The sequence below is a fragment of the Megalops cyprinoides genome, chromosome 3 (genome assembly GCF_013368585.1).
Source record: "Megalops cyprinoides isolate fMegCyp1 chromosome 3, fMegCyp1.pri, whole genome shotgun sequence".
Lineage (NCBI taxonomy): Eukaryota > Metazoa > Chordata > Actinopteri > Elopiformes > Megalopidae > Megalops > Megalops cyprinoides.
In genome coordinates this window covers 8,781,846-8,837,957 of record NC_050585.1, presented here as the reverse complement: position 1 = coordinate 8,837,957, position 56,112 = coordinate 8,781,846, and the positions used below count along the sequence as shown (strand labels likewise).

General features: G+C 47.8%; 2 protein-coding genes across 4 annotated transcripts in view; both read right to left on the bottom strand.

Annotated features, from left to right (window-relative positions):
- Positions 1–849, bottom strand: part of LOC118774110 (galectin-9-like) — an 871-nt gene extending 22 nt beyond the window's left edge. Inside the window, exons 1-2 of the mRNA XM_036523264.1 lie at positions 643–849; positions 1–125 (exon numbers count right to left, since the gene is read on the bottom strand). The exon at positions 1–125 is cut by the window's left edge and continues 22 nt beyond it. Coding sequence (XP_036379157.1) covers positions 1–125; positions 643–849 — 332 coding nt within the window. The remainder of the gene's footprint in view (positions 126–642) is intronic.
- An 8,200-nt stretch (positions 850–9,049) lies between these two features.
- Positions 9,050–49,638, bottom strand: LOC118775423 (kinase suppressor of Ras 1-like). Of its 3 annotated transcripts, XM_036525333.1 has the most exons (20): positions 49,192–49,638; positions 31,187–31,327; positions 21,288–21,435; positions 20,605–21,085; positions 19,468–19,655; positions 17,903–17,972; positions 17,692–17,775; positions 17,530–17,591; positions 17,312–17,421; positions 16,817–16,985; positions 16,567–16,608; positions 16,046–16,094; positions 15,773–15,833; positions 14,936–15,396; positions 14,529–14,625; positions 14,277–14,410; positions 13,996–14,127; positions 12,904–13,039; positions 12,504–12,637; positions 9,050–10,644 (listed from the first exon to the last, which is right to left on the bottom strand). In XM_036525333.1, the coding sequence occupies exons 1-20, from the start codon at positions 49,399–49,401 to the stop codon at positions 10,638–10,640; spliced, it is 2,916 nt and encodes a 971-aa protein (XP_036381226.1). In that variant the 5' UTR covers positions 49,402–49,638; the 3' UTR covers positions 9,050–10,637. The 3 variants fall into 3 exon arrangements, with proteins under 3 accessions (XP_036381226.1, XP_036381225.1, XP_036381228.1); XM_036525332.1 differs by having other exon boundaries at positions 9,050–12,637; XM_036525335.1 differs by lacking the exon at positions 16,567–16,608 and having other exon boundaries at positions 9,050–12,637.
- Positions 49,639–56,112: the final 6,474 nt, after the last annotated feature.

The window sequence follows — 56,112 nt, the reverse complement described above, 5'->3', positions numbered from 1 at the left end:
GTCACGTCTCCATTGACCTTGAGGATGTGAATCTCCTGGAAGACGGAATGGCGGTGGTTGTATGTGAAAATCTGAGCGCCATTGACAATCACCTTGTAGAACTGCTCATCGCACACGATCATCACCTGAAACACATGACAGGGACTTCTTTCAATTGGCTGTGTGCATTGGTGGTTAAGCAGCTTTCACCTAACTTAAAGTGATCTGTTGCTGAACTGTCAACTGCCTACACGGCTTCAGGAAAGCATGTCAAATGTTAAAGACAAAGAGTTGTCTGAGTGTCTTCCTGGCAAAATTACCAAATAGGTACAGTACGTTAAGAATGAAACTTCATACCTGTTTCGAGAAAAAAAAAATTTCCCAGGGTCTCCCGGTATGGTAAAATACATCATGCTTTACTGCAACTAATGAAAGTGTCTAATGAACATCAGCATGTACAAACTAAGGATTAAGGATCTGGAAAATGCCATTGCTTTACATATAAAGAGTGTCATTATGGCTTTTGTGATGTGACAGAAAAGACTTAAGTTTCAAGCCAGTAGCAAACTTTATGGAGAGAATGTTTAACATGACAATAACACAAAAAGCACTGATGTTTATTGAGTGCCAATAAAGGCCTGACAGTTTGGCTTAAGGGACTACCATGAACGGCTGACTGCGGTAGAATGGCATTCCTCTGGATCGCTCCTCCTGGCCCCACCTCTCCTTCAGGAAGCTGTTGCGCACCACCGCGTTCTCGTTGAATCTGGGGTTGAAGTGAAACGCGATTTCCGACTCGAAGCAAAGGTCGAAGCTGAATCTGGGGTGGGTGAGAGCATGAGGCTTTCTGGAATCTTCTGCTTTTATCATGCAGGACTCTGGCCTTTCATTACACAGTCTCCAGGAAGAGACCCACAATTTGGGAGGATCCAGGCTACAAAGTCCTGGAAATAAAGTGGTTCCTTTATCTTTATAGGTCATATACTTTAGTGATTATGAATGCATGTTACATTGGGAAAATATGGAAGTTCTTCAACTACTGTGGATCATAAGAAAGTTGCAGTAGAGTTTCAAGATGAATTCCCCATGTTAACTTTACAGTGATCAGTGATCATACGCATTCTTCCTGTTGCTTATGGCAGAATCCTTCATTTGAATAGTCAGTAACATCCCCTGCCCCTCCCAGAATGTGCAGATCCATCTGGGTACTGGACCTTTTGGCATTAGTTTTGACCACACCCTGGATGGTGAGACTCCTCCCTGGGTTAAGGCCACCATGGATGTTGGTCTCGTATGGGACATCCTGGAGGCATATAGAATTCCATAAGAATCACATCTTACTAAAAGTACCTTCTGTCTAATGCATACACAGTAGCAACCCAGTTCAGGTTACAACACGTGCTGACACTACAACACATTATTATATTGAAGGGATGCTTTTACATAGCGGGTTATATGGAGAAGGAGCTTGCACAGAAAAGTTGGAGAGGAGGCATTATTCAGTAAAATGTGTTAGCAGATGTTTTCTTATTATGCATTTATAATGGTTACTAAAAAATGACTGGAATGCTAAATTTAATTAAATTGGAGTGGCTGTTCTTGGGTTTCTACCAGAGAACAAAGCTGAAAGGGATTTTTCCAACACACACACCAGGAAATAAACAATCATGAGAGAAATGAGATGTGTGCACATGGACTAAATGAATGCGAGTCGTCGTGTACACAAGATTCCTTACCGGGACAAATCTGGGGCAACACTTGGAGGGTAAGTCTAAAAGAAAGACATTTCAAGTTGATAAGTAGGCCCCACACTAAATAATGGGGAACGATTCCCCCACATAACATGCTGTTGTCTGTAATTTTCCATTTGGATTGTTCTTTCTACGTCTTAAGTTTCATCGCAAAAATACAAAACATCCTACAGGCTGCTATCACTAAAACTGAAATATGAGATTAATTACAATTACATTTAGTCATTTAGCAGACGCTCTTATCCAGAGCATAAAAACCAAAGTGCATAAAAATGTTAAGCTAAGAGCAGAGTCAATACTAAATCATAAGCACCATAATCTGATAGTAGGAATCGTTACATAACATCATATTCTGTTAAGTGAGAGAGTATTGAATTGCCCCATGCAAAATTTACATAAATACAAATGAGTCTTCAGAAGACAGTGACAGTAATTGCAATGAGACCAACAATTGACATAAATACAGAGGAGTGTAGTGTTTCTACGGTTGGAACACAACCAATTCGATGACTGTCGGATTTTAAATGAACAAAATATGTTGGTTGGGTGACTAAAGTACATAATGTGTTATCATATGCAATGGGCGAATAGAGTATACAGACACATGACGCATACAGCAGCAGATCATCGTAAAGGGGTGTAGTGCTATTTTAAGAAGTACTGGAGCACCGGGGGGACGGTGTTTGCGGAAGAAGATGGGTGTCAGGCCTGGTTCTAGATTTCCCCAATTGGGGGGGCAATCATAGTTTTGGGGTGGGCAATTTTTATTCACCAGTGCATAATTTTCTTTTTACAGCATATCAAAAAATAAATAGTACAGCCTATAGGCCACCAATAGCCTATAACTTGACAGAAATGTAAGATATAAGGGGTGGCAGTATCTCAGATAGGGAATTGAATGGTTTCTGGTTCAAATCCCGCTTCATGTTGCATCCTACTGAGGGTGTTTGAACATGGCTTGTCTGCCAATGTTTGTTGATGATAGGTCATCTGCTACAGCCAATCATTTAGGTAGAAAAAATGTTGGAATGTCAATGTGTTATTACAGTTTTTCTCAATTACTTTGGCTTAACCTTCAAAAAGTGAGTTTTGCACTTGTTGTTTTGAAAATATTAAATATCATTAGCCAAAACAATTGAGAAAAACTGTAAATACCAGGCTACCTGAAGTAATTATAAGTAACTATTTATACATGAACTATGAACATCATGTGTCAATGCGGAGTGGGCACGGAAAATGCACTACTTGAACTCGGCACTTCATGTGAAGGCGCCGGACCCAGTGCCTTTGATTCTGGAGCAGCTGCCGCTGCATTAGCAGAAAGTTGTTTAATAGGAACCAGAAATCGCTGCTTGGCTGTTCGACTGTAACTATGCAGGATACAGAAGTCCTCCACGTAATTTAGCCAGGTAAGAAATTATTTAAATCAGATTTATAAAGCTTCTGATTCCTAAAGCTACCACTCTTTCAAGGCAGCAGTAGCTAACTAGCAAGGGGAACTGGCTAGCTAGCTAAGTAACCTATCCTAAGTCAGGGGCGATTCTAGGATCAAACCTTTAGGGGGGCTCAGCCCCTAATGAGAATGCGACATGCATACAGTGCCTTGCAAAAGTGTTCAACCCCCCCTGCTAAATCACTCATTTCACTGGATAACAATTAATACATTAATATTTTTCTATATATGATATTTTAATTTACAACAATAATACATTTAATGAATTACTAGTAGCCTAAATAACATGAGTTTTACACCACAAAATATTTTTTTAAGAAAATGAAAAATGGACTATGCTGTTTGCAAAAGTATTCAACCCCTTTCACTTTGGCAAACCTCAATTCAATTAGGTACACAATGTTACCTTCAGAAGAAACCTAATTAGTTGGGTGGTCTATTGTAGTGTATAATAATAATGGTTCGAATGCACTGTAAATATACCATAAAGCCCAATTCTATCAGAATAAGAAACATGTGACTACTTTAACTAAAATAATAAAGTGCATCAGTTAGCTCCTTCGCTGGCAACTGTGAAAGCAGACTAGCTCAGAAAGCAAACATTAGGCAATAATCTCTAGCGAACTACATCAGCTAATGTTATTTGACACTATTCACACCTTGGAATTATAACCAGACACTTTCTAAATAAGGAATAAAGAAGGACTGGTGGTGCAGTTCTATGGAATTAAACCACAACAGGGTGGTGTGATGTGGCCCCATGGCGAGGGCCAAGGGGCTGTTAACCACCCTGAAGTGAAATAATGGGGAAGGGAATAATGCACACCCCTCCACCCAATCAGCAACAAGTATTTAACCAAGCCGTGGTATAAACCTGTTTAAATAAAGCCATTTGAACCTGCAACTGTGTGTCTCCTCTCTACAGACAAGTTCACAAAATCTAACGTTAGAGGGCTAAAAATGATTTCAGAAAATAATAAGTTATTATTATTATTATTGTCATTGTTGTTATTTAGGGGTGCTGTGATGAAATTTAGGTGTCCTAAATAAGGTGTCACCAATGTCCTAAACCCCACCAGAAACACCCTTTATACTGCACAACACAAAACCAATAATAGTAAAACTATCAAAAAATAAATGTTCAATGCTTTTTTAATATGTCAATTTTAAATTACATATGAGAAAAATGTCGCCATGATCTAGTCTTCAATCAAGAGCCATGCACTGTAGAACTGTCAGTTAATTTCTCCGTCTCCAAGTTTTGTAGTGTCCATCCAACCAATCAGAAATCGGAACAGTATGAAATCGCTGAGCTAGCCAATGATATTGACACTAGGGGGGCAGAAAAAAGTGATTCGTCTACAGGATTCCAAATGAGCGTAACAGCTCTGACAGATATAGCCTACACATGCTTCTGGCCAGAAAATTTGGGTGGGCAATGCCCACCCCTGCCCACCTCTAAATCCGGCCATGACAAACATTATGTTAATTAGTTAGTCCCTCCAAGGTGAGATACATTGTGTGTAGGTATTGTAGGCTGTGGAGAGTCAAGAGTTGAGCTGAGGGGCATTTGTCTGTTGAAGATCTTTTTTTTTTGATAATTTCTAATACATGATGTACAACACTTAACTGGTACTTTTATAAACAGTGGCTAGGAATACAGTGCATATATATATAATGTACATAATGCGCTGTCTGGGCTGAAGATCGTGTCTTGAACCCTCAATCTTCAGAACAGCACTGCTGTGCTCTTACCTACTGAGCCACCATGTTAGTTTTGGTTTGACCATTGTAACTACAACCTCTGGAGGGAGGAGCTCATGAGCCAAACCATTGTTTTTTTGGAGAGTTGGCAGTCGGCAGTTGACCCTCCTTATCTATTTTTTCCTTTATTACGGATGGTGGGAGGGCTGTGGGGATGGAGGGCTACAGTGTGTGTGGGGGGGTGTTAGAGCTGGGAATTGAACCCCAGTCTCCCAGGGGAAAGGCTGGGATTTGGTGTGTGGGGGCTGGGAGCTGGCTGCCCTGTGAGGACCAGTATGTGGGAGCTGAGAGCTGGTTGCCTGGCTTTGAAATATCTAAGCCAAATTGATATAAAACATAATGGCTCAGTTTCCCAGACATGGATTAAGCCTAGTCCTAGACTAAAAACTTTTTTCAATTGAGATCTTCATTGAATTTTTCTTTTAGTCCAGGACTAAGCTTAATCCATGTCTGGGAAACTGGCCGAATGTGTTGCATGGGATTCTATTCTACCAATGATTTGTGAGAGACACTTTCACATGGGATAAAGTACCATGCCAGAGGGAACACAACCACTTAGCACATATAGGATTTGAAACTGTAACCCCACCACTTAGAAAAGCATGCAGGCTTAGAGACATATGTCTTAACCACTACACTAATAACCCACCCCAACAGAGAGTGTTTCTAAGAGCGACATTCAGGTCATCACATGTCCTCCTCTACAAAACAGGTGTGACATATCAATAGTGATTACTTTGGTGTCTCTACAATTCAAGTACCTACCCTTGATTATGAAATTGTTCACACCCCTTCACCTGTCTAGAAGTGTGATCACCTGTCTATCTGTGTATGAATTGATACTAGAAGCTGGATTGAAGTGACAGAAGATCAGAAACTTCAGAGAATCAAGGTAAGCTAAATCTAATATCTTATTTCTGCAAGCTTGAGTAAGCTAAGGACTTTTATGGTGGAAGGTGGACTATTTTAATGCAAGCATTTGTTTCTTGCTTTTTTTGTAGAAATGAACTACACAGCCTGGACAAACAATGACGTGTGCCAGTGGCTTGAACAGGAGGGTTTTGGTGATTTCACAAACGCCTTTTCTGGTGAGATGGTATAATGCTTTATCAATGTCCGCGTTGTCCTATTAAAACCAGAACACAAAAGAAATATCTAAGGCCGACACAGAGTGTTCATAATTTCCCAGCTAGGGTCCATTACTGATGATGCACAACAAATTTGGTTGAAACATCTGCTTTGGTTCCAAAGTGACAGGCATTTGAATTTTTTTTTCTGGTTCTGTTTTTCTGGCATAGCGCCCCCATGTGATCAAATTTCATGACATTTGGTGGGTACCCAATATTCCCCCTGGCAATAAAGTATACCAAATTTGGCATGACTGCAACCAAGCATTGCTGACATATGGCTCACTTCCTGTTTTGGTGTCTTCACCATGGAATTTCATTGGACAACACCGGCCATATTGTTTGCCCTAGCAAAATTCTTTGAATAACTTTTGGTCAGAACCCTCTGTAGATGATACATACCAGATTTGGTGGTGATAGGATCAACAATCTTGGACTAGTTCGCAAAAGTAGGTTTTTTGAAAAATTCAAAATGGCGGATAATCCAATATGGCGGACTTTAACAGCATATTCAAATTGAAATGACTCAAGGATTCAGGGGAAAAAGATCACAACCCTAGGACAAATGGTTCAAAAGTTATAAGCAAAAATGTACCTTGAAATTTGGCCTGTTGGTGGCGCTACAGAGATGGATGGATTGACCACAAATTTGATGCCTGGATACTTTGGACTGTCCTCTATCCATGTGCCAAATTTCATCAAAATCCACCAAGGGGTTCTATAGGTTGCCATAGACTCACATGGCAGAAAGTATAATAATAGTGAAAAATTCTAACAATTACAATAGGCACCTTGCACCTTCGGTGCTTGGTCCCTAATAAACTGAGCAATATACACAATGTTTTTATGTGCAGTGTTACTAAGAAGGCTGTAACTAGCTATTGGAAACACACAATCAGGACTGGGAGGCTGGTTACTGTAGACCCATATTTTTTGCTGCTAAGACAATTTTACATACAAACAATGCCAAACAGTTGAGGGTCATTCAAAATACAAAATAAATTACAACATTTCATTGAAAGAATTGCTGATACAATATTTAATTTAAATGATTGACACATTTTATCTTTTCTTGCCAATGTAATATTGGAATAAAATTAGACTGAGGGGTTGTAAGAGAATCCCACAGCAGGCATGGAGGCAATGAGGCTACTGTTTTGCTAGTCCAACAAGCCAGAACAGGTGTTTGTCAGGATTATGGAGGATTTCACCTTAATATTGGTCATATGCTCCTGTGTTCCTTATTCATCACTTTCCTTGTGGAACATTAAAAATTCTTTCTTTTTGGGTCAGCTCCTGGGAAAATTGTGTAAATTTCCAGTGTTCATTTTCCTCCAACTGCTTCTATTCCTCATTTGTAGCAATACCATTGAGAAACATACATTGCGGGCAACAGACCTCATTTTTACTATGTAATCATGAACAGTGGGTTTTCCTTACGTAGTTGTTCTCCGCACTTATAATATCAATGAAGTGTTAAAGGGGAATTAGACCATGACCTTCTCCTTAAGCAGCCCTTCCCCTCACTGTTTTCCTTACATTGAAAAATCACATTTACTGATGGTAAAAGAGGTTACATTATAGTTTTTCAGTTATGCATTGTCAGTGAAGTGTTACCTTTTGTTTTCAGTACACAGTATGGACTCATATTTCGACAGCTCACGATATCTGTTTGCATTGCTTTCCGGGAACTATCATGTAAATGAAGGATCAACTTCATAATTACTTAGTGACCATTTTGTCATGATACAGAGTAGGTTGTCACAGTATAAAACCAAAGTTTCACACTCTTAGTTCATCTGTTCTCAAAGCTTGATTAGTACACGACTGAAGGTCAAATTAACATGACAAACAACAGAAAAAGTGGTACTAACGTTAAAAAAAATGTTGTGGAATTCACTAAATCGGTATAATGAATGAAATTGCCCAATCACGGTTAGTATGCATATAATACATTTTCAATTGTGTGTAAAAAAGTTGAAAATCCAAGATGGCTGATATTTATTCAGCGATCAGGGGAGGTATACATTAATACTATTAAGTATTTCAGATTACTTTCAGTCCTTTTCAACCCCAGATCCCTTTCAGAATATGCAATCACGATTTCAGAACATCAGTCAAAAGACTGTACTGCTGTAATAATGATGATGTGCCTCATGACTTGTAAGTGGAATACCAGTAAAAATTACAGTGTATAATCTGTGTTTGAGAGGACAACAGATCCTAAAATGTGTACAGTGGATGCCAAAGACTCAAGTTTTGCAACAGACTCAATGCTCCGTAGTAGTAAAAGTTGAGACATAGTTTGTTATGGTCATTGTCGAAGAGATTTAGCAGAACTGAGTCTGCGCACCAAATCATTTGTTACACAGCGTGACAACAATAACACGACATGGCAAACCAAGCACAGAGCATGCAAAAAAGAGGTTCAGTCCTGCAATAAGTGTTACACTCTGTACCAAGAAAGCCATTCTGGCATCACAGATTCATATTAATATTTAATGCTGATGAACCACTGAAGTCAAGTATGCTGACACATTTATGATTATGGTGAACACAGTGCTGACCATCTTTTCTGACCATCTTTGCTGACCATCTTTTCTGCTGAACTGTATTCTTCATCTGGTATCATAAAACCAAGAGATCACATTCTCCCATGTAAAGAAAGAGACGTAATCACATGACTGAAGCTTTGTTTTATTGTCTTTCAAGGATGAAAACAAAAACTGTGTTTACAGAATGATAGCCACATGCAATACAAAAATATGAATTCTTACATGACATAAAAAACATGTATTGACCCATTCTAAAAAATGTACAATTTATGTTTCATAGTATTTTGTACATGAAAAAAAATATAAAGATCTGTACATCTGTAATAGGGCAGCAGTACCTATTTAAAAATGTTATGACGCATAGTATAATATAAAATGTTTATACAAATATTAAAAGGATCATGTTAGCTGTACATTAAATAAAACCATATTTATATATATTTATATATTATATAGCGTTGATAGTTTTTGATAAAACACCTCAATTACTGCAGTCTTTCACAGAATGAACCTCTATATTCACCCACACTCATACAGAAACACTAGCGCGCACACACGCACACAAACATGGGCACACAGATACACACAACAAGCGCAAAAAAAGAGGTTGTGTTTAAAGAATACATTTTTCAACACCATCGTGCCAAGTTGCTGTAATTTTTCTTTTTTTTTGCTTGATGCAAGAGAGCCTTTTCAGAGCTAAACACATACCTAACACACACGCGCGCACACACACACACACACACACACACGTGCACGCACACACACTAATTGAACAGTCTAATTTCTAAACCACTTCAAGATGAGAAGGCATCCTCATATCTCTTGTTTTGGCTCTTTCCTTTTGAATTTCTGACAGCAAGAGAACTCAACACACCATCTCACATTTTCGAAAAAAGAAAAAAAACACTGTCCCATTCCCAGTGGTTTAGCATAAACAGCAAAATGGAATGAACCATCCAAAAAGACAGCAATACAGGTTTTCTTGCGCCACCTTGTGACCTGGAAGAGTTGGACTTGATCTGCGGAGTAGCTTTTAAGTGTTTCTGCTCAGACTGACCCACTGTGACACTTTCTAGGCCCTCTCTAGGGTAGGCACTGCCACATTCATCCATTCAGTTTCTGCATCTGAAGTCCACTTCTTTTCAATTGTGGGTGAATCGTCAGAGCCGGACAGCGTACACAGTGAGGGACAAAACGTGTTCAAAACAGCCTAACGGAGGCCCCGACCAGATGTGATAGGTTTTTTTTTTATCATTTTAACATAGCAGTAATATCAATGCTGTGTGCAACACTGTGACCGAGCAATTACTTATTCCGTCTGCAGACCAAAAGAATAAACGAAACAAAATAAAACACAGCGAGTAAAGCTGAAGTCACTCAGTTTGAAGGCAGAAGAGAGACGAGCCTGGAGCAGCTGAATACGTCATTTCAAAGGCCGAAGCTTTGCATAAAGATCGCAAGGAAAGAGCGTGAGAGAGGATGGGGAGATATGGGGAGGTGGTGGGGGGATCCCGTGCAGAGTGACCCCAGTGGGACGTGGGCCCTCTGGCGCGGCGTTAGAAGCGCGACTCGGCAGCTCGGCACCGACAGGCAGGGGCCACACTTACAGCCGCCCGTTTTAGTGCCAGTAACCAAGAGCGGGAGAGAGAAAAACGAGCCGCTCGAAAGGTGAAGAAATAAAAGGACGAAGTTAAGAGCTTCAAGGGGAGGTAACCGGGGAGGGGTCTTCAAGTCGACTTCCATTGTCCTTGTCCCCCACGTACACACACATACATGTGTGCACACACCTGCCACCCAACGTCCCCCCCCTCCACAAAAGGTGAAACTAAACGGCGCAAAGGCGGAGGTCAGGTAGTGGATTAGTAGAAGCGGTGCCGGCATCGGGCGAAGCTGTTGCGCACAATTTTTTTTTTTTTTTCTTTTTCAAAGAGTTAAGGATTTTGGGAGCATGCAAGGCAGACCCAGGCGTTACTCATTGCGCTCTGCGTGTGTCCTGAGCTGACAGCTACAACCTACATCAGGAAGAGAGAGAAGAGGACACGGACAAAGAGAAAAACACAGAAGGAGAGGCAGAGGTTAGACCGTGTTAGTGAAGGCGTGAGAGCAGGTGACAGTGACAGTGACAGAGACTGAGCTGGAGAGAAGGCACCGCCAGACACCAGTTGAGAAGCTGTACCACAGTTAGCCAGGGAGTCTCTCACACACATATACACACACACACACACACACACACACACACACTCATGTACACACACAAGACAGGGCGATTGCCACAGATTATCAAAAACAAACATTCAATCAAGGCAAAAAACACACACACACGCACACACACAAAATAAGACACCCTGGTTCTCAGGTTCCTATTTCAATCGAGCCCCAAAATAGCGATCCCCTCCAGTAGCCTCGCAATCTGGCGTTTCAAACTGCTATCTGAGCTTTTTCGCCGTTACTGGAGCTCTGGCATGCTGTCACGCAGACTTTGCTGAGACAATGTGGGAGGGGGCAGCGATAGCGATACCCAGTTTCAGTTTTTTTTATAGTGTAATCAACAGGAGACAGATGGCGCCTTGGCTGCCAGCATGCATTAGGAGCAGCCTAGATCTTCTCAGCCGGGGCGGCGCGTCGGCGTATGCCAACCCTCACACCCGAAAGGTGGCTGGTTCCCTCACTGCGCTATTTGTTAATGAAGGGACAGTAGGTTCGGGCTCCCTGACAGCAGTGGTCCCGGAGGCAGTTGTGGTGCCAGCGTCTGATCACATGACACACAGGCGGGCAGTGGGACGGGGAGAAGCACAGGTTTGGGTGCGTGACGGAACACACGCAAGGGGAGGGAGGAAGGAGTACATGAGAGGGAGGATGAGGGGATGGCAGAGAGGGAGAGAGAGAGAGAGAGAGGAACAGTGGAATCGGAGTGGAGAGATGGGGTCCAGAGGAGGCGGGGCAAATCAGGAAGGACAGGATCATAGAGGAATGTCCCCGGTCATGGCATGGAACAGCACCCAGAGAGGAGGAGAGATGGGCAGGAGGTGAGAAACAAGGAGATGGGAAAATCACAACTGTGTCAAATACTGCTACACGTGTCACACAACAGGGGGAGTGGTCTGGGGGAGAGATTGAAAAGGAACCAGACAGCAGTATAAACCAGCAGATTTCAAAACAATGTATGGTTCACAGCAATCTAAAGTTAGATGCAACAACACTTAAAAGGTTGTCGCACTGTAAGAACAAAATATAAAATTAAACTTGTTTTCAAAACAAAGTATGGTTCACAGCAATCTAATGTTAAATGCTACAGCGAAAGTTAAAAAAAATCACATTAGTCCGTTTTTAACAAAACGTTTCCTCTTGCCTTGCCCTTGTCATAGATCGTGCTGGGAAAGGTTTTTAATTAGAGCTTGTGACAAACTATCTCACAGTGTCTGTAGTAATGCCAAGCACACACAACAACATGTATCATGGCCCAGAAAGCAAGCAAAAAAATCAACCCTCCACACAAAGTGACTTTAGGTAAATGGGTTCAGCCATCCTGGTGCAGGAGTGAAGGGAGCGGTCGCTTGTGGGGCGGGGGGAGGTGGGGGGCGTGTTTCAGAGAGCTTCTTCAGCTGACTCAGTACAGTACCCTCCACCGGCACTGTGTTTCTGTGTGGCTTGCATCTCGCACATGGGAGCAGCCACCCTGCTGTGCTTAGATGAACCATCCTCCCCTCCCGAATCCCTTCCCCTGGTGTCAGCACCCCTAAAAGTGACTGTGTGAGAGATGAGGGGCGGAGGGTGGTGGGGGGAGGGTGTAGGGGTGGGCAGGTGGGGTCGGAGGTCACGGTGGCAAGCCAGGCAAGACGAGTCCCATGCAGAACCGCCCTAGGATACGTACTCTGCAGACTTCCAGAAGTGGCCGGGGTGGGACAGTCTGCGGTTGAGCTTGGGCAGCTTCTCCAGCATCTCGGCCAGCTGGGTGAAGGTGGGCCGAGCTTGCCGGTCATACGCCCAACAGGCAGAGAGGATCTCCTGGAGGAGAGACACAGGGAACAGGGCCAAGATCATAGTCAATGAAACAACAAGTACACAAATGACGCAGGAGTCATTTACTGTCATTCATGCTCAAGTCTACATTTGACAGTTATTGCACACATGCTGCCATCATGTCTTGCACACAATTCCTTGTCAGTATGAGTCACAAACTTTGACTCTCATTTTCCACCAAAATCATTTTACTGCCCATGCCTGACCACTCCTGACCTCAGTTAAACTACCTCCTTGATCTTTCCACTCACCGTGACCTCCTTGCCCAGGCTGATCTCTGCCAGGACCTTCTTGATGCCCTCTCCACTGCCCACCTGCCAGATGGTGGCCTCCACAGGCTGGTTTGTAATGGGCCAGTCTCGTGCCTGAAGCTCGTACCAGATGGTGCTGCAGAGGACAAGCACAAATCCTGCAATCCGGCTTGTCCCGTGATTCGCCCTGGCTCTGCCTAATGTACATTCCCCCCGAAATGATCCTTCACCACTAGGGGTATGCGAAAACATCGTTTTTTTTGATTAATCATTTTCTGAAATTCGTCCGATTCGATATCGATCTGTAAAATTTCTGGATCGATCTTTTAGCGGGAATTACTTAGGGGCTCGAATGAAATAGGGACCTGAGAGCCAGGGTGTCTTATTTTGTGTGTGTGCAATTACTGTGGGAAGCATTGCCTTCACTACGTCTGGTTACGTCCACTATGTCCCGTTCTGCGATCGGGATTTTTAAACTTTATTATAACCTTATGGGACTACGGACGTATATGCAAACGGACGTTGTCCGAATGGACGTTAAGCAGCGCGTGACTGTACAAGCCTTTGGCCTTTTCTTTAGTGATTTTCACAATTTAGAGCTTTTTAAACACCTCTCCAAATATGGAAAGCTGCTATAGAGTATTTCATATCTCACTCTTATTGAATCGATATCGAATCGGAATTGAATCGAATCGGATTGAATCGAAACGTTAGCAAAAACTTTCATTCTAAACCATATTACAGTTCAAACTGTGTACGGCTCAGAATGTGTGAACTTAATTGGTAGCCCCTGATAGCAAACAATTTTCCACCATTACATTACATTATTGGTATTTAGCAGACGCTTTTTTCCAGAGCAACTTACATAGGTTAAAGGCTTTACATGCTATTCGTTTATCCCGCTGGACATTCACTGAGGCAATTGCAGGTTGAGTACCTTCCCCAAGGGTACAGCAGCGGGGAACTGAACCAGCCACCTTTCATTTACGAGCCCTGTTCCCTACCATTATGCTACACTGCTGCCCCCATCAGCTTGCAAAACAGGGAGATGTGAAAGGTGATGAGGGTGGGGGCACTGGTGTTGTGGCTCACCCAAAGGCGTAGACGTCTGCAGAGTAGGAGAAGGGCAGGCGATCCTCGTAGTTTCCTGGGCGCATCCGGCGCACAATCTCAGGGGCCAGGTAGCAGATCCAGCCATGCGGCAGCTTCAGCTCATTCTCCCGCCTACAGACACATGGACACGCCCACCCAGGGTCAGCACTGAACTGCCCCTGACCCGTGCGGACTGACTTGTTCATCTCTGCTCGTTAAAGGAGGCTGTAAAATCAGCCCGCTTTTTACCGAAGGGTCCGGCACACCATAGTTGTCCTTACCTCCCTTCCTGAACCACTCCAGAGATCCCAAAGAGCCCAAAATCTGCAATGACGACTTTGTTTGTGTCGTGAAACACGTTCTTTGACTTCAGATCCTTGTGCACTATGCCCTTAGCATGCAGATAGCCCATTCCCTGCAAGGGAAAGCCGAGGCAGTCACATATAAAGGCAAGACAGCAATGCACAGAGAGTAAACTCTCTGTAGCACTTAACATTCTGTATCAAAGGAGATCGTAATAACCAAGCAGCTACCTTTACGATTTCCTGAGCAATTTGCCTGGTCTTGTTGATGTCCAGCGTGTTTTTGGTATCTCTCACAACCGAGTATAGTGTCCGTCCTTTACAGAAACTGGAAAAATTCAAGGAAACGCGACGTAAACATGGCATGGGAAAACTTCAGTTGAACATGTAATAAATCATTGTCAAAAGACACATTCTGAAAGTAAAGAGAGGAACACAGCATCTAATTCATGGCTAACCGTAACCATGACCATGATGCTATGACCAAGTAAGGCAATTTTCAATAACGTCACACAGGATATAGAACTGTCAGTAAGTGACTGGGCACGATGCTAATGTGCGTGGTTATAGCTGTTATGCCGAGGGAGTGACTAAATCAGTGTGCAATCAGAGTGAATAGTCAGACAGGCAGGACTCACCTGGTGATGATGGCGAGGTGGGGAGGGGCCATGCAGGCTCCCATGAACAGCACCACGTTCTCGTGCCGAGTCTGCCGGTAGTTCATCACCTCCTTCTTGAAGAGCTTCAGGTGGTCCTGGTTGTTGCCGTCGATCTCTAGCAGCCGGATGGCCACCTCGCCGTGCCAGCGGCCCTTGTGCACCTTGCCCCAGCGGCCCTTGCCGATGAGCTCGCCCAGGTCCAGCTGCTCGAAGGGAATGTCCCACTCCTGCAGGTACACGCTGGTCTGGCTGGCCTTGCGCGAGATGGGGCCCTTCCAGTGGCTGCCCCGCGGGCTCGGCAGGTCATCCAGCTCGTCCCGGTCGCCCTCCCCGTCCGAACCCCCCTTCCCCTCAACCTCCCCCTCCCCTTCCTCCTCCTCCTCCTCTTCCTCCTCCCCTGCATCTTCGTCCTCTTCCACCTCCTCCTCTTCATCAACCTCCTAAAGGAAAAGCATACAGGCATCCAGTTACAGGATGATTGTCCCTGCTATCTATCTATTGGAAAGTCTTTAGTCATTTTGCTGTGCCTTCCAATATCTGATGGGTTAAAAATCAATGCTGGGCAAAATAACAATGGGGTCTCCTTTCTTCTCCTCCGTTTATCATTTTTCACCATTAACAAAACACCCCAGTGCAGCAGAAAGTAGAACACTTGTCCAGCCCCCGCAGGTGCACAAATGCTAAATGACATACAAGTAAAGTGAGGATTAATACAATAGAAGTAGCATTAGAGCTGTGGTTTAGTTTCTCAAGGTGACACACATGCTGCTTAGTACCACTCTTCTGCACATCTCCCAAGGGCTGCTGGGAACATACCTCAACATCACCATTGCCTGCCAGCAGTGACTTGGGGTCGTCCCCTGACGGCTCCGTCTCACTGCAGAGACAGAGGATTGAGAGAACCTCAGTAAATTCACTTCAGGGTTTGCGAGATCTGGATGGATCTATATAACAGCACTGTGTTACGAACTAACATGTAAGGAGCAGGCTGTGCTACAAGAAACGGCTGTGTATTAGAGACTTCTTCATCATAACTAATGCCTTTGCAAAGCTGTGACCCTGTGACTGACAGGAGCAGCGCTGACTTACACTGAGCCCTCCGTGCCTTCTGAGTGCAGAGAGGGGGAGCCAGGCACATCTGTATGAGGAAAAAAACATGAACATGAGTAACGTATGACATAAAAGAAAAGAGGTCAGGTTTTCCTCTGCCAAGCCATAATTCTTATGGGAAGGTATAGTCCCCTTGCCTGCTTTTTTTTCAAGGTTTTTGGTGCAGTTCTGGCTGAATTCAGTTGACACAAGACCGCATTCACAGGCAATGTAACTAGAGTGATGCAGCTCCAAATGTTACCCACCAGAGGGCAGGTACGTGCCATGCACACCAAACTCACAACATGCAACAAACCACAACAAAAGGCCCTCCGCACGGAGGCTCAGAGCCAAGCTTTGCACAAATACACGCTCTCTAACTCTCCACCTATGAAACACCATCCATTCACAGACTTGTGCAATCACTCGCCGACATCAAGGGCACACTGGAGAGAGACAGCGGGAGGTACGAGCAGGGCGGATGTGGGAATCACAACGGTCAGGGAGTGATGTTAACTCACCGGGGAAGATAAACTGCTGTCTATGCTGAAAGTAGCAGGCAGCTTATGAGTAGAAGGGGAGGGGGAAGGAAGTCAACAAGCACGGAGGAGAGGAGAGAGAGACATTGGGTTAGAAAAGCCATTTCACCCGCTGCACCTCCGCGCCACTCCGCCACCAATGAACCAATGGAAAGGTATTCTGAGGACGGAACCCGCGCGTCTGTGGGTTTTAGTATGGGCTTCTGGCGTCCGCTGTCGTCGGGGGGCTCACCTGGGAAGTGGAAGCGGTTGTCCCGGGGGCCCTTGGGCGACGGGTTGGGGGGCGGCGTGGCGCTGGGGGGGTTGCTCTGCTGGAACGGGGCGGGTGATGAGGGCGTGGAGGAGGTGGTGGAGGAAGGGTTACTGCTGGAGTCCAGCTGGTTCAGTACCGGGGGGTGCTCCTAAGAGGGAAACAGAGTGTGACCTTGATCATAGAAACAGGGATGCAAACTGACCGTGATCAGAAGACAACAAACAAAAACAAAGACACTACCCCCATATCAGCTTAACAAAGACGCAAACTTGACTGTCCAAAAGATATGTCCAAAGACACACAAACAAAAGCGGACAGTAACTACAAACATTGGGTGAAGCGATCACCATGAACACAGAAAGAGGAATATAATCTATTCACACTGATGCACATCAGGCACTACAGAATCAGACAAACTCCAGCAAGGAAACAGTTCATACACGAGTATTGTTTGCACAGCTGTGCCGGCCTCACCTTTTTGGTTATTGCCTTTGGTAACGTGCCGAACTGCGGCGCCTCGGCAGGCCGGTCCACGGGGTTGTTGATGTCCGAGGGTACAGACTCGGTCCTTCTGATTTTTGCAACTGGAGACATAATTTGCAGACAACCGCATGAGCAGGCATTGGGGCTCATAGTTATTGTTAACACAGCTTAGCAAAGAGGATAAGAACTGTTGGTGTAACGGGGCTTACTTGGGAGGAAAGATATTCTGCAGGAAGGGGCTTCTTTCGTACATTTGTTATGGCACTTTAGCCTGGAGCGAGAAATTCACCAATTAGCACATGAAACCGTAGAATTGACAAATGCAGTATCCAATTGTGGGGCGCCTTTTGAAGAAGGCTCCACCCTCTCACCTGCAGTGTTTGCATTTCACCCCAAACATCATGTTCTTCTGACACACCTGACACGTCTGTGAGAGCCAGGATTTGGTCGAAAACCTTAAAAAGAAGTCAAAAGGAGCATTTGTTGAAAAAACGCTGGAGCAGGAGGATCAAGGGCTGATGGGATCTGTGAGAGAAGCTTACTCTCAGGTGAGACAGAGAGGGACAGCTAGCTGTGGCCTACCTGTGTGTGACGGCTAGGCCGATGTCCCGCCTCATCGTCTGCGGAGAGCTCCGATGCACTGCAAGATTATCTTGAGGAAGAGAAAGAGAGAGTAAGGGGGGGGGGGGGGTTGTGAGAGTGAAGGAGTGGAAGAACACCTACCAATGAAAGCAGCGAGAGACCCGAACACTCACCCATACTTAGACTCTGGATTTGACAGAATGTAGTCAGCAAGTTCGGATTAAATTCACAGTTAACATTTGGATTTGCAAATACATATGAAAAACAAGAATGTAGGCTAAAAAATTATGTAGAGTAAGAGGAAAAAATATTCATTGACATTCAAAGTTTATTCAGGCAAATGCAGCGACAGAACTGAATTTCAGCACCGATGTGTCCAAAAATGACATTTGTTTTGAATTACAGCAGCGCAGTAGCGCTGTCTGTTCTCCATACAATGTGCCTTCAACTGAAGCTATTCCCCTAACAGCCAGTGTGACTAGGTTGAGACTGCTAATGTTTGAAAGTATGCGATGATGTCAGAGTGACCTCTAGAGAGGGGAGGCCGGGGTTATAGCGTGGTTTTACAGTTTGGAAGATTAAGTCAGAAAACTTTCCCACACTACGTGTGGCCAAGGCTGCCTGCCATTCCACTACACTGACACCAACATTCCTTCTGACCACATCATCCCTGAGCACCAGCAGTACGGTACTCCTACTGAAGACCTGCCTAAAGAGGCCTTCTGTATATCATACCTACAGCTTTATTTGAAGAGGTCCAGTGTAGACTGCATGTACCACTTTATCTAAAGAGATCTACTGTTGACTCAACCTATTCTAGTGTAGAGCACTTTAGTTTTATAGTAGGGTATATTGCTCTTCGGGTCGTCTCTTGTGACATTATTGAAGCACGTGTGCACTAGTCATCCCAGCACTGTGTAAGGGGCCGACAAATGTTTGAGCACGGTCAGCCCTGTCCTGTATGCACCATCTTCCACGTAACTTAATCAGACGTACTTTGTACTCATTCTTTGTTGGTCGCTCTGGATAACAGCCCCTGCCAAATGAGTAAATGTTAAGTGTAAATGTTAACATATCTCTTTAAATAAAGAGGTCTAACGAAGGAGTCTGTGTGTACAGTACAGCAGTCTGTGTGACTGCATACAGAGAACTACTGCAGACTGGCCCTTTACTTAACAGGACTACTGTTGACAGTAGCTACTCCTTTACCGAAAAGAGGTTTACTGCAGACTCTGCCTGCCCGTTTATCTGCAGAGGAGCATTACGAAATTTGACTGCTCCTTTACATAAAGAGAATTAACACATACTGTGTCTCTGCTTTCACCTAAGGCTCCCATGTATGGCCCAGCACCCCACAGAGTTACTGAATTACCAAGGCCGTTATCCATTTACTGGCGTAACAAACACACTTGTGTGGGGTTTTTACAAAAGAGAAGGGGAATTCCACCTGGACCTTTAACCCTGTAAACAAAGTGAGAGTACAAACAAAGGGAGAGGACTGTATGTGAGGGCCGTGTGCTGTGTGTGTGTGTGTGTGTGTGTGTATGCTGGGTAGAGGGACTCACTCTTGAGGCTGCTGTGCTCCTCCAGCAGGGTGGGGGTGCCCGGCAGCGTGTAGGGGGCAGTGGCGGGGGTCTGGGCTGCCCCGGGGGTGCGGGCGGAGAGCAGTGGCGAGCGCGAGGGCGAGTCCTCGCACCCGTTCCCGCTGCCATTGATGTGCACGTTCAGGAACAGCTTGTTCTTCTTCGCGCACCTGCAAGTGAGGGAGGGTGAGCAAGGTTAGCACCTTAGCGCCTCATCCACCCGCAGTCAACCGCAGTCCTCTTCCTCCTTACGGTTTCAACGCATAAGCTAAGATAGGGTACGACGGCGGCACACCGGGCTAACAATTAACAATCCACAAAGGTGCCAGACAGGATTGCAGAAATCTTTCAGGTGAAACGTATCAGGGAAACAGAGCGAAAGTGTTAGCGCCTCAAGTTAGTTTCAGCTTGGAAGAATCCCGCCCTTTCTCAGTTCAGAGAAACTCTCCCGCGAAAGATGCAAATACGGAGGGTGGCTGAAGCCCATGGGCAGCGGTGCTGCCGGTGAGGGGAAGAGTCGGGGAGACAGCAAGTCTCAGCACAGGGAGGCCTGCGCCACGCCCGCCTGCGGCCTGAGGGCTGAGAGAGATCTTCTCCCTCTGGCAGGTGGTCAAGAATGCGGTCTGCCAGCCCAGCCCTCCCTGGCCCCGGCGCCTGGCCGCATCTCACTCCCGCTACGGCTCTGGCCCTGGACGCACCTTACTGCACACCGCAGCGCATTTCAATAACCGCAATGACTGTGAAACTGCACTGCCGAGGGCGGCAAGGGGCACATTTCCGCGAACGGCTGCCCCGGGGTGATGGCACAAGCCCGTTCCTGGTAGAGTGGTACGTCAAACACGGAGTGCGCTCGGAGGGGAGGAGGGACCTGTCCTCACATGAAAGGCAAGCCGAGGTGCCTCCTGTTTCACAATGACATAGAATAATCCGGAAGGATTAGGCCTCGGTGCGCACCACAAAGACAGACAGGACGCGATATTCTGAGGCAGCGCGAGCCTTGTTATACTCGTGCCTTCAACAGCTATGACCTCATACTTCTGTAATTGCCGCGCTGTTGCTACGCCCCTGAACTGGACTGACACGATCTGCGCAGAGGTGGGGCACGTGGCCGGGACCTACTTGTTGATGGGCGGCTCCTCGATGCGGTTGCCCAGCTGCGACTCGTGGCTCTTGCTGCGGGTGAGGGTGATGTTGGGGAGCAGGTGCAGCACTTTCCTGGAGGGAGGCGGCGGCGTGCAGGGCGGCTTCAGCCTGTGGCGTCTCTTGGAGGGCGGGGTGATGGGGGGCGTGGCGGCATGGCCGGGGATCCGGCCGGGCCGTGGGGAGGGGGGGAAGGGGTCGGACAGGCCTTCGCCGTAGAAGCATGGCCCCCCATCGGAGGAGGGTGCGGCCGACGTGGACACGGAGCGTGGATGGGTGCAGGGATTGCAGGGGGTGGAGGGGGCGGAGGGAGTGCCGAGGGGGCGGGCCAGGGGGGAGGGGCTGTGGGACCGCAGCGGCCCTCCAGGGCAGGACAGCTGGTCCACGGGGGCCAAGGTGCCGCTGTCTCGTCGGGTGGGCTCCGAAATCCAAGGCACCCCGTCGTCTCTCAGCTCCCCTCCTATGGGACAAATGAAATCATGAGCTCCACCCTCTCCTTCAGAACCCTGTGCCGAACATGTCCAAAGCAATTTCTAACAGGTTTATTTGTTACATTGAACACAAAAACCTTTCAGAATTTTCAACATTTACGACCCGCCACTCGTGAAGACCCCGTTCCCCCACCCTTCCAATAGGGGGTGGCAGTGTGGGCTGTGACCCACCTGATTCAGTAGCGCTCTTCAGGCAGGAGAGGGCAGCGGTGAGCCGGGAGCACTCCTCTGTGCTGGAACCCAGTCTTCTCATTGTTTCCCGCACCTGAGAGCCAGACATCTGCAGCAGGGCGTCCAGGGACAGCTTCACCGGCACCGCCTGCACAAAGACGGTGAGATCCTCAGGGTAAGAACACAAGCAGGCAACACCGCAGACACACACACACACACAAGCACAGCGCAGACATGCACAGACGCACACTGAAACATACTGAAACACTGACGCGCCCCCAGCCAAGAGAATAGTCATCGCTACCCACAGTCATCGCTATGCCCAGCATGGCAGCCTGTAATGGGTCCTCAGTAAAAGGACCCAGCTTTTGGCATATCAGCCAGTACGCTGTAAATGGGTCAATGACATTTTTCAGACCAGGGACCTTCCTGCAGGCATTGAGTGGAGAGCCCTGCGTGTTGCCTCTGCAGCTGTCTGGCAGTAAGCCTGCCCTGTTCAGCAGTTCAACCCTGCGTGCTGTTGGAAGAAAGCTCCAGCTCCAGCCTTGATCCGACCCTCTTGAACCACCTCCATAGGGTTCAAAAGGGCTTCATAGAGCGAGTATCATCAACAGCACCCCTCTCCTCTCTAGTGTCATATAGGCTCTAAACAGGGGGTGAACTGTGGTGGGACTTCGTGAACAGAATGCTACAAGTTCCCTTAAAGAGCCACAGGAATGAATACTCGATGCAGTTATGCCAATGCGGTAAATCTCACAAGAGACAAGAAAATGAACATCCGCGGCAGAGACAAGCCAAAATTCACCAACCTTGGAATCCGAACCGCACTCTCCCTTTCTCTCTCCCTGCTGGGAAAAGCAGAAGCTAGTCCGCCGGATCCTCCATACAGCCGCACTCTAATTACAACCGTTTAGCAGCAGAGCCATGAGAAAACAAGGTGACAAAGTCCAGCGGCCCCTCCCACTCCCCGGCCCCCGTCCCGTCCGGGGCCTGCCCAGCTGAGCGGAGCGGGGAGGAACACACAGCAGCTCTCAAACAATGCCGTCTCTGACAGGCCGAAAATAGATTTCTTCAGTTTATCATTAAGGGGAGGTTAGGTGTTGCCGTGTCTGTGTCACTGGGTAACGCTTCCTGGAATTGGGACTGCAGATTCTGCAGTGGGAGGGGGGGAGGTGGGAGTGAACAGGCATTCCACCCCCCCCCCACCCCCCCCGTCTCTCTGAAAGCATTCCAGGCCCTCTCATCTCCCCGGCGCCCCCCCCAGCGCTGAGGCCACTGTCTCGGCACGGCATTGTTTTTGCCCTGAATGTGCCGGGCCCAAGCGAACAAAGGCGCGCGGCCCGGGTATTCAGCCTGGCCAGTCACCCGGAGGCTCGGATGTCTGGGTCAGTAACCGGGAGCAGCAGCGGGGAGGCCGGGTCACAGCCGCCGGAGGCACGGCTGGAAGGGTGACACAACGGCACAGCTGTGTGACCAAAGAGGCGACCACAGACTGAAGACGATGGGGAAAAGAACCACTCCCTCATCCAGGTGCACTGAGGTTTGGGGGGGCCCCGGGTGGCTCTGGTGGCCTGCCTCCAAACCATGCAGTTAGGGTGGTACCACTGATCTCATTAACTCCCCCCACCCCCTCCACCAACACCACCCTTCTTCCCCTCAGCTCAAGGAAGCGGCCTTGTACTCTTTGACCTCCTTCTCTTTGTGTCTGCCAAAAATAGAATCCCAAGTCAAATACGCAACGCCATACCAATGGGCTTACTGGTAGGGGGCGTGGTTTCCAATTCATCCTGTGGCATCACTTCCACCCAGAGACAAAAAAATTTCCTGCCAGCCTCAACACTCTCAGCTGGGTTAAGATGGCTGGTGAAATATCAAAAACTTATTTTTTCAACATATTGTCAATAATGTTCCTCTTTTATGATGTTTGATCTTGTGTTGCATTAGGTCACTTTAAAGAAAGCATAACAAAAACAGTTGAGACATCATGTGTGCTTGGGGAGGCATAGGGGTTGTAGGCAGGGCGATACGATCTGATGGGAGCATGACAATCCAAACTGACTAACACTCATACTGTATTGGAAACAGGTATGGGGTACAGCCATGCAAACATAAAGAGTTGAATCCCATCGTCTAGCTTCTTCATGGCACAGAAGTTCGCAGAACTACAGTCTTTCCTGGACCACAATGCACAACAACCCTGGAATACACTGCTCAGTTTTCCCATCAGGAAGTCGGTCGCAGCAGCTTTCACGTGAAACGTTATTAACAGTAATGATGGCTCCTACCTGAAGGCACTAACTGCGCTCCTGGTGCCACATCACAAACACGACAGTGAGATGTGTGAAATCTGCTTTCTGCGACTCGAGCACAACGGAGTTATCTGCGAGCAGCGTGAGTATGGGCGCTATATTTAATGCAAAGCGAGCGATCAGATGGCCGCCTAGGCTAAAATAGTCAGAAGTCACGTGGTGCAGTAAGCAAAGGCTGCGTACACACGCACGCACTACAGCACATGCACACACGATGTGCACTACCAACAGCAATACCCTGAGAGCAGAGAGTGCTTAACGCTGCAGTCTGTCTTCCACAGCTGGGAGTAGGGAGCCCTGTTCTTGGATGGTCGAAGGACAATCCTGGTAAATTTCTGCATCTCTAAATCAAGCTCCAAATACCCTAGGCATGTGACCATTTAGCTCAATTGAGCATGACAGTTGATCCAATTACGTACTTAAGTGTTTGTCTGACTGGGTGGAGCAAAAACCCGAGGTCACCACAGCACTTTCGGATAACGAACTGGACTGGTGTCGCCAAACCTCCAGACCCCTGCTCCGTGTACACCGACTGCCTCACGGTGAATGTAATATTGAACGCCCGAAGCCTGCTTAGCAAATCAAATCATGTATTAATAACTGTTCTGTAGTTCAACTGGACGCAAATCGCAGGAGTACTAAGTGTCAACGACACATGCTGTATCAAGCCTCGTCTGTTTCTGCTTCAAACGGAGGGACTTTATCGGTGTGTGTAGACAGGCTTGCAACACAGAGTGAGTAAGCCCAGACAGGTGTCAGACAGGGAGAGGGAATGCTGACTCTCACTTTTAAACCTTGGTGCAGTCTCAAAATCTCCGCCCTCTGTCTCCAAGCCTTCAGAGCTCTTTCCAGGCTGATTCTGGGTGCCGATTGGACAGCGTGACTGACTGTTAAATCAAGTACATGAAGAGAGGCTAGAGTGAAAAACTACTACTACTGTGTGCGCGTGTGTAACTGCAAAAGGGGAGATGACAGAAGCATGTCAGCCCGGAACTGTCAGCGTTAATGACTAACGCATACCAATACTCGCAGGGGTAGCGTCTAGTCATGCCCTGACCAGCAGTTTGCGCTGACGTTATGCTGCCTGAAGGGTGAGGTGAGCAAATGACTACAATGAGAGAGGGAGGAAGGGAGGGAGAGAGAGAGAGAAAGAGAGAGAGAGAGAGAGCAAATGAACACAAACAGCTTGGATGGTCACAGCGCGCCCTCATTCCCATCCACTCCCAACACTGACGAGCGGGAAAACCCCTCGAGTAAACAAACAAACAGAGGCCCGGCAGGTCGCCACACGGCATTGTGGGATTAGACATCTCTCGTCCACTGCGTGGGTGGGGGCCAACTGCAGGCAGACCCAGAGCAGACGTCAGCGCGCAGCGGTGACAGTATCAGATACGCGCTAACTGTAAACAGCTGTGCCAGCGGGACTGCAGAATGGGCTTGGTGCTCCCCAGAGGGAAAGGGGAAAACTTTGCCACAACTGTTTTTCTCTCACGTCTCCTCCCTTCATGTTTAAAACCCAGAGAGGTGCATAAAAAATAGCCTAACGTCTTAAGCCAACAAAGAGGTCAATTTTTTTTTGTTTAAGCAATAAGCAGAATAGACGCCTTCAAGTAATAACTCTGACAGGAAACAAGAAAACACGGACCACAATCTCTGGAAACAAGCCGAGCCAATAGCAGGTATGATACTGTGGAAAAAGAATGGTTTTATTTTTGTTTACATACCATCAGGATATTGTTGATTCAGGAGAAGAGTAGCACGCGCTTTCATATCCCAGCTAGAGGGTGCTGATACTTGATATTTCTCAGCCGAAGTAACACTGTCAGAGCTCTCTCCCAAAGCGCTCTTCCTCTCCCTCCCCCTCCCCCTGTTACCTTCCTCCCTCCCTTTCCCCCTCCCTCCCACTGATACAGCCCTGAATGGCAGGTCCAGGCACACACTAATGGCCTCTTCCTGCCAAAGAGCTTGAAGGGCAGAGGGAGAAGGGAATCACCACCCTCCACCCCCCAACCCCCCCGTGGTCACTTCCCACCACCCCACACCGCAAAAGGCGTCAGACCCCCTCCCCATGCGCGCGCACACACACACACACACACTCATACACACACACACTCTATTAACGAGCGATTGCCAGCCCGAAACCTGTGACATCAACCCCCTTCACCTCAACGCTGGTGACTCACTAACGGCTCGGTCCACTGCTGGGATTGGCCTTTGTTTAGTGGGAAAAGGAGCCCCGCTGTGCCGCAGAAGCGGTCTGATAACACGTGCCCTCGCGCTGTTGATGTTTGCCTGAGGCGGATTGCTTCTCCAGGTGCGTAATCTGGCTCGGCTGCCCGAGATGTGGCAACGCAGAGCAGGTGACCTGGCCCTGGGTTTTTTCCCTTTCAAGCCACAACGGACAATGTGCCGTGGTTGGGCGGATACCAAAAAGCCATTAATCCTGCGATGTGTGAGTTTGCACACAGCCAGCACGGAAGCAGCCCTGCGGATCTCTTCTGGCCCCATGAAGCGAAGGCTTACTGTCACTCAAAGCAAGGGGAGGATTCATGAAAGTACCGTAGCCTGAGGTCTCAGTTAGACTGCACCTCTATACACCTCCCCCAGACACACATACACAGTCTCTCCTTTGACAGGTCCAGACAGGCTTACAGCTAATACGCACACTGGCTTCCATTTTAGCTTCCATTTTGCTATTTTATTGTATTTGCGAATTTGCTACGAGTTTGACACAATACTTGGTGACTTTCAGGGCCTTCACACTTCACATCTCACTTGGACCGTAACGGTGCATCCGGCACTGTACTATAAACAAAGATAATTTCTCTTTTAAGCAACTCAAAAACCACAAGTGGACACCCAAAGCCTTTGTTTCCTCCAGATTGGAGTACTCTAATTCCCTTCTGACAGGTATGCAGGCAAAATCTTTGGAACAGCTACAGTTCGCTTGTAACAACACTGCCCAGAGCTACTATTCACACACAAGGCTATTCACACACAATCCTGCATCTTTCCACTGGCAGCCGAGTCTACAGAAGTACACAACAGAGTTTAAAATGTTTCTCTTTGTCCACAAGTCCTTACATCAGCATGGCCCTACTTGCCTACAGGACCCCTCTCTCCATGGTGGCTCGCATTCATACAACATACCTGTAAAGTCGACAAATGCAGACATACTCGCCGCCCCACGCACCAGAACCAGCGCGACGGGAGACAGCAAGCTGTTTTCCTCCATCGGCCCGCGTCTCTGTAACGCCCTTCCCTGTTCGCGTAAAATCCGTACTTTGCCGGCTTTTAAATCGGGTCTTAAGACTTATTTTTATCACACGGCTTCTAAGTAATCTGTCCTTTAATGGGTCTTACTGCCCAGGCTATCCTCTGTTTTTTGTTTTTTTTTTTTCAAATTAGTTTGCAATCATTGTTCATGTTTTAATCTGACTCTTCTATACTAATTTGTGATCCATCTCCTGTGTAAATTTAGATCTTTACTTAATTTGGAATTCATTAATTTAATTTAATTTCAGTTTGCAGCAAATGCTTTTCATTTACCCTGCTCTGCCTTTCTGAATACGGCGTGAAAGGTGCTATACGAGTAAGCAGTAGCATCATTATTATATGATGTCTTGAATTTTTTTTCCTGTTGAGTGCTGGGACTTTGCAAACAGTGAGGGACTGCCAAGAGCCAATAAAAAATAACCATTCAATAACAACATGTCAATGGAAATGTTTTCTGTAAGATGTTACTGCGTCCTGTAGAACCATGGAGCTGTGGAACAGGAAAGATCTAACGTACAGACATAGGCACCATGAAGAAAATATAGACAAAAGCTAAACATGACAAATTTATACAACATGAGAATTTTTTCATCTGTGTTAAAATAACTGCCACTACAAAAACAAAGCGTGGGATGGAGATTGCTGGAAACAACTAGTGACTGGATACCTTGGAGCTATGATATATAGTTAAGTTCTTTTGTATTATATTATACTGTATTATATTATAGGGCAGCATCAATGATCACTGGTGGTACATTGTGGCTCTGAAGACACTGCTGAATCCTGAGGTGTAATATCTCCATATCAGTCCTTCTGTGGTTTGTCTGACCCAAGTCCCTCTATTCTACAGTAGCCCTCCCACAAAACTGCTTGCAATTTTCAAGAATGGTAACACACTAGGGTTTATGCATATCACATCATGTATTACATTACAATATATGATACTTGAACGCGGTGAATAAGTCAAGGTATTATTTATTATATTACAATAAAAATGAAATTAAGGTATACTGTAAGCAAAATACCTTAAGCAGACACGCTGTGCAAAAAAGGTGACCATTCAAAATGCTGCTTATTCCCACATTACAACAACCCATTTCCACAGACACAACATGGAATATGGAATGTGGAAACCTGCATTGATGGACTGTTCATGAGTACATACTATGAACACTGTATCAGGTGAGTGAAGACGGGAACATACAGACTGCCAGCCCATGGAACTGGCAACCGGCCAAAAATCTGTGTCATCTCCAAGGTGTCTACAACACTGCAATTAATTCCAGAAGATGCATCAGCTGGACGGCTTTCGCAATTTAGCAACCGCAGATAGGTGGCTGGTTATGCAATGTTAAATAAACCCACAGCAACTTCACAAACACAAAAAGTCAGATTCCACTGCGCCAAGTAAGCCGGTCATGACACAATGGACTCCATGTCCCATTGGCCCATGTGAACAAAATGTTGACTTCTCCACACCTGTAAAGATTCAGTACAACAAAGTACAGCTAAGCTGTTTATTTGCATATTCCTGTCCCTGTAAATATATCCCCTTCTAGACCACAACCGCCCGCATTCCTGATTGCTATAATGCAACACCGCAGGCCAACATCAAGTTGATGGAGCATAAACAAAGTGATTTCCAATGTCTTGGTCCTCTAATGGTCAACTTCTCTGAATCCAAACATCTTCCCCTGGACTCGCACTTTGCGGTCCTCTGAAGCAGCAGCTAGCTGCACGCGGCTACACTCTGTGTGGGACTTGCCCTCACGCTCCCTTCACCCCAAATCACAAGATCCACAACAGAGCCTCGGCACATGTGAGTGGCAACACTGCCAACAGCACGGCTTCACAAACCGATGACACAGATCAGGGAAAGGCACTGGACGCACACCGCAGACTACAGAGCAGCTGCTTTCCACACTATGCCATTACACATTTGCCCAGCAGACTCCATTTTTAAATACATAGCATGATATCTGCTAAAGCACTACCTTGCTTGGGGGGCGCAACAGCTGTGCCACACCCAGGGTTCAAGCCCGTCACCCTTCAGCTCCCTGATCACTATGTCACACTGCCAGGCCAGCTGCTGAACCCCAGCATGACCAACATGGCAGACAAAGGAGAAGATAGGATCTCCCAAATGATAATATGGCCTACCTCTTTACAGTGGCAATCCCAGCAGGCCTCACAGGGCCCCAACTCTCTGTCCAGAAGAGCCTCTTTAATTCCCTCTCTCCTACTGTCTGTCACGAGTCCCCCAGTCGCAGGGTGGTGTGAGGCGGGCGGTAACGGCGGCAGTCCTTCTCCGTCCGGCTCTGCCCGCGGTCTGATCACGAGGGCGGGCAGACGGGCCACTTGGCGGGGTGTAAAAATAGAGCGACGCGAGGATGGGGACAGGGAGAGCGGCTGACGAGGCACATTCTGCGGATTACGAGTGGTGCCGTATCTGGGGTCCGTCCAGAGCGCCAGGAATGCGGCCGCGGGCCTCTCCGCCAAAACAGCAGAGCACGCTAATCCCTCCCTCCCTCCCTCCTGCCCCGTAACACACACACACACACACAGACACTCCGCTGGGCAGGGCTCAGCAGGGCTGACCTTACCTCATATACACCCTCGTCGTTTACAAGTTTGCAGGTATTTAAAGACTAGGCGACGTACGAGCACAGACGTGGACCGGGGGCCGCTGGCAGGTTCAGGGATGAGGGCAGAACCTTAGGGCGTTCAGGAACCCCACCCCTCAGTGGACAGCAGTAGGACTGAAAACCTCCCTCCCCCAAAATGCCCACCACTAACACACACTGGAACAGGCAGGACTGCTGTATGTCTGCTGACTCAGCAAATATCTCCCCCCCTCTCTCTCTTTCTCTCCCTCTCTGTGCTTCTCTCTCTCCTAACACTCCACACCTCCCCTGCATTCTCTCCCTTTCACCGCCTCCCTTCTCCTGACTGTAGGAAGAGGGGAACAGAGGTAGAGGGAGAGAGGAGCTGGCGACTCAGCTTGCCACAGTTACTCTGGCAGAGAACAGGCAAAACAACTGGGCTGTCTGACCTCAGCTCGGGGAAGAGATTTTTATGAAAGCGATGTTTTTCGATCTTGTGTGCTGTGTTTTTCCTCTTCTTTTCTCAATATAAACACACATGGGCCAAACCCATGCTCGGCTGGCGGTTCCAAGATAGAAAAAGTTAATTGCCCTCAAACATGCTACCCCATAAACACCATCACTTGCTTCTTTCTGAATGTTCTGTCATGTACCCGAGGGCTGGCCCGCAGTGTAATCTTCTAGAACACTTAATTGTATAATTGTATGTGTGTGAAACGGAATACCAGTGGAGAAGTTTAACGGCCGCCAAGGCGTACGCAGAGTCAACAGCCTCTGTCTCAAATACCTCCCGTGACTCGCGTCGCCTTTGTTCTTCAAACCCAAGACAAATGCTCACCTTTGCTGAGGGTCGCTTCCTGCAGCAGGAAAACGCCCCGCCTCCCTGATTATCCCTTGGATTCCTGTGATGCCTGACTCCTGCCAGCTCGCCCACCCCAGAGGGAATCCCCTAATGAACTGCACCACAGATAACATCTGAGGACCCCCCATCAAGGCTCCTCATGAGGATGAGCACAATAACAAAGACCGTGGGATACTAGCCAATTTCATTTAGAAACACACTTCAATTAAATGTATGCTATATGTACGCATACATACACACATATACATTTTATATATATATATATATATATATATATATATATATATATATATATATATATATATATATAAACATACACTTTCGAAATCACATCACAAAAAAGTATACATCACAAATTCTCTCAAAGCAGCATCTGAAATGGACATGTCTTCCGAACTCCAAGCTACATACACTTACATCTACATTAACACTAATATACATATGAAAATCTTATGAATACCTCTCCCGATCTTGTGTTTGTCTAACCCCATATTTGTCAAAATTTGAGGACATTCTCATTTCCAGACCATGCTCATATCCCCTGTTTACAACGTTGCATCTGCACAAAAGGAGGATTCAATTCCTTGTGATTGTCTCATAAAAACTGGGACCGCTTAGACACACACACACAGCCATTTGATTCACACTTACAAAACAACACTTCACAAAGTGAAGAAGCATTTCATGTTGTTGGCTCAGTTAAAGGACACAGCAGACACTACAAGAGATCCTCTCTGCCTCTCAATAAATGGTTTCACACACACACACACACAGTCACACACACTGTCATTCTCCGTGTACAGTACATGGAGAATCACGAGCAGCAGCGCTCACAGACAGGCGGGTTACCTCGATGAGCTCCGGCCGCAGGTTGATGGTCCGCAGCCAGTCCTTGAGCCGCGGGTAGCTCTCCAGCGCCGGGGGCCTCTCGCTCTCCGGCACCTTCTGCTTGCAGTGCAGCTGCTTACAGATGTACTTCACCAGCTTCACCTGCAGGTGGCGACAGAACACACAACAAAGGCAGGAGGGGTGCGTTAGGGGGTAAGAAGCTAGCGAGTTTAAGCAGAGGAGGTGGCAAGGTTTCGGTCGTCGTGAGCTCTCTCATTGCGTGTGAAACCCGGGGCTTACTGGGGAAAAAAAGAGCAGCAATGTTGACACCAGCGGTTCGTGCCGAGAGCTGCGCTGAAAGTGAGCCGCCACAGAGCGGTATGAGCAGGAGGGTCTCCGCCGCTGCAAAGCTAAACCTCCAGCGCTTGCACAAGCCCTGACTGGCCTGCAATTTCAGGGAAATGCCGTCAGCGGTCAGGAGCGGTTGGTTCTCGTTCTTTGTGCAACACACCTGTTACAGGCTCCGTGCAGCCCGCAGGGGCACGACCGCAGCACGACCGGCTAGGCCAGGCGACCGGGGTGTCACGCATGTTGCAGAGGCCTGAAAGAAAACCGTTTGTCCTCTTACGTAAACCTAGAAACCGGAGTGGGCCGGACTTGAGAGGGAGTGAACATGACGTTTGGAAAGGCAGCCAGGCCCTTGTTGATGAAAAAGAAGGTGAATTAGATGGCAGTGAGCGCCCCCTGATGAATGCAAACCGCTAACAAGTGACAGAGGAGGAAACCCCTTGTGTGACTGAGGTGCACTGTGGGTAGGCTGTGTGTCATCCCTCCAGAGTGAGAAAGACCCGGTCACCACACAGGGAAACAGACTGAGGTTCATCTCAACCCAAGTAGGCACCAAAGAATGGTAAAATATGTGGTAAAATATGAAGCAACAGCCACTCTTTGAGTGTAAATGTGTATCACGCCTAGCAATTGGTTCAGGTTCTCCGCCAAGTGAGTGCGATAGGTATTGTTAACACCAGTTCTGTTATCAGGTCCAAAACTGTCTTGGCTACAGCAGCGGGGGTCGGCTTCCTCATTGCTGAATGAGCTCAGCTCAGCAGGTCTCTGGAACTGAAGCCTCAACTCGAGCAATATGCAAAAGGAAGGGCTGACCCGGCTCTGCTCGGCAAAGCCTGCACTGCCCGTCTTTCCCTGTGATGTAATCATTCCTGGAATCACTTTCTCACTTTCCCTTGATCCAACAATGGCTGGGTTGAGGACCGGCGATCCTTATCGCTTAATGCCGGGATATCTCAGAATGCCCGCAGGCGCCGCCTGCGAGCTGCACTTTTCACGCTTTTTGCGCATCTTGTGTAAGCAAACATTCTCGGACGGCTGGTGAACGCGGCGTAGCACGCGGCAGAGTCACAGTCAGACACCGACACGCAGCCCAGTGTGGAACAGGGCTGCACACATAACACCCTGAACGCCCCAAAATAGCTCTGACTGACGGCTCTGTTGACCAACGCATGCACTCGGCCCTCCTCTCAGCGGCTGCAACCCTTCAGTGGCTAGTCCCTAATCAGTTTATCAAAAACGACCACAGCACGCACGGACAGCCCCTCGCGGGACTTCTCAGTGCTCCTGCTGCAACAACTACACCTTCAATATGCTCCCCACAACTGGTCCCTACATCGCACTCAGGGAGGGGGTAACAACAGACGAAAAATTCAAGCAGCACCAAAATAATCTTTCCGTAACGTGGGATTTTTTTCTCCCTCTTCGACGTCCTTGAACAGGCAGTCACACAACAGGCTGCACTCCCCACACACACACGCCCCCCTCCACCCCCCCTTCCCTCGCCATCTTTTCCTGCTTTCCCCTCCAGCAAACTGGGCCGTCAAATAGATATAAATAGCTGTTATTATATGGAAGAGAACAGCGAGCTTGCCTTCTCATGGGGGCGTCTGTACCGCTGGCATGGCAACCAAGTGTCATCGGAGCGCTGCAGCCGCTGACGGCAGGGCGCCGTGACATCACGGGCCCCACGGTTCACAGCGAGGCTAGCAGACAGCCGCTTGGCCCCGCCGGCTCCGTCCCACGCCCCCGGTGCAGCTCGGCCTGTTTTGTTTGTTTTTCCACCGCGCGCATCACTACCCTGGGTTCAAAGCGCGAGCCGCCGCCACCGCCGCTGTCGCGCTGGTCTACCGCTCAGCAGAACGGGCACCGAGACGCCGGCCCTGTTACTGCGTGACAGCGGGGCCCGTGACCATGCGTCACCCGCGTTTAACACAATAAGCAAAGGGGGGAGAGGAGTTTAGGCCCTAAACTAACAAACCCCAAACAAACAGCGTTGCGGAGTTTTTTTCTCCCGCTCTTTAGCCTGTGCTGACACATGCTGCCTGTGAAGAACGCAGCCCCCCCACCCTCCCCACCATTTCAGATTTTGGCTGGCAGGTTTTTTTTTTTTTACAAGGACAGGCTGTGCCGACACCTCTGCAGCACGGAGGCCGATGACGCAGGGAACTGGGCACCCTGTCACCGGGAGGCTCGCCCGCTGTGACGAGCGCCGTTTAAAAACTGTCAGGGCAGCGGCTCGCTGACGCACGACGGTGTGGAGGCCGGAGGGCCCCCGCGGCCGGTGGGGCCGGTGCCCCCCTTTTCGCGGCTCCCCCCCGTCGCCCGCGCCGTCTGAGTGGGGCTTTAATGACAGCCCAGGCCGGGGATGCCAAGTGTAGATCCCTCTTTCTCATCCTTCTCCTTGTCCTCGCCCTCCCTCTCCTCCCTGTGACTGCAGGCTTGTGTCACCCCTGTGCTGTGCTCTGCTGCTTCTACCCCCCCCACACCCCCCCCCAGTAGTCTCCCACACAGGTCAATACCTCTGCACTGCAACCTGCTGTGCACTGTTTCAATGCCAAACCAAACACCATCAGCTCTGCCGTGGCTCACACAGAATAACACGGGGCCGCAGTGACAACACTCCAGCTGCTTGTCACAGCCTCCCTGCAACGCTCCCCCTCCCCCCAAACCCCCCCCCCCCGCTCGTGAGCGTCAGGGCCAGCACACCCAAAAGGGTCGTTATCTGGGGGTGGCTGCGAGAGGGGGAGAGGCGGCCGCCGAGCCCGAGGCCCCGAACGGTAAACAAGAGGAGGCAGAAATCGTGAAGGAAGAAACCGGGGGAAGGAGCACGACGGCAGTGGCTGTCTTTGTTTCTCTGTCTGCAGATTATCGATAGGGGGGGGCGTTGAGGGAGGGGAGGGGGGGGGGGGGACGCCAGCAAGATGGTTAAAAAGACAAGACCGAGGAGCCTGCTGTTTCTCCCCGACTGTGTGTGCTGACGGAGGGCCGACACTTTGCAGGAAGGTGTTACGGACCGGGAGAGAATCATTAAACTTTAAACCGTGCCACCTCAAAAAAAAAAAAAAAAAAAAAAGGGAGGGGGGCACGGGGGATGCTCCCGGCTCCTCCCCCTTTTCTCCCAGCATGCCCCGGGTTTACATCGTGTGCGGGAGCGCTGTGAATAAACCTGGGGCCGGCGCGGTGTCGGTTTGCGGCAGGTCCTCGTCTCCTGAAACGTGACGGTGTTTTGTGTCTCTCTATCTCTCTTTGCTATCTGCGGTCTCCATTACAGCGCGCCGCCGCGGGCGCGGCGTCCCCCACTCCGCCAGGTATCACCGTCCTCACCAGCACCGGCTGAAGCACCCCGGCAACAATGAGTCCTGCTAGATGTTCTCAGCTCACTCACACACACACTCACTCAGGCGCGCGAGCCTCATTCTGAAGGTGAAGGACGGCGGCCTTGAGCATGAAGAGACGAGCGCGGAGGCGCACAAAAGCCCTCTCCGCCGGCAATAAGAGCAGTCGAAGAGGAACTGCGGACGGAGGTCGCGTGCGGGGGAGGACAGGGGGGTGCGGGAAACACCTTGTGGTGGAATGCGCCGCTCTCTCGGGCCTTCCGCGGCCTCCCCGCCTCCGGCCAATCGCTAATTGCTTTGAAGATGGCGGCCACTCCTGTCAATAAGCACAATTTCCATTTCATCGAGAAGAAAAAAGCAGAGAGTGAAACACAATAGAACTGAGTGAAAGACAAATGTGATCTATTTTCATATTTAAATGACAGCTAAGTGATGAATGTGGACACTTTGGGAGGTGGGATGTGCTGTGGATGGATTCATCTGGGGAAGAGAGATGTGTCAACCTGTTTAACGAGACGCGACTCTTTATGCCACAGCCCGATTGGACGTACAGAGTAAATTCAGGGAGAGAGCCAGAGAAAAGCAGGAAGAGGGACTGAGAGTAAAAACTCAAGCCCTAGGAAGGCCCAAGTCCTAAGAAAAGACCCTGGATAATGCATGAGTCCTCAGCCACACATTTAAAGCCTAACAACCCAGAAGCTCATCTTCATACAGGACACTTAAGATTTTCTGCTCAAACAGCAAAATCTAACATGAATCTTATAATTATCCTGAGAGCAGACACAGACTACAGACGTTTACTTATTCAAATGAGTAGCACAGAAAAAAAGCAAGGCTTCCCCACAGATAACAATGCCTCATTCATAGAACATTACAAACACATTCCCCCGTTACGTCTCAAACTTTGTAAACGTGCTCCCTGACATTAAATTCTCCTTTCAGTTGTCTCATTGAAAACCATCCAGCATACCAAAGCACACTCCAAAAGGAGGACACTTGTGATGAATGAATTTACACATACTGAGATGCTGTAATGATACTGGAGTGTTGCTTTCTGTGTTAGCGCTTGATGATTTGTCTTGCTTCAGAATAACTAGTACAGACTTTGCCCAGAGAGCGCTGGTGTGGGTAAAGCCAATCTGTCCACACTTTTCACACCGCCCAAACCCCCAGAAAGAAGCGCTTCTCCAGCTCTTCTGCAAGAAACCTCACAGACACTCAGCCATGCGCTACACTGAGGAACCCTGTCAATATCCCCACTGTTACGAAGATGGCGGATATTAAGGGGGCTGTAATATTAACTAGTTTTATCTAACACAGGAATTTACTGCACGTAGTTTCTGAAATTATCTAGACTGTTCCCCACATGCTTTGGTGTGTTTGTGATCGTGTGTGATAATTCTGCGCATGTATATATGTGTATGTTTTTTTTCTTATAATTATAGATTTTTTTTTTACTGACATCAAATTATTATTGTATACTTAAATTAATGATGATACATAATATATTAATAATACTGTCTTTAAAATGATGAAATGCATCTTAAGATTTTGACAGACAAATTCTATCTGCATGGAAAGCATCTTCAGGAATGCACACCACTAAACTTTTCTGCACCACAGACTGTGGTCACAGCTCTAGCTGACGACACGGCATGGAAAAATGTCTGAATCTGCAACACTCATCTGCAACAGGGAGTTTCATGTGGGCAAACATGCTGAAAAAAATGAGTGCTGTAAACCATCTTCAACAAAAAGTGACAATTATAGTCACAGCCACCACAGAAACCATGTTTCGTGCATCATGCTCCGAAGCCACTCTGGCCTCGAGCTGCAGAGCTCGCAAAAATGTAACAAAACCTGGCCTGTTCCAATTGGACGGGATCTGCGGCCCTCTGGAACAAACACTCAGCCCCTGTCACCATCAATAACGCTTAGGCCAGCCCTCAGCTTCATCATAAAAGCGGAAAATATTCTTCTGAACTGAGGACGAGTCTATCTCTTCTAACCGCTGTGAATCCAGCAACTATAGGAATCGGTGACAGAGGCAAAGAGGAAAATACCCAAAAAGGTCAGTGCGCAGGAGAGACAGAGAGATGGGAGGAAGAAAAAAAAGAAAAATACTTTTCACAGCCACTGCTAAACCACACGGGGATTTCCTGACACGAGGCATCATTCTGTGGGCCCCTTTTTATTCGAGCGCAATGGAGAGACTGTGTCTCCAAGCAAAAAATACCAGAAGGGTCCTGGTACTGATTCAAAGTAAGACCCCCTTTTTCTGTACTGAGGGCCAGACTTCAGTCTGCAGATGTTCTGAAGCTGATGGCGTGGGCTGAAGCTGGTGCTTCTGATCCCACAGAGTTGCAGTGACATATGCCAGGGTCCATCTCTGAGACACATCTCCGCCCTGTGTGTCCGACTCCACAGGCCTGCATGAGGACCCAGGCGAAAGATAACGTGAGCCTGAGCCAAGCGCAAATGAATAGGTAGTTCGAGAGATAAGAGCCCCTGGCGCCGTACTCTGGACTCCGGGCTCTGGGCTGTGAGGCCTGGTGCCAGGCGCCGAGCCTGGCCCCACCGCTGTGCGCCGCATTCCGCCCAATCTGCACCGCACCGCTCTCCAATCACGGTGTCAGCACACTGCGGGGGGGGGGATCCTGAAATGGCTGACAGAAACACAAACCCACCGGGAGCAGTTACTCACTCCTTTCTTTGGCATCAGCATCTTTTACCTGCTCTCCATCTCCTCGCTAGCCATGCCTCACGACAGGGACATAGGATGGGAGCAGGGGGGTGGAGCACGACTGTGAGCGAGCTGAAGCAGAGAGTTGTCTAGCCTAAGAGGATCGAGGGACTCCTTGACACAAGATCCAACCCACCAGGCCAAGCTTACAAATCAAACCTGAGGGGGAACAAAGGATTCAATGGTTCTTTAATAGGAGCTTTTCAGCACACCCACCAACTCGAGCATGAGGAGGCTTTCTGTGATCGGAAAGGCAGAGTCCCGTACCCTAACCCTGCAGCCACAAGCAGGTTTCCAGCTCAAGTAGGCCATCGCCTCAGACTGCACACCGGTCCATCACGACTACCTGCTTGTGTGTGGATGTATCAGACTGTTCAGCACTCGGAAAGTTCCCCTCCGAGCAAAAGGAGGAGACCAGCGCGCCTCTGCTCCGCAGTGCATTTCAACACTTAACAAGTACAAACAACTCCAGAGTCAGGCTACATTACATGCCATTTATGAAGATGAGGCAAATCAAGTCTGTTGACACGAGTGTTTTTCCATTTAATCCTGACAGCTTGTTTGGTTTTTTCCCTAAAATGGGCGGTTTTGTTTCCCTTTTGTGAGGCAAAAGGTTAGCAAGTCCTTTAAAAAGACTATAAACAGAATGCTAGTGATCTGTTATCAGATACAAGAAAACAGGCACAGTAAGATTTCTTTGAAGACCCCCCTCTCTGTTGAAGGTTAGAGAAGTTCCATGTAGCACAGGACAATTTTATCAAAACCCAAGGGAGAATTCGCTCCAGAGACGGCAACCATTTCAGCTGAGATATCAAAGCGACTCCCTGTGGTCATTTAAAATCCCACGGCACTCATAACAACGGCTAGGCATTGGTAATCCCTGTGCTGGCCACACTCCAAAGCTGGGGCCTTGTAGCTACATGTCAGTGGTGGCTGAGGTGAGCTGCTACCTCTCTGTGTAAAGTGTTCTGAGATCTAGACATGCCACACAAGTATAATCAAACGTAGTTTACCACCACAGGGTGCGCTCAGGTGGTCAGAACTCCCCACCATTTAGTGCAATGATGAAAAAAGCCCCTACAGCTTGGCTGTTGCTGACCTTTACTCCGACTGCTCTCATCTAAAGCGAAACTTAGCGCACGCGAGGGGCCTGCCTGTCTGAAGCACCCATGAGGCGAGGTGGCGGAAGTGCCCGGCGTCGGGTTCCGTCGCAGAGCGGCAGCCAGCTCTCTCACCCCGACGCGCCACCGCCACCGCCACCGCCGCTGCTCCTGCTGCCACTGCTGCTCTCCCTCTCTCACGACTCCAAGGAAACCAGAGTTACGACATCCTGTTTTCGTGCTCTTCCACCGCTCCCCCCCTCCTTTCCTCTCTCTGTCTCTCTCTCCCTCTCTCTCTCTCCATTTATTTTGGTGGCCGGCCAGCTTTGGGCCGAGAAGTGGGGGGCTGCTGTGGTGCTGCTGCACTGGTTGTGCCAGCAGCTGAGCAGAGAGCTGGAGGGGGGGGGGGGGGGGGGTAAACAACAGCAGGCTTAGTGTTGCAGCGGAGACACACGCACACTGGGGGCAAAGACACCCGCACCCTCAAGCCCTGTCCGCAGCCTGGAAGGACCTGGAAGGCTACCGCCATCCCCGTATCACATTTCATATATCAACAAAAAGGAAGGGGGTGTGCTGGAAAAAAAGCCTTTTGCATAGAGGACAGCCCCAGCAGACACACCAGATAGCCTTATTTCGAAGCTGTGATGCAGGCACATGATGTGCACCAGGGATTAAAAGAGCACTCCCAATGCCAAGCAGTTTGAGCCACTCCAGGTTTTTATCAGAAGCAGGTCAGGGCACTGGGCAAAGTCTGCCTGTTCCTGTTGTCTCCTTGTAAAACACGGAATGGCTCAAACTGATATGTGCCGGGAGTGCCACGTCCATCCCTGCACACACATTGCCACAGCATACCAAAAAGAAAGCAAAGCGAATACAGGTTCAGCTAAAATAGGAGCAAAACAAGCAACTTCACACCATAGCATGCGTTTTAAAAAGATCAAAGATACGACTGGCCCACTTCCTGTGTAATAACTAAGCGTATTAACAAAAACAAACACAATCTAGTGGTGTCTGCTAACCTGCATCACCTGGTTAATGCACATGCAAAGGAGAGCGGTAGCAGCTTCTAGTCAAAAGCCCACAGCACACAGCGGACTGTTTATGGGGAAGACAGAGAGGATTCATGGTCTACAGCTAGCAGTAGACCAGCCAAAGGTTTTTTTAAAAAAAAAAAAAAAAAAAACCCTTCATAAAAAATTTAAATTTATTGCCTGTTAATAGATGTTATTCACGCTAACTCAAACAGTCATAGGGTGACAAACAGGGATAGAGTGAGCAACACTTTGGATATGGAATTTTAAAGTCATTTTCAAGGGGTCAAAGGTCAAACACACCCAAATCTGACTTTTTTTGCAAATAATCGTGAATTTACACTGTATTCACTGACATTAGTAGTTCACTAGCTGTATTTTCATGTACGCAGACCTCGAGTATATTCATTATCAATTTGGCTGCGCGTGCACTAACTAATAAAATGGAAATATACAGAAACTCAGTGGGCTCAGTGGAGCCCCCCTTGGACAATTCCTAGACAGGTTCTAGCTCTCCCACATGGCTGTTCCTTCCAGTCCCTTCTAAAGAGTTCCACCGGAAACCACTGTCTGTCACTGTACCTCTGAATATACATGAGCAGGCATTCCTGGAACGCATTTTAATTCAGGATGATTGGCGGTTATGACAATAACATAATGATATCGATAGTCATTAGAATCAGAACAGTGTAAGTGACAGGCACGCAGCTACTGAATATTCATGAGCAGCTGCTTTACCCAGAACTCTTTGGGTTCAGCACTGCAGGGACGGCTTTCTCACCACAGAGGGCTGAGAGGCATTTATGCCGGTCTGTGGACAGGGCCTTACTTCTGGGATACCACTAACAATGCAGTGACAACTGAAAATTAAAGGGATTTCCCTTAACCTCCCAAAAATAAGTGTTTTAGCATTAGCATGCTAATGTGCTACAGCATCACATCGGACAGAGGTTTGAAGCCCTTGGCGAAGCTGATACTGGTAGGCAAGCACGCTGGCAGCAGACCTCAGAGCCAGGGGGGAAACAGTCACATGGGGGGGTGGGGGGGACTGCGTTGCACTTCACCTCGCCCCCCCTGCTGTATACCTCCTACCAAGAGGGCCTGCCACAAGAAGTGCCAAGCCATTCGCTGGCAGATCAACAGCAGAGGCAACAACACTGTCTGAGGCAGGGGGGGGGAGGGGCGGCCGAGGATTACACCCGCTCAGCTGCAGACACAGGAAGACGTGACCGCAGCACGGCCGCGGAGACGGCCCCGGCCACGGTTAGTGGCGTGACACGACCCGCCGGTCGCAGGGACCTGCAAGATGTCGACAGGGAGCATACTCCGGGAGCCAATAGCTGCGACGCCGAAATAGATTGCGTCCGCTTCCTTCCTCACTTCTGCATATTCTCGCCCGAGTGCGTGCGATTTAACTTCAGCAATAATGCCTCCAATAAACACGCATTTCACTCCCCACACGCAACACACAGGAAGTGTGTTAATATTTTTGTGTGGTTCGAGTCCGGGGGGGGGGGGGGGGAGGGGGGGGCGGGTCACTTTCTTAATTCAAGCAGGGATAATACAATTGGAGCAGCCCTGCTGAAATACACTGCCTCTGCTGATTAGCATGTCTTGGCAATTGCAATTGTTGCCTCTGGTGTAATGCGCTTAGCTCCAATCCCCTCAGAGCTGCACAGCCTCACCCAGGGTGTCTGCTGCTGCTGCTGTCGCCTTTGGGCCACACGCATCTCCTTAGCCTAGCCTGCAGAGGGCCGATCAGACATTCCCCTCAACCCGATACCGCACAACAAATATCCATCTGTACAACGCTAAGGATCCTGAAATACAGTATGCAGACAGTCCATTTTCCTGCAGTACATCAGCAAACAAGTTTTGCTGTGCTTGTAAATACACAGCAAGCACTCACTCTACTCGCTAATCAGTCAAGTTAAAGAAATGCATAATGTTGTCTGATATGTACACTCTCCCCGCATAGATTCTTATACATGGGAGACTGGAAAACCAAAAATATAAAGTACAGTTTCAAAACCTTTAATGTCACATCTTACCTCAAACATTACTGGTCACAGGAAACATGCTAAAACACAACAAAGCGAGATCTTGTTGCAGAGGTGATGTTCAAAAGCCTCGCCTTCAGTTTCTGCTGCCTAGCTCATCACCGAAATTTAACCCGGTTAAGTGCAATTCACGCCACGAGGAGACAGACTCGAAGACTCGCTTTTAAAGGTTTGAAACTGGCTTTATCTGACGTGTTCGAGCCTGAACACATCAGATCCACCCTCCTTCTCTCCCTTCCCTGTCCCACACCTCTCCTTCAGAGTCAAAGAGGATAGTGTAAATACCAAGAAACAGGGACGCTCAGCAAACAGAGGGAGACAGCCTGTAAGTAGGACACCTTGTGGTGATATCACTCACCAGCCAGGGACGAGTCTGCCTGCACCTGGCAGGTTAAATATGGGGCTGAAAGAGGCATGCAGGCCTCCGTTTATTTTTGCATCATCGGCCTACAGCGTTACCGTAATCCCCACCGCTCTCGTCCTGGGGTCCATAAGACTGAGTGCATCTGGCGAACGGGAGGGGGCGTGGGAGGGGACTCCTGCAGCTGTCCCCGAGTGCACAGAACCCCAGGGCCCAGATCAGGGCAGACAGGCCTTGTAACAGGCCTAAACACTAACATATGGACGTGAGGCTGCATGCTAAGCAGCTCAGGGTAGCTAAACAAGGGTGCCGACTGCATGCGCTGGGGGGTGGGGGCTTTGTGGCCGTGCTCGTGGGGGGCAGCTGCTAGCAACGCCGCTGAGAACAATAGCTCGCTGACCCCTCCCCTGTTATCTGTGGAGCACGCTGACCGGGGGGGGGGGGGGGGGGGGCTGCCTGATAATCCCCCGTCCTTATGTTGTGCGAGGTTAGCCCCTGCCCCACCTCCCATGAAACAAACGGCACCGGCACACAGACACACAAATGTGCACACGGCGCAGGTCAGAGGCCGCCTCACACGAGCATGCTCGCGGCCGCAACGCCACAGGCGCCAGCGTTTCAACCCGAGGCAGAGAGGCGCGGAGGCGTCGCGCACCGCAGAGCGAACACGCGAGACGGAGGCGAGGAGGGCGGGAGGCCTCTTCGGGAGAGCGGGTAGAGCAGCCGCGGCGCGCAGCTACGGGGCCCGCTGTAAACACGACCGCCCAGACCGGACGAGCCGGCTCCTCCCAGAGCCGGCAGAGCATTCAGGGTGATCTCCCACACGCAGTAATCCCAATAATCCACATTAGGTTGTACAAAAAAAAAACAGGTGTTTTCATCTACCTGTTTTTCCTCCCGCGTTCGGCCCATTTTTATCCAAATGACAGGCACGGTGTGCCAAGTACATTTTTTTTTTCCCGGCCTGCACCATCAGCCCCCCCCACCCCACCCCACCCCTCCCCCCGCATGACATTTAGCCCCTGTTTCAGGTTTTTTGGCGTTTCTCAACAATTGTGAACACCTCCAGGAGCAGCGGTATTCAGACGAAAGTGACACACATTCAATAGTACAGGGCTAAAGAGAAAACACTGGGCACCTTTTGTTTTAGCTTTAAGGACAGACTTTATGCATTTTATCCTTTTTTTTTTTTTAGACGGAGGCTATTATCACGCTGAAACCCAAGGGTACGTGCTTGCTGTGGGCTTTCACGTTTCAAATGTGGTCATGCGTTTCGGGGTCCCTCTCTGGGTTCCCCTCAAGATGGTTCCACTGCAACTTCGGTGCAAGTCACAACTGATGCATCCCTGATTTAACAGGGGAAAACAAAGCTTACACAACACACTGCTATGCAACACAACCAAGTAACCTGCCAAGCGCATGGCGCGCAACAGGCTGTGCCTTCACACAATTATCCTCCAGGTCACCGTTGGTTCAATCTGACACCTGGAGAACACAATACCGGGGGCCTTGACGCGGCTCTCCTTTGTCCCTTTCCCACAACGCTAATGGGATCTCGTAATTATAAGGCACGGCGCAACTCATCTCCAATATCCATAAAGACACAACCCAGAAAGCAGTCTCAGGTACGTCTCCGTAACCCAACCCCCCCCGTGCAACTTAACTGGACCTGCATACTCAACAGGCTAAACAAAAGACGGGAAAAGGAGAGGGGAGAGAAGGGGGAGGTTTGCTGCTTTTGTTCATTTTATGTTATTTTGGTCCACCGATGGCTGCCCCGATCGCTTCCCAGCCCTCCGACGACCACATCTGTTTACATGTACTAAGAAACAGCCCTACTGGGTTCTCTTTCGGTTTCCCCTCCCCTCTCTCTTCTCGCCTTTCCTCGCTGCCTTCCCCTCTGCCTTTCCTCTCTCTCCCCCTCTCCCTCTCCCTCACGTTGCACGTCATTTGATTTTCTTATTTAACAACCAACCCTGAGAATGCGTAGGAGGAAAGACGTCTAAATATAGACGCAGCCACAATAGCACACGGCGAGCGCACACAGCAATCTCTTTTCCAGCGCCCCGAGAAGAAGGGCAGATAATGATGCGTTTTCCTCCCGCGGAACACCGTTCCCGTCCGACGGCCCTCGCGGCACGGCGGCCCCCCTGGACGAGGGGAGACGTTCCGAAAGCGAAGGGGGAGCTGCCCGCGCCGCGCTTTTTCCTGCCACCGATTTTGGTGACACATTAACAAACACGGGCGCAACAAAGCAAACTGGGTCACACTGCGCCTTTTACGCCGTCCTCTGTCTCGAGTGCAATTTCGCTGTTGTGTTCTTCTGCGCAATTGTTTAAGCCATGAAGAAAATCCTTGCAAACAAGGAGGGAATGCCTGAAAATTAGATATTAATTAGAGGGGCCCTTCTGTAAATAGACAAAGACAGTCCGAGACAAGGACAAATCACATGCGCACCCTCCGTTGTTACTGCAATGAATTTTTGTTCCCAAATCAACAAACAAGGTTACCCTTATAGGAGAGCTCTGAAATGAATGCCAACAGAATGAATTTGCAGAATCAATGCGTACTTTCTCCAACAAAACTGACTTTTCAGCAGCAAACGGCTATAAAATTATTCACTGGGTGAAAGTTCACATCTACACACACGAAGACCTCATGTCAAAGTGCACTGCTCTCGCGCGTATCCATTTGTGTAGGCCCTGTAGACCTAGGTAATGTATCAGATTTCTCTGGTGTACATTTAAGTAATGGACAAACAAAACTAGCTTTGACTCCTACAGACAAAGACAAAAAAGCCTTCAGCTCTCAAAGATGAGCATTTTCTCTGTTTTGGATGTATATATTTCAAAGGACCTCTAAAATGGATAGACTACACACTATAGCCAGGCTGCTGTACTTCTGTGGCTGTGAGGTTCAAGCTGGTAATAAGCAGGGTTATTAAGTTATGGTTAAGACAGACTGGGATCAATCTACATATTGCTGCCAAACCGAAGGCAACGCAGCCAATGGAAATAAACTGAGCTGCTTATTTATGGTTTGGCTCCAGTAAGCGGATGCGGCGGACTGGTCTTAACCATAACTTAATAACACTTATAACAAGAGGTTCCAGTGCTCTCCACTGCTGGTGTGATAGCTATTGGATGTCCCCTCTTTGGCCATGCCCCTTCATGAATATTAATAAGACCGCAAAACACTTTTAACTTCAGCAGCAGAGACAGAATTTTTAGTGTTAAAAGTTGAACATCTGTGTTTACACACTCTGAATCAATGTGCATGTGCCCCCCCCCCCCCCCCCAAAACATCCCCTTCTCCCAATCAGACCCCCAACACAGGAGCCAGGGAGGACAGGCCCGCAGCGGCGCTCACTTTTACGCAGAGACAAAGGCGAGATGGTAGGGCCAACGTTCCCACTAGATCAGGATTAACGTGTGAAAATTGAAGCACCACCTTGCAGTACTTCACTTGGAGAGCAAGTGCACCATTATCTCCGGCCGCCGCGCGCACTGTAAAACATGAAGTGGCATAATAAAAGGCTTTCTGTGAGAAACTAATGCAGGTTCAAGCCTCTCTTGATTGTGCTGAAGTGCGGGTCTCGGCGAGAATTGGCCAATTTAAAAAGCAGCGAGCACCGCAAATGTGACAGCTGCCATAGCCCATCGCCATTCAGCCCTGTTGTTCATCAGGGGAATTAAAAAAAGGCATTTAAGCCATTTGTTTGTAATTTCAGTTGACACTTTCCCCTCAGTTGTACAAAACTAATTAAAGCATAGTCAGCGCCACTGATGAGGCCTGCAGGTGGAATGGAAAAATGCCATTTCTGTCTTTCAGTTATGTGTTCATCAAAGATTGAATAAACCCCTCTTCACCCTAACCTTCCTCTTTTCAGTGCAACCGCATGCTTTCCTCACATGTGCTGCCAGGCACGGCTCATCCCTACAACATTCACATTGAAAGGAGACGCTGCGCTGCTACAGTTCTGAGGAACCTTACCCATTTTAATCAATGGGCAAAGTGCCTTTCTGCTTGACTACAATTGGCTCAGACACATGACACGGGGGGGTGCCTGGACCAATCGGTGCGAGTGTTCGTTGTGGGCAGGGAGAGAAGGAACTCCTCCATTATTTTGAATTTGAACTGCCACAAAGAGGAAGCTGACATTGCAGGTTCTCTCGAAGACCGTCCCTTGGTTTCCTGTTTCTGAAAGCAGGACGGTCCCTGAAGAGTGGGCTCTGGAATGCAGGTAGGGGGACATACTTCCTGAATGAGCACGAAGCAGAAGTGACATTGACCGTTATGGTGGCGGTGGCTTGGGGTCGAAGGGGGCCCGCGTGCTGCACCTTTCCACCGAGGGATACCCTCTTCCCAAAACGAGCTCCTTCACACATCCTCCTCTCATCACCCTTCCATTCTTCGGCCCACTTCCCTCTTCTTAGGGCAAGCCTGAGGTTTGACGGACTGAGTGACGTGTCAAGCCCTCCGTCGAGAAGTGGCCTCTGCCTCAGAGATGTCTCTGTGGGAAAAGTGCTACAGAGAGCAGGCCCCAGAACTCATCTTAAAAAATGGTCAACGTCCCCACCGTCTTTGCAAAGAACACTGTGAAACAGAACAGCAATTCCCAAGGCGCTCCTTCGAACCAAGGCTTCTCCTGTTTCTTATTCTCACAATTTTTTATGATTTCTGAAGGCAGGATTACCGTGTCCTCCCAACACAAAAATGTGTGTGGATTCCACTGCTGTTTCAATTATTCCAGGTATTAAACTGCTAAACCTGTTTTCGAATTTAATCTGACATTACAGGGATTAATTGGAGGGGCTTTGCAATTTATCTGAACTTTCAGAACTCATCTCCACATCAGTGCAGCAAAGCAACATTACAGCAGAAGAGGATTCATTTAACAGGGTAACAGCACAACATCATGTTTAAAACAACTGGGCCTCGTAAGTCCTTAATAAGAATGCTTTTTTTTTTAATATGATGAAAAGGCAAAAGTATACGCTACACAGAAAATTACTTCTAAAAATCATTCATTCTTGTGTTCCTTGTGACTCAATAAAAACCGCTATTACCAGATGAACATCAGATAGTGACAACAAGGAAACACCTGTGACAGACTATTTTCCAAGAGAATAGCCAAATCAGGTACACTGCAGCCCTGCAACAGTCACTCCTGCCTCTGATATGCCTTCAGATCACATACACGTGAAGCTACAGCCCCATTTGAATAGGCCTCCATCACAGGCATCAACAATGTGGGATGTGTATCCTCAGACGACCCATGACAGTCATTGGGTGGGTCCCTCCAGACTACAGCACTGTGCTGAGGCCCATCATTGCCTAAATTCACCAGGGCGCTCACACGCCCATGTAGCACCTACAAGCAAAGCTCTGACGCACTGCTTCAAAGTGCAGTTTTCAACAGAGCCATTTCGCACATTGGGGAACTCGGGCAGGGTGGGGTGAAGGAGGTTGATGCCATTATTGAACGTATTTATTTTTGTTTCTGTAACGTAAACATGACAACTACTTTCTTCCAGATACCTCCCATGACCTCCTCACAACTGCAATATAAGACCAAAACTGCTTGGAGAGAAAGACCAACGCAGGCCATAATCCTCAGAAACAAACATAATTAACATTGATAAAATATGTGTATAATACTGCTGTTAACAATGCAGACAGCTTGGATATATAGAGTATCATGTATTACATTTTACAGGTGCTTTATGTGCTATCAGAGCAGCATTTTAGACAGACCAAATCAGCAGCTCAAGCAATGCTGTAATTCTCAGGGTTGGACAACACTTGACTAAGACAGAATGAGGTAGGGGTTCACTGGGATTTATTACACTGGTGATCTGGAAGGGTGCACTATGCAGCTACCTAATTCACCGATTGTATAATGAAATTAAAGCAACATTCACTTCAAAACGAAGACACAAATGACAAACGTATAATACGAAATCGTGTGCCTGCTTATCCAACAAATTTAGTAGTGTTACATAGAACTCTACATAAAGTATTATCAATTGCTTTTTGTTTGTATTGGTTGACAGACCATTTAATTTAAATCCATTATTACCATACTATTAATAATTATCGATACAGCCAGTATCGATAATTATTAATAGTACCATTATTACTGGGCGTTACCGAGGGAGAATATACCAATCTCCGTCTTTAGCAGCGGGAACACATTCATTAATTTGCACAATACAATTTCCTATAGCGCTATCACCTAGGCGGAGACGGTGCAATTTAATATATAGATATAACGTAGTCATACATTGGGGATGACGCAAAGGTAGCTACTTACCACTGGGTTTTCACACTCCTTCACTTCATCTCCAATGTATGACTACAATATATCTGGATAAGTTACCGTTACAGGTGCATACGATGCATTACAGGCAGCGTGCATCTCAGTATTGAGGCTTGGGCCTTCATCGTCAGGAGGTTATGACATTTTTACATTTTCCATCAGAAAGAACGGAGTGTGATGCAATAAACGGAGTAAATTCGACATTTTCCTTAAATATGTCGCTGCATACGGATGTACAGATATGACGCAAGACCACAAATCATTACAAATATGGGGCAACCACCGTTAAAAACACAGCCTTCGGTAACAGGGGGAGGGGGTGTAGGGGCGCATCACAATATAGCTAATTTTAATAGGCTAGTATGCTGACTAATGCTGTATCATATTAAGGGGTTCTAACCAAATATTATTTCACCTATAGGGAGGTCAAATAATACCCTGGTCGATCTGTTACAGTGTCTGGCTGTATCGATAATATAGAGGCAGGTGGTCCGCAAATCTCGTTTATGCATTTATTTTTGTAGATATCTTACATTGCTGACAGTTCGTTGCACACCAGCTATGTGCAGTACAATAAACAACTGCAGTGCATAGTGCAAAAAAAGGAAGACGAGAAGGCGATAGCCCCCAAGCAAGGAAAGATGCAGCCCATAGGAAAAGCGGTACATTCATGACACTGCAAGTAATTTGGGTTTGAATTTGCTATTATTTTTATTTATTAATTACCTCTAAAGTGCGTATCTCTTGCTGGGTGAGATCGTTGGACGCGGCGCATTTGGTCCGGAGCCCTTGCAAACTGGAGATGGAGATTTCGATCATGTTCTGGATGAGTTCGCATTGGTGTAGCGCGGCCATCGCTGCGCCACCGCCACTAGCTCTCTCCGACTGTTCATCACTTTCGACCATCTTTCCACCTTTGCCAGACACACTATCCATTCCTCGGCATTGGGCACGGCTTGAGGGGGGTAGGTTTCAACTATAAATGCTAAAATAGACAAATGCACCAAATATGCAATAAAATAATTATGATTCCCCTGCGACTTGTATTACCTAAAAACAAATAAAACTGTAAATATAGGGATGGTTAACCAAAATATCTCGCTCTCGAGCAGCTAAACTCCTCCTGGAGAGGTTTGACAGGGTCGCGTTTGCTTGCTTGTTCCGCTGTGAGACTCCCCGCTCTCCCTCACTGGCAGCTTTCACATCGGCTTTTACCGTCTGTCAGCTGTTGGAAACATCATGCGCCGCGCTGCATTCTAGGAGATGGAGTTCTTTGTGTTTGTTTATTTTGGCCACCGCGATTCTGTTGGGAGAAAATAATGTAAAACATTAGAAGGCGTACAAATTAACGTGATTTATTGATTCATTGTTAATCATTTGTAATATCTGAACGTATCATATCTGATAGTGTTTTCAAAATAGAATTCATACATTTGATGTTTAAAATAGTAGACAAATGGCAGTACGTATTAGCCTAAAACATCAATTATTAAATGTAAAATTATTGCACAGTTTAACAACAGGAAGATGTCATTTCATTTGCGTTATTGTTGATGTAAATTCATTACGTAGATTCATAAATTTTACGTAAAATTTGAAGAAGCCATCGGGATTGTAATGAACGTGATCAGCGAGTGAATTCATCGTTTGCTAAGGACTGTCCAGGCGTGTCTTGGTGTGATTCTCAGATATTATGCCAACAAATGGGTTTCATTAGCAGTAGCCTACCGAATTCATTCATGTCCTGAATAAGTGTTGCGGTCGGCTGTTTCTCTTTTAATATATTTACAGTTATTCCTCCAGCGATTTTTGTCCTTTTGTTTTTATCCTCTTTATTTAAAACAAACTTAATTTCTGTTGTTCTAGCTCGCAATATCGAAACCTTTACAGAGCCTAATTAGTTGATCGCCTGAAATGCCAAGGTCTCCAAGCTATCGAGGTGACAATTCTATATTGCAGAGCATTATTAATAACATATAACAGTGAACTCGTGCTTCATGTGTGTATTTTCTACCCTCTTCTATTTCAAGCAGCTGTGACACAGGTCACTCTGTGCACTGGTGTGTGAAATATTATCTTAGACAATGCAGGAGCGCAGTAGATGTGAAAAGATATATATACAGTTTTGACAGGTGTTAACCTCTATAGATCATTATCCAAAGCTGTACACAGGTCAGTCGGCACGAGGACTACATGCCTTTCATTGCTCCTCTGTTTATTATTATTATTTTTATTATTATTATTATTGTTGTTGCTGTTGTTGTTGTTTTGTTCATGTTTCATTCAACCTTGAACCTGTACAATTGGACTGCTTTCTGATGCTGTAAGGATTTTAGGACAGACTTGTTTAATTGTCCTTAAATGTTTAGTCATCAGTTTTATCCTTGCATGAGATTTTCCTGTCCAAATTTCTCAGTTAAATTTGATGAATGCATGCTGAAAATGTGCCTCTGATTAAGACATTAGATAATGTAGCAGACTAAGTCCTACAAGTGATGATAAGTGCTCTTTTGAGTGCCTTACAAACTGGAACGAGACAGCTAGTGACCTTGAAATTTTGGCTGATATCTGTGCAGCATTCAGTTACATGGGCAGTGAGAGATTACCAGCAGCCCATGAAAACCAGCCTCTCAACAATGTTAAGTACCAACATAAAAACAGACATTTACCTTACATTATTGTCATTCAGCAGATGCTCTTATCCAGAGCGACTTACATAGGTTTGACTTTTTTTTTAACAATATTATCCATTCATACAGTTGAATATTTACTGAAGCGATTGTGGGTTAAGTACCTTGCCCAAGGGTACAACAACAGTGCTCCAGCGGAAAATTGAACCAGCAAACTTTTGGTCATAGGTCCTGCTCCTTAACCACTATGCTATACTGCCACCTGTAGCGCTGTCAGCGTTTTCTGTAGAACCCAGCAAATAGCGGTGAAATAAAGGCTTGGAACAAAGATCCAGGGCAAAAGATGCAAGCAGCAACCCAAAAACACAAGAGCATGTGGGCTGATTTAATCAATTTGCCAAAAGCTCCCACAGTGTACACAGGAACGTCAGTAAGCGGAAAGGAATAGCCGGGCAGGGTGATCGAAATAGTTGATGACTTCATTTGTCCTGGAGTTATGGTAAGTGCTTTATAATCTTACCCAGCAACAACAGTGACCGGTGGGTGGCACCATCAGTGTCCAGAACGGGCGCTAAATCAAAACAGTGGCACGCCACACGATTACTCAATTTCAAAACTCATGTCTGCTGTCACCCCCAAAACCTCCAACACTGCATCTGCCCACTCATCAAATGGTTCAGTGTCACTTTGGATTTTCAAGAATTGTGCAATATGCATTAGCATGATCATACCCTACTGCTGTGTACTGGCCTCAACGTGCTCATACACGCTCCCTGTTGACAACTGTATGCAGGAATCCATTAGCAACTGTATGCAGGAGTATGATGTTCCTATCCCTGCAAAATATTGGAATATAAATTACCATGAGGCAGCGTCAAATGGTACAACACTTGGCAGGGGGTGCAGCCTGCAGCAACGTACACGACCTTGTTGCAGAGAAACGCAATGCAAGCTGTAAGCAGACTGAGCTCTGGCTCTCCTCTGTGGCGCTGTGAGCACATGTGATTTTTCTCCGGAGACCTTCGCCCCTCTCCCCCCCTCTCTTTCTCTGACGCTGCACTCAGATAAAGACATCGGTCATCTTACTCGCGCTGCATCCTCTCCACGCACCGCTTCACGCTTTGTTTACCTACGCAAAGCATTTTCCCATGATGTCATCACTCCTGGAGGAGGAGGAGACACGGGCTGGAAAAGCGAGGTAGAGAGCGGGCGAACTGCAGCGGCGAACACCGGCCGTGCTCACTTGACTGAAGGCGTGTTGTTCTCTTGTGGATTCAAAGAAGACATCTCTTTATCTTTTCATAAATATTTTCCCAGTCGAAATGTGACTCATTGTTCCTGCTGCCCCAGCTCTCTCTTATCGGTCTCTATCTATCTGTCTCTCTCTAGTTTTTACTCTCTCTAGTGTCATCACTTTCAAGAAGGTGGCAACTCATCAGTTGTCCCACTTTTCTGAGAAGGCCCCCAGAGCAGTCTCTCTGTTCCTGCTGAAGCAGGACCCAGGCTTCCCAGAAGTCTTTGCAAGGGGTCAGCTGGCAGAAAATCCAACTGGACACTGTAGGTGTTTCTGTCTGACAGGTAGATGAGGAAATTGGAGCATAATCACTAGCAAACAGGGCTGCTCACACATTAGGAAGGATCAGCGCAGCTGCTGCTGTAGCAGTAAGCCAGGGGCATGTTCACTGCAAGCCTGGGCTTGTCCACGCTGGCTTCCTTTTCAAAGCTGTGGGGAAAGGGGCTCACTAGAGGCTGAGAGATCCTGGGGCAACTGAGTGCATAGGTTCCCTTCACACACACACACATACACACTCACACACGTAAACATGCACTCAGGACTGCGTTCAGTCAGGTAATACTTTTTAGCCAGGTGAGGTGGACAGACATAATGGTGGCGGAACGCTGGACTCTCGCACCACTTCCAGGGCAGACATCAGGTACAGCAGGATCAGTACATCCTAAAACATACACGTAGTCTCTTGTACCTCTTCGTGAGAAGCAGTGAGCTCACAGTTTTCTCAGCCTCTCCTAGTATCGTGACTAATGACATTACAGGTAATCTGGTTGGACCGCATCCACGGGCTCCAGTGTAGTGACGTTGCAGAGCGAGGTGCTGCCAGCCACAAGCCCGGCTGATTCATTAGGATGCCCTCCGGTGCAGCGATGATTCCGGGCACCCCTTGCTTCATCCCCACGCCCTTCCCGCGCAGTGGTGGACAGTAACTCATTGTTTCCCCCATCCGTCAAAGTTCCTGCTTCTACCTCCGGGAAAATGGCAAGGGTTTGCTCCTCGACCTTGTTGGTAAATAGCATTGATCCTCTGTACAGGCAAAGAGATGGACCTGATGTTCATTGTACAGACAGGAAGGTTTGGTTATACAGCTGGCTATGGGAACCCGAGCATGTAGCAAAGGGTTCAACAGGTGCAACGTGTGGTTTTCCTTTATGCAGTTACAGAAGATAAATTTACATGTGATCGCCATTGAATTGCTCAGAGGGGTGTCTCTACATTACTTTGCATTGCTGTCATTGAGCAGATGCTCTCATCCATAGCAACTAAACAAGTTAATGTTTGTACATGTTATCCATATTTATACAGTTGGATATTTACTGTGGCAATTCTGGGTTAAGTACCTTGCCCAAGGGTAACAGTGCCCTAAGAGAGAATGGAACTTGATTGTTACCACCCTGCTACACGGCTGCCCAATCTACCCAGTTGCTGGCCCAGATACTACTGTTACAAAACATCTCCGGACCCAGCCAGACCTTGGAACACCGCATTTACAATGTCTAATACACATACACATGCAGAAGCACTGCTTGTGCATTACCAGATCAAGTGTTGTGCCTCTTCTATAGAATGGGCTTCCTACAGCCCCGTGATCAGTGACAGAGCTGACCGCTGACCACAGACCAGTCCTCTGTTCTGTGCAGCGTTCCGTAGCGAAACACAGCCAGCAGGGCTTGCAACCTGCAGGCGCATTTAAAAATCTTTAAAACCTGTTCAGGCAGGGTTCTGATTTCTGGTTCTGGTTTCACACAGGATAGAGCACAGCACAGCACAAGATCCACAAGAACTGACACAACACTTACTGAACATTTATACAATAATCACAGAGTAGCCCATATATGGGGAATACAAAATATACATGTTATTCTAGTAACACTAGAATATACAGAGCATATAATATGTCTGGATATATAGAATGTGCAGGTATGCCAGATTACAAAAAGTATTATACATACAATGCGTATAGATATACTATGTTATGTACAGCCTGTGTAAGGTCACCAGAAACGCACAAATGCATTATACAGATATAATAAATCACATATAGAATGTGCATTAGAACTTGTAGATTGCACAGTGTGTACAGATATACTATATTACACATGGAATGTGAAGGTTATGAGAGTGTAGAGATAATGCTGCTTTCTCCATGTGGATCCCTCCCTTTCCTGATAGTGTCCTCTCACTTTTTCTGACTGGAAGCGAAATAGGAGCAGTGAATCAGGGCCTTGTGCGTCCACTTAGAGGAGTCATACTCCGACCTGCAAATCAACCAGCCACATCTATTTGGCGAAGCCTCAACAACAGAGCGAGACTGTCAAACTCCTTTTTTTTTTTTAAAACCTCGTGGTCCGCAGAGGGGGGCGAACGGCGCAGAGGTCCAAGGGCACGGTTCACACAGAGCTATCAGCAGTCTCCTAAGCTGTGCCGACTGCAGCCAACCAGCCGGCTCATCCATTACAGCGCTGGGCAAACCTCGCCTCGCCGCATCAGATTAAATTGGATTGTACACAATCTGATCGCATGGCCTCTCCCGGTAGAGATAACCTCAGCCAACCCATGATATTGTGGAGGGACGGGGGCCAGAGGCAGGGCGAGGTGACAGCCTGGCTGACAGGCACATACACCGCACACTGTAGGTCCCTCTCCAGGCCAAAGGTTAAAGGGTGAAAGACGGCCTTTTTCACACTCTTTGTTGGTTTCTTGGCTGTGTGCAATGTGACTGATTGCTGAATACTGATAATGTGGGAAATATTTCTTCAGCACGCCACATGCAGCATTTAAAGGTCCACAGTCACATCTTGACAGACCACTGTGATTGAAATCATTGTGAAAAGATTTTGAAACATACTACAGCTGAAACTCAAGAGCGATCCCCATCTCTTTAAACTAAGGAGTTGAGAAAGTCCCTCCACAGCAGGGGTGAAGCGGCTCTCATTCGGGTGTTTCAGGTTCCGGGCCGGCCTGCAGGGCTGTCTTGAAAAAAAGAGCTCTTTCAGATGGGGTGTACCATATGCAGGTCCGGCACTATGAGGATGCTTAGAGGTGCATTGCACCCCCAGACGGACCTCAGTGCACTCCCAGTTGTTTCCTTATACCCCGATGTCTACATAGTGTTTATGACTTTTTGTGCACCCCTCTGTACCTTCTCCTGGCACCGAGCCTGACCACGTGGCAAATTGAGCGGTCATGCAATGCAGAGGTGTGTTGGGGGTGTTGGGTAAAATTCTGGCTTTGCTCAGGCGGCATTGACCAAAATCCTACAATCAAAGGGCTGTCCGAACACTTAGCTCTCTCGACGTCCTCATGGAGCCAGCTGTGCTGCAGGGTCAGATATGATGATGGGGACCGTGGGTCCAGAGCTGGGCGGGAGGGGGGCAACAGTGGCCTGGCACAGATCCAGGCAGGGGAGGCCCAAGGACCAGCAGGAGAGTGGACAGGTGGGGGCTTACGTTAAGCCCCTGAGGGCTTTCGTGCAATTAACAAGACGAATGCATGCCAAGTTTAATCACCCCCCCGTCAGGCGCACTCCGCGCCCCTCTCCGCCGAACCTGGCGCCGTGCCACTGCAAGAAGTGGTTCCCTCTTGGGATAGGGGTGTAAGTTGGGATAGCTAGTGCCCCGGGGCCATGCACACAGAGGGGGAAGAGAGGCAAAGGGAGAGAGAGAGAGAAATAGATCAGGGGAGTCCTGCGAAACAGAGTCCACATTGAGTCTCCTTCAGCCTCTG

Excerpts from the sequence above, each read along its gene's own strand:
- LOC118775423 (XM_036525332.1), bottom strand. The coding sequence starts at position 49,401 with ATGGATAGTGTGTCTGGCAAAGGTGGAAAGATGGTCGAAAGTGATGAA. Across the intron at positions 21,436-31,186 it reads TGCGGCCGGAGCTCATCGAG|GCGGTGCCGGTGAAGCTGTC; the intron begins GTAACCCGCCTG and ends GTCTTTGTGCAG. Across the intron at positions 15,834-16,045 it reads GAAGGCACGGAGGGCTCAGT|TGAGACGGAGCCGTCAGGGG; the intron begins GTAAGTCAGCGC and ends CTGTCTCTGCAG.